The 72089-nt window shown below is 40.5% G+C and overlaps 2 protein-coding genes across 3 annotated transcripts in view; both read left to right on the forward strand.

Moving 5' to 3' along the window:
* The first annotated feature begins 24473 nt into the window (after nt 1–24473).
* On the forward strand, nt 24474–57518 carry LOC307130998 (NACHT, LRR and PYD domains-containing protein 3-like). 2 transcript variants are annotated; one of them, XM_079824363.1, is made up of 10 exons: nt 24474–24514; nt 31370–31466; nt 31622–31735; nt 33641–33754; nt 33999–34094; nt 34293–36116; nt 41691–41861; nt 46451–46621; nt 56617–56790; nt 57122–57518. In XM_079824363.1, the coding sequence occupies exons 2-10, from the start codon at nt 31417–31419 to the stop codon at nt 57126–57128; spliced, it is 2721 nt and encodes a 906-aa protein (XP_079680489.1). In that variant the 5' UTR covers nt 24474–24514; nt 31370–31416; the 3' UTR covers nt 57129–57518. The 2 variants fall into 2 exon arrangements, with proteins under 2 accessions (XP_079680489.1, XP_079680490.1); XM_079824364.1 differs by lacking the exon at nt 24474–24514 and adding an exon at nt 29953–30183.
* A 3394-nt stretch (nt 57519–60912) lies between these two features.
* kpna4 (karyopherin alpha 4 (importin alpha 3)) overlaps nt 60913–72089 on the forward strand; it is a 19059-nt gene continuing 7882 nt past the window's right edge. Inside the window, exons 1-12 of the mRNA XM_079823737.1 lie at nt 60913–61118; nt 62731–62775; nt 62865–62954; nt 63095–63124; nt 67262–67314; nt 67427–67522; nt 67602–67687; nt 69057–69143; nt 69225–69394; nt 70543–70587; nt 71549–71680; nt 71765–71893. Coding sequence (XP_079679863.1) covers nt 61050–61118; nt 62731–62775; nt 62865–62954; nt 63095–63124; nt 67262–67314; nt 67427–67522; nt 67602–67687; nt 69057–69143; nt 69225–69394; nt 70543–70587; nt 71549–71680; nt 71765–71893 — 1032 coding nt within the window. The 5' untranslated portion in view covers nt 60913–61049. The remainder of the gene's footprint in view (nt 61119–62730; nt 62776–62864; nt 62955–63094; nt 63125–67261; nt 67315–67426; nt 67523–67601; nt 67688–69056; nt 69144–69224; nt 69395–70542; nt 70588–71548; nt 71681–71764; nt 71894–72089) is intronic.

A 72089-nucleotide genomic window follows, 5' to 3' on the forward strand; every position in this document is an offset into this window, starting at 1 on the left:
TTCTGAACCCCACAACCTTGAAGCAAGAGTGGGAGAACATGTGCGGGACAATCTGACTGCTGATGTCTGCTCCAAACATCCGTCTGCCTGCTCTCCATCAGCATGACTACTTAAAACGTTTTACAATTCATGTTGTCAGCATCCCATTTCTTGCCATATTTGATTTAATATTTTTTACAATTACATGCTACTTGTATTGTAGCTGTATGACTTTTGTGGTGTAGTGGGCTAAAGCACTGAACTGATAAGCAGAAGGTTTCTGCTTGGATCTCCGCAGCCGTCTCCAGCAGTTTGTCCTTGAGCAAGGCTCAACCACAGAAGCTCTGCAGCAAATGCACAGACATCAAGAATCAGAAAAGTGCTGAAATAACTCTGTTTGAAATTAAAATAAAATACAACTTAAGATTTAAATGTATGTTTTATTCATTTCTGTAGTATACTCAAAGCCTTTGATAACAGGCTTCCTTCATCAGCCTCTCTCCAGTCTCCACCAGATACACACACACACACACACACACACACACACACACACACACACGCGCTCTTCTACCCCTGTAACATCAGACAACTTTCATGTTACCTGTATCTTAAACAACACCTTGATAAAAGCATAAAAGTTGATGTGCTCAATAGCCTTAAATGTTGGGGTAGTTGCTGATGTGTTAATGTTCCTCAATTCATCAACAGTACTAATGGACAAATAAAAAAAGATAACTTATGTTTAGTTACTTTATGTAGATCTATTAACATTACTGACGTTCATGTAAAGCAGTGTTGACCACAGTGAACTCTACATTATAGCACACACACATCACTCTGATCAGATGTCTATTTCATGCTGTGATGTCATCTGCAATACTTATCGAAAATGTTCCTGTCAGATGTTAAATAAACATTTAGTAAGCATCTTTATCTTTAAGTATATCGTTTATGTAAATCCACTTTGGAGACGTGTGTGTGTGTGTGTGTGTGTGTGTGTGTGTTACTGGAGCTCATACATAATAAAACGTGTTTTTACAGCCCAATCACAACTACACTATACTGTCTGTCGTCTTTACACTTTTAACAATTCAACAGTTTAACGTTACTCTACAGTAGTCCAACAAATGTGATTTTAACACAAGGAACGGTGATTTTGGTTTGTAATACTCACATTTGATTGGCTTTTCTCCGCCTGACGTATCCTTTCCTGTGGCCTCATGGGAAGGCAGGGATAGAAAAGTATCCGACGATGGGTACTTCACAATCTGGGCGGAATCAGTAAGCCATCCGGGAACTTCTCGCCTACTCTTTTATGATTACTGAGGTTTCGAACATACTTCTCCTTTCACGTACTGTTTTCGCCTACTATATAGTAGGTAAGTAGGCATATTCGAACGCAACATCAGTATACGCACGTCCGAATCTCGCGAGAAATACTCCAAAACCCTGGTAGTTCTCGCCAACTCTTTTATGAATACAAAGGATTCGAGCATACTCTTCGCTCGCCTACTGCTTTTTACATACTATATAGTAGGGAAGTATGCGGTTTCGAACGCAGCCATCTTTTTCGTCTTCAGGGACTGTTTGTTTGAAGCGGTATCTGCAGATCTGGTAAAGTATTACTAAACTAAGGAAAAGGATGAAACGCACAGAGAAGAGGCAGAGCTTTAGGAAGTGTGTCAACCCGTGTCAGAGGTTTCTGACACCGGGAGACACACATTCTCTGTGCGTTTATTGCCTGGGCGAAGAGCATGCACAGGCAGTTCTCGAGGGAGCTGCCTGTGCAAACTGTGAGCAATTCCCAGTTAGAACGCTCCGTTCTCGTCTGGCCCTCTTCTCGAGGGAAGAGGGCGCAACATCTGGGGCTGCTGGTGTGAGTTCCGTTCGCGCTGAGGCGGAGCGGCGGCGCACTTCATGGGGTTCCCAGATGGAGCTCGCTGATCGTCTGGAGAGAGGTGTGGTACTCTCGGACGATCAAACGGCTGACGAGAGCGACCTGCAGGTCGATGTGGAGAACGATGGTTCTCCGCCGAGACCTGCAGCGGGTGCTCTTCGGGACGGGCAGGAGATGGCTGAGGAGGATGATGAGAGCGACCAGGACCTGCCTGGACCCTCTCAGCCACCCTGTCCCGCGTATGCCGAGTTGCTGGATGCTATGGAGCGCGCCACGGACAGGCTGAGGCTGCCCTGGCGGCGCGCTGGGGGAGAGGTCGCTCGTGGACGGCTCGACGATCAATTTCTCCCCGGTCATACACCAGCACCTCAGATGAGCCTTCCATTCCTACCGGACCTCCATACTGAGGTCCAGGCGGCATGGAAGAACCCGTTCTCTGCCCGCATTCACCGACATCAGCGGGCAAGCTTCGCTGATGTCGAGGGAGTGGGTAAGCACGGGTATGTGTCGATGCCTCCCATAGACGAGACGTTTGCGAACTATCTCGTCTCTGGGCAGGTGTCGACACTGAGAGCTCCATCTCTGCCATCCAAGCCGCTGAAAACTACCTCGCGGTTGAATGGCAGGGCATACGTGGCAGCAGGTCAGGCTGGTGCGACCCTGCACACGATGGCGGTGTTGCAGGCGTACCAGGCGGACCTGCTGGAGGATCTCGACCAGGGGGCCGGGCTGTCCCCTGAGGCGGTTGCTGAGCTGCGCCGCACCACAGATCTGTCTCTCCGGGCCACCAAGCAGACTGCTGCTGCAATTGGCCGCTCTATGGCGGCTATGGTGGTTACGGAGAGGCATCTGTGGTTGGGCCTGGCTGATATCGGGGAGAAAGAAAAGGGTTTTCTCCTCGATTCACCAGTTTCGCCTACTGAGCTTTTCGGCACCTCCGTGGAGGCGGTGGTTGGAAAGTTCAGGGAGGCGAAGGCGCGCTCAGCGGCATTTAAAACATGCATACCGCTGAGATCCGCGCCCCCACCCAGGCAGGCGGGACCTGGTCCTTCACGGTCTGAGGACCGTAGGCAGGACCAGAGGGCTAGCGTCTCCTCTCGTGCCCCCCCTCCTTGGAGGAGCAGGGCACAGAGGAGACGGGATTCCCGCGGGGGGAAAAAGGATTTAAGGGAGGTGATCCAGGACAAACGTTCCCAACGAAGGCGTTGGTAATGGGTCACTTCCCTTGAGGGCGGTTACATCATAGCCCTCTCCTTTTTCCTTTCTAATGTCTTTTTATGACTTTTTACCCAGGCGCTTCTTACATCAGGCCTGAGGCGGGCCTATGATGAGTAGTACTATGTTCTGATGGCCCGCCCGGAAAGTGAGAACGCCCCTTTCAGGCATTCATGGGCGGTAGAACATGGTGGTGAGAACTGCACAATGAGTCTCCGCTCAGCATGCCGCAGGTGAGAGTGGTCTTTTTTGTGTGTTATACTAAAAATATGTATTTCTTACAGACCCCAGGTTCCTGTATAGAGTTGGGTATTCATCAGAGAGAACTGTCTTTCCCCTGCTTAGTTAGGCTTCAACACAGCACCATTATCTGGGCTATGTTTGTGAGCATGTGTTGGCTTTCCCTGGTTGGTCAAGATGGCGCCAGATAGGCCACCGCTTATGGTTATCAGAAGATGGGCCTCCTCTCATTTTGAGAGTAGTGTTTAGGCCGCCGCTCTTTTCTTTGAAATGTTTGCGGATTACTAGGCGGTAGCACACTTTTCTGTTAGAATGTAGTGTTTGTCTACCGCCTAGGGTTATTATGTGTCTTCGGTCCCCTAAGCCACTGCAGGTTGGATTAGTTTGTCTCTGTTACGACTGAGCGCTACGGCGTCAGTTGGTATGTGGGTAAAGGAGGCGCGTTGCTGAGGCACCGTCACCTTTTTTGTTGTACTTAGATCGGAGGCCTCCTCTCATTGAGAGTCGTTGGTTTTAATAGCAGTCAGTTTGTTTGTCTGGCAGTTATTTCTCGTTTTTGCGAAACTCGTACAGCTTGTAGGCTTCTACAAGCCTCCCTGGAACGGGTCCCCATTGTAATGGGTAGCTATCATGTGTTAGGCCTCAGCAGGCCTCCATGAAAACGAGCCGTTGGGTCTAATATTACTACAACCCACATTTTTCAAATATGGCTGTCCCAGTTAGCAGGAAGGATTGCACCGTTCTCAAGAGTAAACAGTGACAGTGGTAGGCCTTATCAGGCCTCTAGTAAGGCAGGTGACAATGCTTAAGCATCAAGGTACTACTAGCCTAGCTGGCTATCAGGTTAAATAGGGGTAAATACGCTCTCCTGAAGGTCGGCTGTCAATTGTAGGCCTCAGTAGGCCTCTTGAACAAGGCGCATTATCAGTTGGAAGGCCTCAAACAGGCCTCACTGGAGGTATGTACCGATGTGCGCATCAGGACAGCTAGACTGGAGGCTATCAGGTTGTAGGCCTCATCAGGCCTCCCTGAAAGGCCTGCTGTTAACTCTAAGACCTTACTAGGCTTTCCTGAGGGTGAGTTCCCAGATTGTGGTCACTCTCAGAGGCAGGTTGTAGGCCTCATCAGGCCTCCCTGAAAGCCTGCTGTTAATTCTAGGCCTTAATAGGAACTCGAACAAGGTAGTAGGCCCCATCAGGCCTCCCTAAGGTGTTCCTGGGGTCCAGTCATCTGAAACAGTTAGCACGCATTGCAAACAGGTAGCAGGCCTCTCCAGGCCTCCCTGAAGGCTGCTTATCAGGTAGTAGGCCTTAATAGGCCTCCCTTGAGGGCGAGTTCCTTAATCAGGATGCTCGAAAAGCCTGCGTAGCTTGACTGTCGAGTCCCAGATGGTGGTCACTCGAACGAGGTAGTAGGCCCCATCAGGCCTCCCTGAGGTGTTCCTGGGACCCAGTCATTTAGCACGTATTGCAATCAGGTAGTAGGCCTCTCCAGGCCTCCCTAAAGGCTGGTTATCAGGTAGTAGGCCTTAATAGGCCTCCCTTGAGGACGGGTTCCTTAAACAGGATGCCCGACTAGCCTGCGTAGCTTGACTGTCAAGTAGTAGGCCTCCATTAGGCCTCCTTGAGAAAACAAGGGTAACCTCAGCAGGCGGTATTGCTGTCAGGTAGTAGGCCTCACTAAGGCCTCCCTGAGGACGGAGTCCCGAGCCTGGATGCTTGGGTTTCCAGCATGGCTTGCGGTTAGGTAGTAGGCCTCTATAGGCCTCCCTGGAATACCCGCTATCAAGTAGTAGGCCCACAGGGCCTCCTTGAAGTTGAAGTTCCTGAGCTAGGCACTTTGATTACCAGGTCTCTGTGAGAACTTGTGGTAGTTGGGCCTACAGCTGGAGGTTACTCGCCAGGCAGGCTCAGCTGCTCCCCTCAATGAGGGTCGTCTATGAGTGCTCAGCCACCTGAGCCTGGTCAGACGGTTGTAGGCCTCTCATGAGGCCTCCCTGTTAGATCAGTCATTAAGGCCCTTTCGGCCTCCCTACTGCTTTGAAACACAAGCACCTGGTAGATCCTTGATTGAGCAGGCAGACTCCCCTCGATAGCAAGGGTTGAAAAGCACTTCGCTGAGTATTGCTCTCTTGGATAACCCGTCTCTGAGTTCCGGGCTAAGTAAGACTGCCTGTGTTTCAGTCCCTTAGCTTGGACGCCCTTTGGGCACCATCCAGAGGCTCTGTTTTTGAACAGACAGGGTTGGCCAAACCGAAGTGTCCATAACACTTAGGGCACCAGGTCAGGCTTCCCTGGTGGCACTCGGGAGAACTTTTTCCCGAGTAGTGACTGGCTGGGGTTCCTTCGGGTCCCCTAGCCACATTCCCTTGAAGGGACCCCTTCTTTGGAAGTAGTGGTCCCGGGCCTTCGAGCTGTCTAGATGGAACTCCACGCAGTGCGTTAAGGGTTCCGTTTAGTTGTATAGCTTGGGCTATGACCGTAGGGAGTGCTGTCACTGTCAGCCCAGGACCTGAGGGGGAATCGCTCAGGTTTTTCTATGAATTACTTGAGTTGACAGTTGTCACTGCCAATGGGCAGACACTCCCCTTAGCATGGCGGCGTTGGTATACCGTTCCCCATAGCGTCAGCTAGACGCAGCGAGAGTTCCCTTTCGAAAGGGAACGTCTAAGGTTACGTATGTAACCTCTGTTCCCTGAGAACAGGGAACGAGCGCTGCGTCGCGTTGCCATGCTTCAGGGCCTATCTGCCATACAGTCCCTTCAGACGAGAAGATGTGTATGTGTTGGCACGGCGCCCTTTTATACTTCCGGGTCGCACGTTGATGACGTCATGGGCTGACGTCGGTCAAAGACTTTGCCGTGATTCGATAGTAGCTTCAGACACCAGTCACGCCGAGGGCGTTCCCCATAGCGTCAGCTAGACGCAGCGCTCGTTCCCTGTTCTCAGGGAACAGAGGTTACATACGTAACCTTAGACGGTATATGTTTATTCGCTGAGCTTTCTTTGCGATAATGTTAGTGCTAGTTGCATAGCCAACCACTACCTGATGGTCTATTCAATAAGTTACGTTTTTCACCACTGAAAATAAAAATAATGTAATTTTGACTTTTGTAAATGTGACTTATATAATGCATTTAATGTCAAATAAAAAAAAAAAACATATATAAAGTTCTGCAGGCTTTATGTTCACAGCTGCTGAGCACGAATTCTAGCGCAACGCTTCAGTTAACAGTCACGAAGTGCAGATGAGATGTGTAGCTAAACTAAACAGCTGTGTTACGATAGAAGTTAAACGAGCGACAGAAACCATCAGTTTGCAAAGACCGTATCAACCAAAGCTCATCTTTGAGAAGGGGAATATGCAGGTCAGGAAGGGAGGAGAAGGTGATGGAGACGAGAAGCAGGTATTGTGCTATTTAACACAGATCTACATTACCGGTCAAAAATTTGAGAACCGTTTTTAAAATGTTTTTGTAAGAGGTCTCTTCTGCTCACCAAGGCTGCATTTATTTGATCCAAAATACAGCAAAAACAGTATCATTGTGAAATATTTTTACAATGTAAAATAACTTTTTTTTTTAAATATATTTTAAAATTATTTTATTCCTGCGATCAAAGCTGAATTTATCATCATTACTCCAGTCTTCAGTGTCACATGATCCTTCAGAAATCATTCCAATATGATGATCAACAAACATTTATGATTATTATCAGTGTTGAAAATAGTTTTCTCAGGATAATTTAATGATTAAAAAGTTCAAAAGAACAGCATTTTTCTGTATAAATGTCTATACTGTCACTTGATCAATTTAATGCATCCTTGCTGAATAAATGTATTAATTTCTGTAAGTTCTTTCCCAAAAAGAATAAATGAATTCTTACCGACCCAAAACTTTTACAAAAGCTTTCTATTTAAAAAAAAATGCTGTTTTTTGAACTTTCTATTCATCAAATATTCCTAAAAAAGTTTTGCACAACTGCTTTCAACACTGATAATAATCATAAATGTTTGTTGATCATCAGGTCCTCATATTAGAATTATTAGTGAAGAATCATGTGACACTGAAGACTGGAGTAAAGATGATAAATTCAGCTTTGATCACAGGAATATATTACACTTTACTATATATTCACATAGAATATACAATATATTTCACAATATTACAGCTTTTTTGTATTTTAATAATGTAAATGCAGCCTTGGTGAGCAGAAGAGATTTTAAAAACATGTTTAAAATCGTACCGTTCTCAAACTTTTGACCGGCAGTGTACATATAATTAAATAGCTGACAATGATTTTGGATCGCTATAGGTTGGCCTGTATGTTTGGTACAATAGGGGGCTCAACCTCATATTCTTTCATAGGGCCCAAAATTGCTAGCGGCGCCCCTGATGGTGAGACTGTGTTCACTGAGTCTGTACATGCTCAGGACTTTTCTAAGTTTAGGGTCGGTCACTGTACTCAGGTATTCTGCCAATTCACATTCTCAGTTTAGGGCCAAATGGTATTCCAGTTTACTTTGTTGGGCTAATGCGTCTGTCCAATGTTTTGGGTATTTTTCTTATTTGGTTTGGTCTGGCTAAGTTTTTATTTTCCGTCAGACATGTTTTGGGTTGTGTAGTCAGCTCTAAGACCAATCGGCTGAGGGCGTTTCTTTCTGGCCTCAGCTCTTGGTAGTTCAGGGCTTTGTGATGGAGGGTCTGTTTATCACAATTTTTAGGTGGGAATGGAATTTAATGGACTGTTTTTAATTTATTGTGATACAGTCGATTATATGAAGCAATACCATCTCTTCAGAAAATTTCATATGGATTCGTCTTCCGATCTCTTTATGAACTTTTTGAAGTGGTAGTTGCACGGACTGTCAATGGAGGGACAGAAAGCTCTCAGATTTCATTTAAATATATTCATTTGTGTTTTTTGAAGATGAACTAAAGTTTTATGGGTTTAGAATGACACAAGGTTGAGTAACTGATGACATTTTTTTTTCTTCATTTTTGGGTGAACTAACAGTTTGAACAATTAATTTGTGTGATTTTGCTGTTGATAAATTCTCAAACTAAATATGCTTTTTACTTACAAGTGATACTTTCCAGCCCTAGTAGGTGTCACGGAACGCTCTACAACGCCTCCTCCTGGTTTCACCAGATCCCTCTCTCCTGCGTATTAGAACTGCAATTCCCCTCCTTCCTCCTCTGCTCATTATCATTGCATCATTATCACCTGTGGACCCTTAGCTCACCTTTATCTGGACTGCTCTGCTCATTGTTCATTTGTGAAGTCTTGATTTACCTATACTCTGCCTCTAGCTTATGCTTGTTTGATTTACGCTTCATGGATTACCTTTCATGTGTGCTGTTGTTTGATCTTTATGACTGCCTATCTCTGCTGGCTTACCTGTGTTAATAAATTACTGCAAATGGATCCGAATGCTTCCGCCTCTTCGTCACAGAAGACTTCACCAAAACAGGATCCAGCAGATTTCCTTCGACTGGCCTCCGAGGTATCCTCTCAAGCCGAGGTGCTGATCACCCATCAGCAACAGCTGGTAAAATTAACAGCTCTCACCGAGGAGCTCGTGAGATCTGTCCGAGCTCTTACCCCGCCGTGCGCGGCTGAAAATCAAGCTCCGAATCCAACCGCACCTGCTGCCGTTCCACCCGCCGTGAGTAACAATTCAAACCACCCAAAATTATCCCTTCCCGAGAAATTTGATGGCTCACCTTCTGCCTGTAAGGGATTTTTGTTGCAGTGCAGCTTGTATTTTGACCAGCAGACACAGTCCTATTCCACTGATGCGAGCCGTGTTTCCTTCATATGTTCCCTACTCACCGGCCGGGCTCTGGAATGGGCGACTGCACTCTGGTATGGAGGTCAGCTCTCTTTTCCCTCTTATGATGAGTTTTTAACCCAATTTAGAGAGGTGTTTGAACATTCAGCGGGAGGAAAGGATCCAGGAGAACTACTGCTCACGTTACGCCAGGGAAATTCTACCGCAGCGGACTACACACTCTCGTTTCGGACCCTGGCAGCTCAAACTGGATGGGAAGAGGAACCTCTAAAGCTCCTGTATTGCAAGGGATTGAACCCGGATCTCCAGGGAGAGCTGGCATGCCGCGACGACGGTAAATCCTTGAATCAGATCATGGAGCTCGCTATCCGCCTCGACAACTTGATTCGCTCCCGACGCACACCTCTCAGGTCCAGCTTCTTCGAGTGTGCTCTCCCCAACGCGGAGTTGGAGCCCATGCAGATTGGTTACACACGCCTCTCTACGGCGGAGCGGGAGAGGAGACGCCGAAACCATCTCTGCATGTATTGCGGAGAGGCGGGACATCTGAGGGCCACATGTCCGGTTAATCCAGCGCTCAAGAATTCTACGGCGGTGAGTTCTAATCCCTCTTCTAAATTATTTTATGTGGAGAGTTCTTTGAAGTTTAACGGACAAACTCTAAACGTGAAAGCCTTGATTGATTCTGGTGCTGCTGGAAACTTCATGGATCTTGCATTCGCCAAAACTCATTGTGTTTCTCTCCTCGCATGTGAGCCTGGTGTAACCGTGGAAGCGCTAGATGGTCGCCCCCTGGGGTCAGGAGAGGTGCAATACACCACGCAACCCCTCATGCTCAACGTCGGGACACAGCATTCTGAGACCATCCAGTTATTCACTATTCACTCGCCCATGCATCCCATAATCTTGGGGCTTCCGTGGCTGGAGAAACATAACCCCCAAATTTCCTGGTCTGACGGGAGGATATCCCGGTGGTCCGCATTCTGTCAGATTAACTGCATGGTCGTTGTCCAAGGTACTGAACACCACAGCGCTTCCCTCAAGGGAGTGGATTTTCAGAGAATGGGACATTATCACTGAAATCACCGCATCCCTTAGTAATCATCCCGCTCCGCCAGAATGTCTCGTTGACCGTCTCTTTGTTCCGCCCGGGTTCCGCCACCGTGTGCTTCAGTGGGTTCACTGCACCCCCAGCGCTGGTCATCCGGGTATCGCGGCTACCATACAGTTAGTTTCCAATCGCTTTTGGTGGGCTTCACTCCAGTCTGATGTCATAAAGTTTATTCATCAATGCTCTGTTTGTAATACTGTGAAATCCTCTCATCTCAAACCAGCTGGATTGTTACAACCTCTGCCAGTACCACAGCGTCCCTGGTCGCACATCGCAGTGGATTTTGTTACTGATCTACCTCCTTCCCAGGGGTTTACTACTATTCTCTCCGTGGTGGATCGCTTCTCTAAGTCCTGTCGTTTTATACCTTTGACTGGTCTGCCCACAGCCTTACAGACAGCCGAGGCTCTTCTCAACCAGGTGTTCCGTCTCTTTGGTCTGCCTGAGGACATTGTCTCTGACCGCGGTCCTCAGTTTACCTCCCGTGTCTGGAGAGAGTTGTGCTGCAAACTCAATATCAATGTCAGTTTAACTTCTGGTTACCATCCTCAGGCCAACGGGCAGGTTGAACGTCTAAACCAGGATTTGATTCGATTTCTGAGAACTTACTGCCACCAGAATCAGCAGGACTGGAGTCGCTTCCTGGCCTGGGCGGAGTATGCCCAGAATTCTTTGTTAAAGCCTGCCACTGGTCTAACCCCTTTTCAATGTGTTCTAGGATTCCAGCCTCCCCTCTTCCCGTGGGCTGGGGAGCCATCCGACCTCCCAGCAGTAGATGCGTGGCTCCGGCGCAGCGAGGCCACCTGGGATGCTGCTCACGTTCACTTGCAGCGTGCCATACGCCGTTTTCAGCATCAGGCAGATCGGAGGAGGCGTGAGGGTCCACGGTATCGACCCGGTCAGTGGGTGTGGCTCTCTGCACGAGATCTCCGGCTCAAGCTCCCGTGCAAGAAACTTTCTCCTCGTTTCGTCGGACCATTCAAGATCCTTCGTCAGATAACTCCTGTTTCTTTTCGTTTGGAACTCCCTGCTCATTACAAGATCTCACCCACATTTCATGTGTCCCTTTTCAGACCCGCTGTCGCCCCCCAGGAGAGAGAGGAGCTGGGAGGAGGTCGCTCCTGTGCAGACTCCTCCCATTGAGGTGAACGGTCCGGAGGCTTTCCGGGTGCGAGAGATCCTGAACTCCAGGCGTCACGGCGGGGTGTTGCAATACCTTATCGACTGGGAGGGGTACGGTCCCGAGGAACGCTCCTGGGTCAGGTCTCAGGATATCCTGGATCCCACATTAACTGTTGCTTTTCACCGAGACCACCCAGACCGACCAGCTCCAAGACCCCGTGGTAGACCCCGCCGTCGGCCAGGTCCTCGCTTCCGGAGCCACTCGCAGGGGAGGGGCTCTGTCACGGAACGCTCTACAACGCCTCCTCCTGGTTTCACCAGATCCCTCTCTCCTGCGTATTAGAACTGCAATTCCCCTCCTTCCTCCTCTGCTCATTATCATTGCATCATTATCACCTGTGGACCCTTAGCTCACCTTTATCTGGACTGCTCTGCTCATTGTTCATTTGTGAAGTCTTGATTTACCTATACTCTGCCTCTAGCTTATGCTTGTTTGATTTACGCTTCTTGGATTACCTTTCATGTGTGCTGTTGTTTGATCTTTATGACTGCCTATCTCTGCTGGCTTACCTGTGTTAATAAATTACTGCAAATGGATCCGAACGCTTCCGCCTCTTCATCACAGTAGGAATGGGATTGCAAGCTCTTTTTTGAAGGATATTGAGATTGTGCTGTCCAACAGGAGTTCTACCAAAAGGACCCTAAAAGCTCTCCAGATGATTGCCGAATTATTAACACACGTCACTTCGAGTATTAGCTCTGATGAATGAATGTACAATTGCTCTTGGAGGAGAGAGTGATCCGTCACAGTGTCACATAGTTATGTCCAGTTATGCGTAATCACTTCTGGTAACTGTTGATCTGAAAATTAAGCTTTGTCCCCATTATCATTGAATCACAGGACCGGATACCAGTCATTTGCCAAGAAATCTCTTATTTATTATTTTGTATGACAGACATAGTAGAGACATTGAAAAGTTATTGTCTCATGCAAGCTGTTTGTGTTTCTCCATTCCTCCATTCCTTCTCCATCCTCCCCCTGTCCCTCTCCCTCTATCTCGTCTTGGTCTTCATCTCCGTCTCTGTCGTCTGTCCATCTCTGTCTGTCCCGTCTGTCGTCCCGTCCGGGGCAGTACACTCAAATTGGATGTTATATACTACTAACAGAGGAACTCACTAGGAAGATATTTCCTTAGAACACTGCATGAAAAGTGGGATTTTCGACCCCGTAAACACCTGTAGACTCCCAGAAATCTCCCTAATTTCCGGCAGTTTTCGACTTCGACTTTCGTTTTAGAGGCAGCGAACGTCGCGTTCGTCTGTGCCACAAATTGTCATAAACGAACCATGACGTAGGTGGAGAACCCCCCCCCCCCCCCCCCCCCGCTGAGAGCCCGCTCGGAGGTGCAAAATATTAAATTAGCATATGAATAGCAGCAAAACCAGAGAGTCAACGGCCTGACTTGAATTTACTCACTCAGTACACTGCATGAAAAGTGGGATTTTCGTCAGTAATTACGAGAAAACTTAGAAGAAATGGAGAAGAAGAGGTCTCTTACAGAGAGAAACTTACTACCAGCGCCAAGCTGAGGAATTTAGAGAAGCTGATATCAAAAACGTTGACCCATACGAGCTGCCACGGCAGAACTCCGAACTCTTTACCACCTTGCACTGAAATGTTTCTATAAATATATTTCCTGTGCATTCTGAATAATAAATATATCTCCCCACTATCCTGCAGCAGTCCAGTGCTCGTCCTCATTAGCAGTGTTTTTCTCTTACTGATCATATTTTATACCTGTTGAGTTTATATTTTTAAATTAATTTGACAAAAAATTTAAATGATCGTTTGTGTGCGCTGGTGCTTTTATTACAGCCTTCTTAAGTAGAATGAATGCTCGGTACGTGCCTTAAATGGATGTAACGTTAACAATGTTAAATATTGAATTAATCTTAAACAATGATGCACACAGTGACAGTCAACTAGGCCTACCTTGAATATTAATTAAGCATTTTGGGCATAAACATGTTTATAACATACAGTAAAATGACTGACAATGAAAAATGACAGAATAGTGATCAACATTTTTAATACAAATAAATAAAGGTTCGTATTGATCAAGTGTCTCACACTTCAGCATCGCGATCATTAGTTTAGACGATGACTGACACCCTGTGGTGATATAATGGCGTACGTTTACCAGCCGCTGCTTTCTCAGATCGGCTTGGGTGGATTAAAACTTCATGTTCAGTTGAGTTTGGAAAACTATGTACATAGTAATCATCAGAATATCTCTTCTCCAGTCTCTGTCCGAATGCATTACCTGGCGGGCAGACCCCCAAAATGGCGGAAGGGGGGCGGGGCGCTGTGTCGTGACGACATCTCCTCATTCTTAATTAATCCACTCTGTTAGCCCGGACAAGTTGAATCTACTTAAAAAATTGGAGCAAACTGGTTGCCTTAAAAATTTAGTAATGTGAACTAAAACGAGTACATTTAACTTAAAATGTTTTAGTTTAAAATATTCAGAACCTAGATAAAACTCCCCCTGCTGCTACTCTGATTTGCATTTGTGTAGCTCACAGCATGTTCATTTACATGATAAAGCCTCCCCTAGAATTAAGGGGAGGGGGGGTCATGGGGGGACAACTGCCAAGCAAGGCCCACGTCAATTTCCGACAATTTCCGGCAGTTTTCGGTGTTGCCTGCAAATTGCCTTGCACAGTCGTAAACCTGAAGTTTCACGGCAATCTACAGTGCCACATACTGACGAAAATCCCACTTTTCATGCAGTGGAAGGTAGAGAAATATGCGTCCTATGTTTAAAATAGAGCGTATACTGGAACCAATTTAAGCTCAGCTGATTAGTTCGGTTCATTGAAGTCAGGTGTTGGACTTCAATCTCCGCTTTTCTATAGGCAGCCTTTATGGAACAAGGTTATGTAAAATCACACACACAGTTCACATAAACACAGTCAGTTATGTCTGTGAACGTCAACAGCAGGGAAAGAAATCGCATGTGTATATCAGATCTGTGTATTAAAGTGACAGCAGCGTAATATACAGTACCTATACAGTACGACCTAACCACATGCAATCGTTAATAACCCATTCATAAACCTTAGTTGAGGAATACACTCCAAAAACTGCAGTGCATTAAGTACAGGAATAAAAGCAGCCATCCTCTTTTAACTAATCCCAAACAAGACCGGTCAAGACCACGACTGTGAGAATATCACAAAATTACCAGTGCATTGTCTGATTTATTTATTAACACCATTGATGTGAGTGGATGTTAAACTTCCTGCTTCAGATGCAATCTATAACTTATTTCTAATTTGATTTATCTATTGTGCGGGTTCAGAAATTATTGAGGGATTATGTCAAAAATGATACCAAAATTAATACAAATGCTTACAAAAAAGATCTGGATTTGTATATTATAATTAAGCAATATCACAATAGAGCTGTTTTCACAAATTTGAGCATTACTGCAAACATGATATTGCTTTTATACAAACATGCAATAATAATGAATAAAAAAACATTAACATTATGTATTTGTAATTTACGAATTCAGATGCATCTTCTACCATAATCTGCATTGCAAAGATGAAATGTGTTGTAATGATTTCATTTGTGTGGTAAAAGCTCCATATAGTGTCTTATTCTAATTATATTTATTGATTAAAAATCAGGCTGTTGATCTTTATGAATTTAAGGAGTGCTGGTCTGGTCTGGGATTAGGTGGTCTTGACTACAACACTACAATTTAGGTGTAAAACCATAACTGAGCCATCCATGGACCATTTACATTTACATTTATGCATTTAGCAGATGCTTTTATCCAAAGCGACTTACAACTGAGGAGTACAGGAAGCGATCTTTCATGAGGAGGCAGCAAAACACAGAAAGTACCTGAAGTACTAAGTTTTGGACATCGCACAGAGCATCACACACTAGGGCAGGGAAGAAGTAGAGGAAAATAGAAGGAAAATAAGGAAAAGGAAATGTTTTTTGTTTTTTTTGTTTTTTCAAGATGAGGTTAAGTGCTCGCGGAAGAGGGGAGTTTTTCGGCTGTCGTTGGAATGCTGTCAGTGATTCTGCAATTCGGATGGAGGTGGGAAGATCGTTCCACCAGCAGGGAGCGGTGAATGTGAATGTTCTGGAGAGGGATTTTCTGCCTCTCTGTGAAGGTACCACAAGCCGTTGCTCCTTAGCTGAGCGAAGGCTTCTGGTGGGGGTGTAGACTTGTAGGAGCGAGTCAAAGTATGCAAGAGTGGAGCTTGTGGTGGATCTGTATGCAAGCGTCAGCGCCTTGAACTTGATGCGAGCAGCGAGTGGTAGCCAGTGCAGAGAGATGAAGAGTGGTGTGACGTGGGCCCTTTTGGGTTTGTTGAAGATAAGACGTGCTGCTGCATTCTTGATCATTTGGAGCGTTTTGATCGCACATGATGGAAGTCCAGCCAGAAGCGCATTGCAGTAGTCAAGCCTAGAAATGACCAGGGTCTGGACGAGAAAGTTGTGTTGCATGCTCTGTTAGAAAAGGTCTGATCTTCCTGATGTTGTGGAGCGCAAACCTGCATGAGCAAGCGGTCTTTGAAATGTGGTCTTTGAAGGACAACTGGTCGTCGAAGATTACGCCAAGGTTTCTGACCGACCCTGAAGGGGTGATCCGAGAAGAACCTAGCTGGAGGGTGATGTCATGTTGTATCGTCGGATTGGCCGGGAAGACGAGCAGTTCAGTCTTTGAGCTGGTTGAGCTGCAGGTGATGTTTTTTCATCCATGCAGAGATGTCTGCCAGACAGCTGGAGATTCGTGCAGCTACTGAGGGGTCGTCTGGTTGGAATGAAAGGTAGAGCTGAGTGTCATCCGCATAGCAGTGATATGAGAAGCCATGTGCCTGTATGATGGGACCCAATGATGTAGTGTAAATGGAGAAGAGGAGAGGTCCAAGCACTGAACCCTGAGGAACCCCTGTGGTCAGCTGATGTGCTTTGGATACCTCCCCTCTCCAGGCAACCTTGAAAGACCTACCTGTGATGTAGGACTCAAACCAGTGGAGTGGAATCCCTGTTATGCCCAGTGATGAAAGTGTGGACAGAAGAATCTGATGATTGACCGTGTCAAAGGCAGCAGATAGATCGAGGAGGACAAGGACTGATGATTTGGAGTCAGCTTTAGCCATCCGCAGGGCTTCAGTGACCGACAGTAATGCAGTCTCTGTGGAGTGGCCGCTTTTGAAACCTGATTGGTTGATGTCCAACTGATTATTCTGTGAGAGGAAGGATGAAACCTGATTGAAAACCACTTGTTCAAGTGTTTTCGCTATGAATGGTAGCAGAGAGACAAGTCTGTAGTTATCTATGAGTGAAGAGTTTAACCCCTAGGAGTCTGAGCTGTTTTGGGGCCCTTTAGAAGTTTTGACATGCTCTGACATTTGTGAATTTTTCAGCTGCTTATAAACACATTAATGCCAAAAGTGTAATTACACTGTATTCAGCACAAACTGGGCTACCATAATATGTGAGCAACATGTATGTACATGCTTGTATTTTTGAGCGAATAATGTTTATGCATAATTTTTGAAAAAAATAAAAATAAAAATTTAATTAAGGCTTCAAAACACAATAGATATGTGTTCACAAGCCCTTTGATTATTGGGTGTTTTTGTTTCGAGTTTTTGCTTTAAACTGATATGAGAATCATTGAGCCTAGTCATTCACATAAAACAATATATTAATTTACATTTTGTAAAACACTTTCTTTACTCAGGCCTTATGCGAGTAGGCGTGAACGAGCCATGAATAATAATGTGATCACTCCTGAGAAACAAAGACCTGCATAATAATGAGCTGCATAATAAATTAGCTTTAGGTAGGCCTACTAGATTTTAGGTTTACTAGATAAGTACAGTAACAGTAAAAAAAAAATAATAATCGTTCCTGGGGGAAAAATCTAAATGTTTTTTACTTAAAGTTTTTACTTAAAGCAAGCTAAATTATCTGCCAAAAAATGAAAAAAGATTTCAATCATAAATGTTTTTGAAAGAAGAGCTAAAAAAACAGTAATATTGTGACACTGAAGATTGGCTCACTCATTTCAATGGCACATATTTTCTGAATCATTTGTAAACGATCAAATACACACAATACTCAAATATAATTTCGAGCTTCAGTCAGAAACACGTGAAATGCATGAGCCAGCGCTAAGGCTATTGTCTGCTATATTGGTATCAAATATACGAATATATTTATTTTACTAGTCTGTTATATTATATCAAATATATTAAAAACATTGATTAAAATTAAGATACAATTTATACAAAACGAAATTCAGTTTAAAGAAAGCAATTAACTTTATAATCAACAAACAAAAAAACAACAACATAGGGTAGAATATTTAAACATCAATATGAAGCAAAATTTGTTTTAAAAACATTGATTAAAATTAAGACACAAATTATACAAAACGAAAACAGGCCATATAAATCTTGTCTAAACAGTCTTGCCAGTCTTTTTGCGTTTCATATTCACAGATGATAACTGAATAAACTTACCACAATGAGCTCTGAATCAGCTTTCCGTGAGGAGAATTATTCCATGATTACTACTTAAAGCGATGTATCTGAACCATAACTTCACTAGTTGTGTTTGCAAGAGTTGATGTGTGTGTGGACGTCGACGTATGGATTGCCTGTATTTGAATCTGAATGAGCGCGCGGCCATGGGTGTGGCCGCATTAGGGGATAATGAGGCAGTAATGAGTTCACTGATATCTCCCTCTTTTCACACAGATTACATAAACACAGAATATTTGTTTTCGTTTTCATTACATGATTTAAAACCTGACATTTCAACGTTTCTTTAGACATATGTCTCATGTTTGTGAGACAAGTATTCACTAAGCTACAGGTCATTTTCTGAAGAGAATCAGATTAGACATCATTGAGAGACAGGCTGAAGATCGCAAATCATGTTTGTTTCCCTTATTTTGCAAAAAGCACAACAATTTGTTTTTATTGTGACTGTACACAAAAAAATAGAAACTTAACAGGATATAATGATGTATAACACTTGCATGAATTATAAAAAAACAACATTTCCTCTCTGCTGCCCTGAGTTTGGTCCGGTGTTCACGAAGGACATCAGATAGCCAAGGGTTAGAGGGAGTAGCACGTGCTGGCCTAGAAGACAGAGAGCAGACACTATCTAGACAAGAAGTTAAAGTGGAGCATAAAGTGTCTGTAGCGGTGTTAACATCCATAGTGGAGAATTGTGTGGATTCGGGAAGAGAAGATGACACAGCAGAGGAGATGAGAAGGAGAAAGTGAGCGCAGGTTTCCCCTGAAAGTAACTGGTAGAGGGGCTGGTGGTGCCTGAGTAGTAAATTGTAGATTAAATGTGATGAAGTAGTGATCTGAGATGTGAAGTGGTTTGACCACAATGTTCTCTGTAGTGCAGTTGCGTGTGTAGATGAGGTCAAGTTGGTTGCCAGATGTGTGGTGTTGAGGTGGGTGAGATCAAATGAGGCTAGGAGTGAGTGGAAGTCTGCAGCATACAGTTTGTTGATGTGAATGTTAAAGTCACAGAGGACTATAAGTGGACTGCCATCTTCTGGGAATGAGGACAGCAGCGCATCCAACTCGTCAACAAAGGTGCCTTATTGGCCAGGAGGCCGGTAAACGACTATAATATGGGTTGTAATGGGAGATGTCACTGTAATCGCATGGTATTCAAATGAGTTGTTGTTGCATAGAGAGGTGTGTGTTGAGTATTTCCAATTGTTAGAAATGAGAAGACCTGTGCCTCCACCCCTCCCAGTGTGGTGAGGGGTGTGAGAGAAAAATGAGTTGTTAGAGAGAGCAGCAGGGGTTGCTGAGTCTTCTGAACGGATCCAAGTCTCAGTTAAGGCCAAGGTATTAAGAGCGGATTGAGTGGCAAAGGCTGGAATGAAGTCAGCTTTGTTGACAGCTGACTGACAATTCCATAAACCCACAGAAAAAGAGGAAGGAGCATTAACAGAGGAGCGAATGGGACGCAGATTAGCAGTGTTGCGCTGCCTTTGGTGTGTAGTAGAGGAACGTGGTCGAGAGACAACAGGAATGTACTGAAAGCACAAGGTAAGTCAGTAGGGTGACTCTGATGAGTTCCTATAATTTTACAACTGGTATTGACTATTTTTACCACCGCATTCTTAGCTTTGACACTAAGACCGCCATACCAGCATAATGGAGAGAAAGTTACAACTGACTCAATGTAAGTCTTATAAAACAAGGTCATCAACGACCTGTCAATATTAAACTTTGACAATTTCCGTAAACAAAACAGGCGTTGCTGTCCCTTTTTACAAATCATCTCCACATTGGAATTGAAATTCAACCTATTATCAATCACACACCCCAAATAGTTAATGTTAATATTCAACATTCTGCTCTTTAATAATTGTACTCAAATGATCATTTTGATTACGTCTAAAATCGATACGCATATCCTTTGTTTTAGACACATTTATTTGCAGACATGCCCTGTCACACCACTGCACAAAATCATCCACCACTGGGACATGGCCATTCTCATCAGCACCGAGGAGGCTAACAACAGCTGAATCGTCTGCATATTTTAAAATAAATCTATTTTCATGCCTACTTCGGCAGTCATCAGTATATAAAATATATAAGAGGGGAGAAAGGACGCACCCCTGAGGGGACCCTGTGGAGGAAGACAATACCCCTGACAGACACCCATTTACCCTAACTCTCTGTGTTCCATCAGTTAAAAAATCCAGAATCCATCCCACAATACTAGAGTCTTACGCGCAAGTGGACGCCGATACAAGTCCATTTCGTGGAAACGTTCCGGAAGCGGCTGTGTGGGTAAATTATCCCCCAAACCTTACTGAATTTTCATCCACACTGCACACATCGTTCACAAATTGAGCTTCTAACAGCAATCAAGGCTTCGTCGGGACAACAGCAATTACACAACATGTTAAGATGAAGAGGAGCTCGATCTGTGGTTCTCTAGCCTGACGTCGTCATACTCAATTCTAGTCAGAATATGAGTCTGGTACCGCTCCATTGGGCTTTGATTATGGGGCGTGTTTCAACCCAACCAGGAAAGACCTCAATTGGATAGACCCACAACCAATCAGAGCAACGGAGCGACGCATAACGTCAGTTGTCAAATGTCAAGAGAACTCAACTGCACTGTGTTGCCAAGTCCGCGGGTTGAAGCGACCCCAATTATGTGATATACAGACCCAGAAATGCATATACAGACCCAAAATAACACATATTTTACCACCCAAATGCAATTTTTCCCGGAGAATCCCCCCCGGAAAGCTATTGGGCTTGTTTTTGGCTAGTTTTGAGTAGCAATTGGGCAGTTTTGTTGTAAAAACTTGGCAACCCTGTCTGCCCGCACGCTGGAATAAGTAACGTTAGAAGAAAAAGACGAGTGTAAACGATCAATGTAAAAAAAGAATTTAAGGATAGATAGAGTACTTACCAACACCATCATCATTTCTGAGAATAGTGAAGGTGAATGCGTATACGAACAAGTTCTCCGTTTAGGATTAGAACAAATTCAACCCAAGAGCCTTTGATGACGTGGATGATTACGTTACTGTTTATCATCTGTCCATCATCGTCTAAAGCCCGCCCTGATGATTTCATTGGTCCGGACAGTTTCTGTTCAGGCATAATTACTCCTCTACGGATCAAGTCCAGACCGAACTGCCCGAGTAAAAATGTTGTGGGCGGGGCTAAATTCGGCTGGCATCCAGGCTAGTGGTTCTCATCAGTCTGTGTACAAATGACACGACTTTACACTTTCCAAATGCCTGTAATGCATACGCCAAAGTCCAATACTATGGATCTGATTTCATGAATAGAGTTCATTTACTGTCATCTTTTACTCATGTGGTGTTGCTCTCACCAAAAACCACATTTATGAAAGCATTCGTCAGGTTTCATCTTTTCAATATCAGAATGATCTGCGATGATCGTATGGGATTTGTGTTGATATAAACTCACCGTGAGCTGTTTACACACATTCCCTTATCCAGTCATAATATTGTGAGCATTATTCAATTATTTACCTTGCAGAATTATTTTAATAACTTTGTAATATTTCTATAAAACTCATCATCTGATCTCCTCCTACAGTGAATAGAGACTCATAATAGCACAGAAAAACAATAAAACAGAGCTAAACGTGACTAAAAGAGTGTGATGTGAGATAACAGAAGAGATCACTTTAAAACATCAGGATTTATTCATTATTTAATGTGTCGCAATCATTTCTGTCCTTTCCTCTCCATGAGTTTTGACCATTTCAGTATTTAACCCTTGTATGGTGTTCGGGTCTGTTGGACCCATTTTAATTTTTTTATCAAAAGAAAAATGATACTATTCATTATTTTTTCAAACTGAGACTCTTTGGCCTTGGCTCATTTTCTGTGAGGAATAAATATCATAACACATTTTCAATGACCACACACTGTACACACAGTACATATTTATATTACACACAGGATGTTCGAGTCCACTGGACCCAGGGCTAATAAAAGTGTGGAAATCGTAGGTCCTGTGTCCCTTTACTCTGTCCTCCTCCTGTCAGGGCGGCTGTTAGTGTGTGTATGTTCATGTATATGGTTTATGAGGACATCTGTGTCTTCATACTAAATGGTGTTTTTTGAAATTCAAAAAATGCCAAATGTTTTCTGTGATGGGTAGGTTTAGGGGTTGGGTTAGTGTAGGGGATAGATTATATAGTTTGTACATTAGAAAAACCATTATGCCTATGGAGAGTAACCATACACCACATATCCGAGTGAGTGAGTGTGGGTGTGTGTGTGCGTGCATGAGTGTGTGTGCGTGTGAGAGAGAGAGAGATTGTGTGTAAGTGTAAGAGAGTGCAAGAGTGAGTTTTGTTTCTACCCCTGCCGTTCCCACACGAGATTGCAATTCTTAAATGTGATCTAACAACGTGTGGCAGCACGAGAACGGGTGAAACTGAGGAGGTTATAGTCTAGGTGGAACCTACCCCACAAAAACACCGACTACGCCACCCTGGGACTTTCACCCAGAGAAAGATTTTATTTATTTCCTAATTGCAAGACTGATACACTTAAGGACACCCAGGTACGCATACAATTAAGCCAGAGACGGTTCAACTTTGAAAATGGGCAACAACTTTATTGTAATAAAAATAAAAAACAGACCTATGGGGGGGGGGGGGGGGGGGGTATTTTTACTTGTTTAGAAATCCCATGAACTCATTGTGTTCTCATAGATGTCATATCATGGCATGTCATTTATTAAATTAATTTAACTGTTAAATACAGTGAACGACTGGAGGTGAACCAGTAGACAGACAGTGTGAGAAGACAGACAGACAGACAGACAGACAGACAGACAGACAGACAGACAGACAGACAGACAGACAGATATATGCTATGTAGTTGTTAAGGTAAGTGTTGCTAAGCTGTTGCTATGCAGTTGCTAAGGTATTCTGGGGGGTTGCTAGGGCACTCAGGGTGGTTGCTACGGTGTTGCTATGCAGTTGCTAGGAGTGGTTGCTATGCAGTTGCTAGGGTATCAGGTTAGTTGTTACGGTGTTGCTATGCGGATGGTATGGTATTCTATATGTGTGTGTTTGTGTGTGTGTGTGTGTGTGTGTGTGTGTGTGTGTGTGTGTGTGTGTGTGTGTGTGTGTGTGTGTGTGTGTGTGTGTGTGTGTGTGTGTGTGTGTGTGTGTGTGTGTGTGTGTGTGAGAGATAGAGAGAGAGAGAGAGAGAGAGAGAGAGAGAGAGAGAGAGAGAGAAACAGAGAAACAATACTCGATCACAGGGAATTCATTCACAGAAAGAAGAATCAATATAATATTTATATGAAATGAACAAAATAATCTTGATAAAAAGAAATATACAAACTGCCGGAACCAGTAATGGTTCCAAAACGGCAATACACAAGAAAAGAGAAAAAAACCAACAAATATAATTGACATACAATAAGACCTTGGCCAAGGGAAACAATTATAATAAGAAGAAAATCAAACAACTAAAAATACCTCTTGAACTAAATTAGTTTATCTAAGGCGATAAACTAAAGTCGATAAGGAAAACAAAAACAAAAAGGCAACTCTTAGCTTAATTGAAAGCACATAACAAAAAAAAAAAAGAAATTAAACACTTAATCAGCCAAATTAGAACTATAAGGCATCAACCCCCTTCAGTTAAAGGGGCTATATGCAACTTTTTCCCCAAAATAAACGTAACAATAGCCTTTTTATTTGACCATTTATGACTCCAACATCTCCTGATGAGCATACTGACACCTTGTCCGCTCACAGTGGGTGCACCGATAAGTCTGTATCCTATTTTTCATATTTTCTGGCGGGTCGTGTTTTTCCCGCGCTGTCTGCTGTCTGAACCAGCCTGGTTCCTGTTATTTATAGAAGAAAAGAGTTAACCCCATATAAAACAAATAAATCCCATACCATGTAGCCTACATACCGATCAAGCAGCATTCTGTATCATTACAAGTTAACTCACACTGCTACAAAAGGTAAAGATAAAATATTAACCATATATGCTGTTTATATTGCTTGTAATTGGGATGAAGTAAACATCTGTTGAGTATTTTAACTTAACATTTTTGATTGTGTTGAATTAAAAACCCCAAAATGCAGCGGGTCCACCAGACCCACGAACACTGGCTGAATAACAGAAATATTAACACCACACAAGGGTTAAAAGTGTAATAAAGTTATCAGTGCAGGAAAAAATAATTAAAACTGAAGAATATATTCAAGAATAGGCATAAAAAATAAAGAAACTGTACAAAAGAGCAAAACTATTTGAACGAAAGAAAAAAATAAGAACAAACAAACAAGAACAAAATTACGAATAAAAACAAAAACAAAGCGACACCAAGTACTTGAGCAAAAAAAAAAAAAAAAAATTATATATATATTACCACTTTATTCACAAAATATTAATTATAATAAAATAATAATAAAAATTTTAACACGCGCATGCGCTGTGGTGCTCTCGTGAACGCGCGTGTCTGTTTACTTCTCTCTCTCTCTCTCTCTCTGTCTCTCTCTCTCTCTCTGTTGCGGGGAGCGTGTGTGAGAGAACGCTGCAGTGGTGAGAGTGATCTTTTCTCTTTTCTTTCTGTTTTCCCCACACTGTTTTATCATAGCTGTAGAGTGTTTTAAACTATTGGTGTATTGTTGTGTGAAGTATAAAGTAAGGGGACGCCGTTGGCAGGTGTTGCCATGGCGGCATCACCGGTGCTGCCCGGTCAAAGTTTTGACAAACTTTCACGTAGGCATGGCATTAAAGTATTGCCGTCCTTTAATTGTTCCGTGGAAGATTGTGCTTTGGCTGTTGGGAAGGCTGTCGGTTATAATAGTATTGTGTCGGCTTCCCGAATGAATAGCGCTGTGGTTGTTTTTTTGGACGCCATAGAGAAAGTGAATAGTGTTGTTCAGAGTGGAGTTGTGATCCAAGATACGCTTGTTTCTGTTGTACCGTTAATTCAACCAGCAAAAAGAATAATCCTCTCTAATGTTCCACCCTTCATTAAGGACGAGTTGCTAATAACAGAATTGTCCAGGCATGGCAAAATCATGTCGCAAATTAAAAAAATACCGTTAGGTTGTAAGTCTCCGCTGCTCAAGCATGTTGTTTGTTTTAGACGGCAAGTGTACATGATTTTAAACAATGGCGAGGATGATTTGAATGTGACATTCAAATTTCGAAATGATGGTTTTGATTATGTCATTTTTGCATCTTCCGATACAATGAGGTGTTTTGAGTGCGGTAGAGAAGGTCACACTAAGCGCGCGTGCCCTGGGAGGGCTGAGGCGGCTGAGGCGACAGGTGCGGCTGAGGCGTCCGATACTGGTCTATTGACAAATGAAGATGCCGGTAGTAGCAATGTGGAGCAGACTAGTGTTGGTAATGTAAATGGGAGTGTGAGAAAAGAGGTTGGAGATGGTGAAAACAGTAAGAGTGTTGATGCTAGAAGGCTTGAGGGTGAGGAAGGTATGGATGTAGAAAGTACAGAAAATGGGAATGAAAATGGAGATAATGTTACAACTGATAGTGTCATAGCCGCAGCTGAATCTATTTTAGCTGAGGAGAATAAGAATAATGACTTTGGAAAGGATGAGGCTGTGTTTAAAGCTCCTTCTAGTAAGAGGAAACGTATTAGGAAATCCCCAAGGAAAAATAAAGCGGTGATGGATCAACAAGCTGATAAGAGTGATGAGACTGAATGTAGTGCAGTGGATGATTCTGATAGTGAAGTTGTCGATGGTAACAATGAGAAAGTTCAACAAAGTTATACTTTTGTGAAAGTGAGAAACTTCTTACAAAAGACAAAAAATCTGAAAAATGTCCAGATTGTAGACTACTTTCCTGATCGGAAAGCATTCATTGATTCAGTTGGGATGTTGATGAGGGGAGAAGGTGAAGAACAATTCACAGTACAGGAGATATACAGACTGAAGAAATTTGTTTCTAAAGTAAAACTGGAATTAAAGAATGAAGATGGATTTGAAACTACATAGGTTTCCTTTTCTTGAGTTACTGTGTGTTTTTATATGTTGCTCAAAACTATGTAATCAAATGAGTGCAATAAAAGTGGGCACTCTTAACTTGAATGGTGCTAGAGATATTCAAAAAAGAGCACTATTATTTGAGTTAATTAGTCAGAAAGGTGTGGATGTAATGTTCATACAGGAAACACACAGTGATTGTTTAAAGGAAATTGACTGGAGGAAAGAATGGCATGGGGAAGTGTATTTCACACATTTAAACTCTGTTAAAGCTGGAGTTGCCATCCTTTTTGCAAAAAGGTTTTTGCCAGTTTCATGTGAAATAAAGCAAGTGATACCTGGTAGATTATTAGTCCTACAAGCAAAATTTGAAAAGTTTAATTTTGTTTTTCTTAATCTATATGCTCCGACAAATGGTACTGAAAGAATTGTCTTTCTTAATACTGTCAGTGTCTTTCTACAAAATTGTAATTCAAATGATTATCTCTTTGTGGGGGGGGATTTTAACTGTACGGAGAATGATGTTCTTGATAGGAATCATTTGGAACCTCACACTGCCTCAAGTCGTGTTATACGTGAATTGATTGAAACCCACGATTTATGTGATGTGTGGAGAGAATTGAATAATAACAATAGGCAGTATACATGGACACACTCAAGAGAAAATGCTATTTCTATGGCCAGGCTTGATAGGTTTTATTGTTATCGGCATCACTGTAATATTGTTAAAAAGTGTTTGATTACCCCAGTTGGGTTTTCGGATCACTCTTTGGTTTTATGTGAAGTGTTTATTGCAAGTGTTAAAATAAAGAGTGCTTATTGGCATTTTAATGCATCTTTGTTGGGTGATATGAATTTTAGAAATGTTTTTTGTAATTTTTGGGGAATTTTCCAGAACAAGAAAAGTTGTTTTAAAGATTTAAGACAATGGTGGGATTGTGGGAAAGTGGAAATAAAAGCTTTATGTCAACAGTACGCTTTCAATGTCTCTCGGGACATTATACACACAATGAGTAAACTTGAAACTGAGATTATTGAATTGGAAAATTTAGTTGGAGTTACTGGGGAACAAAAATGTATTGATGCTCTAAAGTGTAAAAAGTCATTTCTCACAGACATGCTGGGTATAAAGACACAAGGGGCTCTGGTTAGATCACGCTATCAGATGCTTACACAAATGGATGCCCCATCAAGGTTTTTCTTTGGCCTAGAACGTAAAAATGGGCAGAGTCGATTTATTCACTGTATTAGAACAGAGAATGGGCAGGAATTGAAAGAGCCTGCACAAATCAGGAAAAGGGCTGTACAATTCTATGCTGAGTTATATAGCAGTGAATATAAAGAGAATGAGGAGTTGTCTGACAAGTTTTATGAAGGTTTGCCAAATATTGCCCAGGACTCTGTAGCAAAACTTGATAAGCCTCTTACGGAGCAGGAGCTTTTAAATGCTTTAAAAGATATGAAGACTGGTAAAGCACCCGGTATTGATGGCCTCTCCGTGGAGTTTTATAAGGCTTTTTGGGGAGTGATGGGTAAAGACTTCTTGGATGTTTTAAATGAAAGTTTGACCGTGGGTTCCCTGCCTTTGAGTTGTAGGAGGGCGGTGGTGACCTTGCTACCTAAGAAAGGGGACTTACAGGAGATAAAGAATTGGCGACCTGTAAGTTTACTATGTACAGATTTAAAAATTCTCTCTAAGGCCTTGGCCAATAGATTAAAAGATGTGATAGGACAAGTGGTCCATTCTGACCAGACCTATTGCATACCTGGAAGGTCGATTATGGACAATATTACTTTAATCAGGGATATTCTGGATATCTCTGGTTATCACGATCTTGATATAGGCTTTATTTCAATTGATCAGGAAAAAGCCTTTGATCGAATAGAGCATCAATATCTTTGGAATACGCTTGGTGCTTTTGGCTTTGGGTCCATTTTTTGTGGAATGATTGAAGTATTGTACAAAGACATTGAGAGCGTACTGAAGATCAATGGTGGTTTGAGTGCCCCTTTTAAAGCTGGGAGAGGTATAAGACAGGGATGCGCTCTCTCTGGAATGTTGTATTCCCTGGCAATCGAACCCATGTTAAACCGGCTGCGTTCTCGTATTGAAGGTTTTAAGTTGAGAAATCAAAGTGTTCAACACCAAATATCCGCGTATGCGGATGATGTCATGATTTTAATTAATGGAAAAAATGATGTGATCAATTTGGAGTCTACTGTTAATGATTTTGGTGTGATTTCTGCTGCACGGGTGAACTGGGAGAAAAGTGTTGCACTGATTAAAGGGGACTGGAAGAATGGTTCTCCGGATTTACCTGGTGGTTTGCAGTGGAAGAAGGGGGGTTTTAAGTATCTGGGTGTTCATCTTGGAGATGTAACTGTGCAGCAAAAGAACTGGGATGGGATTATAGAAAAAATGGAGGGCAGACTGAAGAAGTGGAGATGGATTCACTCTCAGTTATCGTTCAGAGGGAGAGTACTGATCCTGAACAACCTGATGGCCTCATCTCTGTGGCATAAGCTCTCATGTGTGGAACCTCCCAAAGGACTGTTATCACGTTTACAAGCATTATTAGTGGACTTCTTCTGGGACAGGCTGCACTGGGTCCCTCAAAGTGTGCTTTTTCTGCCATTGGAGGAGGGAGGACAAGGTCTGGTGTCTCTATCAAGCAGATATGCAACGTTACGATTACAGTTCATTCAGAAGTTCCTTACAGGCTCTGTGGATGTGGTATGGAGAGAAGTTGCGAAAAGCATTCTTCAAAGAGTGGATGGACTTGGACTAGATACTGCTTTGTTCTTCACGGATACCAAAAAGCTACGCTTGAGTGGATTATCTTCATTTTATCATGGTTTGTTCAAAGTTTGGCAGTCTTTCAATATTAAAAGAACAGGAAATGCCAACCCCCTGTTTTGGTTGTTGGAGGAGCCTCTAGTTAAGGGGGCACGGTTGGACATAACAGACCAAGTGCCTAATCTCTCTCAGAGACTGTGTGACACCCAGACTGTAAAACTAGGTCACATAATTAAAGTGGCTAAATGTGATCTGAAAGACACTATGGCTGTGGCATCTTTACTTGGACAAAAGTCTATGCGACAAACCTCAACAATCCTGGAGTTATGGAGACAGAAACTGACAGTAGAGGATTTGTCACTTCTTGAAAGATATGAGAATGGACATTTGCTTCCTGATACGAGAGACCCTTTTCCCAAGCATCTGATCACACCAGATTTAAAGGAAATGTCTGGTGTTTTGTTAAACTTGAATGGGCTTCAGGACTTACTATTAGATGAATTAAGTGGGAAACTGATGTATAAATGTTTTGTTAAAATATTGTACAAGTCAACACTGTGTGAGAAAATAGATAATGTCTGGAGAGAGAAATTTGATGTTGGAAATGAAGTTAAACCATATTGGAGGGTCCTATACAAACCACCATTGATGAAAAAGTCAGGAGATCTGCAATGGCGGATCCTGAAGGGGGCTATTGCTGTTAACTCTTTTGTCTCAATCATTAACCCCGATGTCAATGAAGGTTGTGCTTTTTGTGGGTTAAGAGAAACAATTTATCATTGTTTTGTGGATTGTAATAGGCTTGAACCACTTTTTGTATTATTAGGAAAATTGTTCTTGGGTTTTAAAGAAAGTTTCACACTCTTGGCTTTCATTTATGGAGCAGGATATAATCGTAATCAAATGTTCAAATGGCAGTTGATTAATTTTATGATCGGCCAAGCAAAAATGGCAATATATATTTCAAGGAAAAATAAGATAAAGAATATTCATGGTCAAGATAGTGTATTGTTGTTCAAGGCATTCGTTAGATCTAGGATCTCAGTTGAATTTAAGTATTACAAAGAGATGCAGGATTTGGCAACCTTTATATTAAGGTGGTGTTTTAATGAGGGTTTTTGTACTGTGTGTGAGGAGGATTTAGTTTTTGGTCTTTTGCTGTGTTGATTGTCTTTGTGATAATGATTGGACTATGTGTTCTTTGTTAATGATTGAATAAAAGTGTGGGTTAAAAATCAATCTCTCTCTCTCTCGTCGCAAATGTAAAGTGAAAGTAAGTTAGAGTTTGCCTGTCGCCATTTTAAGCAGAGAAAATACGAATACGATACGGAAAAACAGAGCTTTAAAGTGTTATTAGAAACGTTTATGGAAGTTTAAGCAGGAATTTCCGTGTGTCTTTATGATGTTAAAGCTGGAGGATTTGAGAAGCTGTATCTTGTGAAAGTTTGATCGAGGTGAGTGTTCATGTGTGTGACTTCCTCATGTTAATATGAATCTCTGCAGGACATTTTGAGCGATTGTTTGTTTGATTTGAACTCTTTAACGAAGGGTTTATTTTGTGTTTGGTGTCTGTGATTCTTCAGAGGTTTAACAGCATATCTGTAAACATGAGTGACTGAGCTTGAGTTAACACACATGATCCTTTCCTCACACACTCCAGATGTGTTCAGCCCCGACTAAACGCTGCAAAACGTTTTTTAAACGGTAACGGTGCTGCTTTGAACACCCTGTTCTGTTGAAGCAAGAGTTGTAACTATGGAAGGCCATTCTTTGTGTTCTTTTTGAGGAATTTTCGGAGCCTGATGAAATCGATATGAATACGTGTTTAATACTGCAAAATACATGCAATCACTGCCTTTGCTGTCTAGAATAAAAGACAACATCCCAATCCCATTTATTTAACTTTTTTATCTCCAGGTAATCAATTCTAATTTAAATCATCTTACTTTTTTAATAGCTTGTATTTTCTTTCTCACTTTATGTCAAGCACTTAATTACCATATATATATATATATATATATATATATATATATATATATATATATAATATATATATATTATATAAATAGTGTTAAATAGTGGAGATGGTGGTCCAGTGGGTTAAACCACTGAACTGATATGCAGAAGGTTGCTGGTTCAATCCCAGCAGTCACCACCAGTGTGTCCTTGAGCAAGGCACTTTATTCCACGTTGCTCCAGGGGGATTGTCCCTGTAATAAGTGTACACTGTAAGTCGCTTTGGATAAAAGCGTCTGCCAAATGCATAAATGTAAATATATTATATATATATATATATTATATATATAATCATATCTTCAATTGTTGTGTATACTGAGCGGACACATTTGTAAACATATCTTCACTTGGACCCATTGTGTGAGCTGTCTCTTTAATACCGCGTGGTTTATAAACATGTTGCTGCTGATTGGACTGACATATTTGACACACCCACCGAACGAGAGAAAACGCATCTCAAACCCGTTACACACCGTTTCCAGGAAACATGACGTTCAACCGGAAACCGTAGCAAAACGCTGCGCACCGGTTTGAGCTTTGAACGTGCCCCAGGTGTGTGCAGATAAATTATGAAGGATGTTTAATGTAATAATTTAATTTAGTGTCTGATGTTTGTTCATTCAGAGTCAGTGGAGGAGCTCAAACTCATCAGATTCTCCTGCAGCTTCATCATGGCTGATCCACAAGGATCCACAGATGGAGATTTCTCTCCAGGATGCAGGTACTTTCAACACACACTGTTAAATATTGGGTTACATCACGGAGAAAGATCAGTCAAAGTGTTTTTGATGAAAGATGAATGTGTTTATATTAATATGGTTCCTCTCATAAAGAAAGATCACAGTAATCTAAAGGGTTAAACTGAATCTGTTCCAGTTCAGTCCAGCAGAAGAGCTCAGACCCAGAGTCCAGCTGTGTGTCTATGAAGAGTGACCGCTCTATGGGTCATCCAATACAGTTTAAGAGTGGAGACACATGGCCTGATCTCAGGTATATCATTTCTAAGATTATGTGTTTATATTAATATGGTTCCTCTCATAAAGAAAGATCACAGTAATCTAAAGGGTTAAACTGAGTCCAGCAGAAGAGCTCAAACCCAGAGTCCAGCTGTGTGTCTATGAAGAGTGGCCGATCTAATGAGCCAATGAAGTTTAAGAGTGAATACAAACGGCCTGATCTCATCTCTATAAAAGTTATGCTCAGGCATATAAATCTTTAGATGCCTATAACCAGTGTTGGGATTAACGCGTTAAAAAAGTAATGCATTACAGTAACATATTACTTTTTGCTGTAACGCAGTAGTGTAAGGCATTACTAATCAATTTTCAGTAATATTTTACTCACGTTACAACACACTTTTAGCCCAAAATTAAATTGTAAAGAAAAAAAAAAGACAAAAACAGCAAGACCGCAAGACAACGAATGAAAAATGCAAGTAAGTTATTATCTGTTCGTGGTCAGTCAATAGCCGCGTGTGGTGTCCAAGTTTGTAAATAAAGACTAAATGACAGCTCGCGCTGGCCAGTAGAAAAGCGGCTAAAGAAGGCTTTTCAAAGAATAGCACAACGGCGAGCACATCGAGTATAAACATCTCCGCAAACGGATGAGGCGCGCGCGGTCAGCAAAACTAAAATAAACAAGGCTTAATGGATGAAGATGGCAGAAGACGACTGTACATGCGCGAGATGGACGTATGCGCATTACTTCGAGTTTGTCAGAGATAAGGACAAGAAGAACGTAATAGTCAAATGCATATGCAGTCAAATGCAATCTTTGTCTAAAACCGAAAGAACTATCGACATCGCGAAATAGCCCTAGCCATTAAAAAAACAAACTTCTCTTGCACTTTGTGCATGGTGGTTTTGTGTTGTGAACCTCTTGAATTTAAAGAGAATAAAATAATGACAACAATAAGAAAAGAACAAATGTGCATCTTGTCATGGCATTAGAGTTTACATTCAGTTCTGTTGTGTCTAATATGAATAGACCCAAGCTATTGCCAGATAATCACTTTACCTCTACCATACTTTTTACAGACGTGGATCGTTTGTGATTCATCCTTTCTTGCACTCTGTCATTTTAGAATGTTAAGTTCTACTTCTGTAGTTATTTTGGTGAAAGTAACTCAAAAGTAATACAGGAGTAATGTAACACATTATATTTCTGAGATAGTTATATTGTAATTTAACAAATTGCTTTTAAATAACAGTAACAAGTAATCTATAATGTATTACAGTTTGGAAGTAACTTGCACAACACTGCCTATAACTATGTGCTGATTGATTGAGTGTATGATGTGCAAACACTTCTCTCATTATAGTAGTGCACAAGTTAAGAGAAAGCTACAGGATTGGTACATGCAGTCGCTGTCGATAAATAAACCTCACTAACCTCACTCTATCTTAAATTAGCCATGAAGATGTGTTTCTATTTCAGCAGGCAGTAACTACACAGTGTCTGCCAGAACAGGGATGTTTCACAGCAAGAGAACCGTTACTAGAGTACAGTAATGTGCTTTATCTGGTTCATTGCTCTCTTAAGTCAGTTTAACCTTTGTTCTCCATTATGCCATTGAAACGAGTCATGTGATCGCGGTTGATGTTCACCCGAGTTTAATCATTCTATTATGCTATAGTTGTTTACAATTTGTTTGTTTTGAATCCCTAATATTACAGTTTTTCTCAGTCGTTTTTTTATCATGCTGAACATTTGCAAACCAGTAAATTAATTTCTTAAAATAATTATCAAAGTTTGAGACAGAGTGAAACAGCACTGAGTTACAGACGTTAGAGCAAAAGTGTTACAACACTCGCTGATCTCTCCTAAGACAGAAGTTTCCAGTAAAAGTGCACAACATGTATTAGTCTGTATACTTTTTAATTTACTTAAAACCAGTTCAGTCCAGCTGAAGAGCTCAAGCCCAGAGTCCAGCTGTGTGTCTATGAAGAGTGACTGGTCAATGGATGAGCCACCAGTGTTTAAGAGTGAAGACACACAGCCTGATCTCAGGTACTTCATATCTATAAAAGTTATGCTTATAGTATTGTTATTAATATACATCAGTGTAATGAGTTCAGATCCTGTAAGTTTCAGTCTATTAATGATGATCATTGTGCTCTTGTGTAAAGCTCTATGTATTGTGTTGTTAATACATTCACACACTGTAAAAGCTGTTGGTCTGTTACTCAGTTAATGACACAATTACATCAATATCAGTGTGTCTGATTCTTTACCCTCTTCATTCTGGTTTAAGGTCAAATCTTCAATCCAGACCAGTTAAAAACAAAACTGTGTTCACGCCTGTGATTCAACCACAAGACTTTAATGAAAGCATGTCTCCTGGTTTCAGGTAAAATGTAGACTTTTGTTGTTGTTTCATTTTAGGAGCTGCAATGACATCACGCATCACTCAAACACATGATTAATGATTCAAACATTTCAGAAACCGTATGATGTTCTGTGTCCCATAATACAGCAAACAAATCATCCATTGTATGGCTATTTACTTCTCTAACTTGTGTAATAATCTGTTATTATAATCTTACAGCCATGACTCTAAACCTGCTGAAGTCCTCAACAGGTTCAGATCAAATCTGAGGAAGAAGTTTGAGCGTCTGTATGAGGGAACAGCAAAGCAGGGAAACCCAACACTCCTGAATGAGATCTACACAGAGCTCTACATCACAGAGAGTGAGAGAGGAGAGATCAGTAATAAGCATGAGGTGAGACAGATTGAGATACAGTTCAGGAGAGCAGAAACAGAGGACACACCGATCAAATGCAATGACATCTTTAGACCTTTACCTGGACAAGACAAACCCATCAGAACTGTGCTGACAAAGGGAGTCGCTGGCATTGGAAAAACAGTCTCTGTGCAGAAGTTCATCCTGGACTGGGCTGAAGGGAAAGAGAATCAGGACGTCCAGCTCATATTTCCACTTCCTTTCAGAGAGATCAACTTGATGAAGGACAAAACACTCAGTCTTTCAGATCTTCTTCATGTCTTTTTCCCTGAAACCAAAGAAATGGAAATATCCAGTGAAGAATATAAAGTGTTGTTCATCTTTGATGGTCTGGATGAGTGTCGTCTGTCTCTGAACTTTAAGAGCAAAGTGAAACTGTGTAATATATCTGAATCCGCCTCAGTGGACGAGCTGCTGACGAACCTCATTGAGGGGAATCTGCTTCCCTCTGCTCTCATCTGGATCACCTCCAGACCCGCAGCAGCTGATCTCATCCCCTCTGAGTGTGTCCATCGAGTGACAGAGGTACGAGGCTTCAGTGACCCACAGAAGGAGGAATACTTCAGGAAGAGAATCAGTGATCAGAGTCTGGCCAACAGGATCATCACACACCTGAAGTCATCAAGGAGCCTCCACATCATGTGCCACATCCCAGTTTTCTGCTGGATCTCAGCCACTGTTCTAGAGAAGATGATGAGTGAAGCAGAGAGAGGAGAGATTCCCAAGACTCTCACTCAAATGTACACACACTTCCTGATCCTTCAGACCAACATCAAACATGAGAAGGACTATGAGAAGAACGTGACAGATCAAGACATGATCCTCAAACTGGGGAAAGTGGCATATCAGCAGCTTGTGAAAGGCAATGTGATCTTCTATGAGGAAGACCTGAGAGAGTGTGGCATTGATGTGACAGAAGCATCAGTGTATTCAGGATTGTGCACTCAGATCTTCAGAGAGGAGTTGGGCTTGAATCAGGGGAAAGTCTTCTGCTTTGTTCATCTGAGCATTCAGGAACATCTAGCGGCTCTATATGTGCATCTCTCCTGTGCAAACAACAACAGAAATGTGTTTGACTCAATCACTGAACAGAGTTTGCCGTCTAAAGTTAAGGACTTGTTTCAACTCAATTCATCAGAACATGTTTCTTTATCTGAGCTGCATCAGAGAGCTGTGAATGAGGCTCTACAGAGTAAAAAAGGACATCTGGATCTTTTCCTGCGGTTCCTTCTGGGTCTGTCAGTGGAGTCTCATCAGATTCTCCTTCAAGGACTACTGAAACAGACAAGCAGCAGATCTGACAGCAATGGGGAAACAGTTGAGTACATCAAGAAGAAGATCAGGACCATTGACTCTGCAGAGAAATCCATCAATCTGTTCCACTGTCTGAATGAACTGGGTGATCATTCACTAATGGAGGAAATGCAACAGTGTCTGACATCTGGAAGAATAAAGGAAGCCAAACTCTCTTCATCTCAGTGGTCAGCTCTAGTTTTTGTGTTGTTGACGTCAGAGGAGAAGCTGAATGAGCTTGATATTAATAATTTTGTTGGAGAAAACAATGAAGCTGAGAAACTAAAGGTTTTTGAGAAGCTGCTGCTTGTGATTAAAGAATCCAGATCAGTTCAGTAAGTATCTCTGAGAACAATCACTTCACTGTTAAACCATTAAGAAAATAAAAGTTAATAAATCTCCAGAGCTGCAGATGCTGTCCAGAGTTCAGTGGTCAGTATTTTGATGTGACGATGTAAAATTCCTTCAGACATTCAAACAAAGTCCGAGAATTTGCTTATTAATAAATAATTCAGATTTACCAGTTCAATATTCTTACACATAAAGAAGGAATTTAAATATTTACATATTTGTTTTTAAATAAATAACATAAAAGAAATTATGAGCAAACAAACAACTAGAGAAACAGATCATTGATCAAGAAGCTCAGATTTAAAAAGCATTTGATGTATGGTTAACACAGCAGAGTCATACATTTATATTTTACTGTCAGATGGACGATTAAACATTTATTCAACTTTAAGCTAATGTTCAAATAAAACTTCACATTTTAATTTGACTGTGAAATGGACAATTAAGAATCAAATCTCTGAGCATCTGAAATGAGTGCGGGTTCTCTAGTAAAGTGCAGATGTAATGTGTAGCAACGGCTCCACCATAACAATAATAGCAATTTACAGTGAGACATTTATGATTTACAAGTCATTCAAAATATTGGAATGGATTTTCAGTAAATTGATACAAATATTATTCTAGTAATCTATTAAGGCATCTTTACACAGCCGAGTTAATGCGCTCTAAAGCGGCTCTGTGTCTGCTCAAAATTCTGTGTAAAGACACAATGCCGCATTAAAGCAGACTTAAAATATGCCGGGTCTGATCCACCTCGACCCCTAGTATCAAAGGCGATGCTTTTGATTCAGAGTAAATGAACGCGAACTTGTGCTGCCTTAAACTACCCCATTGTCATGACAACCGCCTGTCAGCGTCAGCTCACGCGGCGCGAGAATCAAGAAGCAGGAGACAAACCATCTAGGAATTAAAGTAAAAGAGTCCTGTACTCGCATTTAAATTGAAGCGAATTGGGAATTGAATATCGGAATTATATTCATTTTGGGGAGAGGTGTAAGGTAAGACAACCTGCATGTTTTTATTTGTATTTGTTTAGATTGTGTAGCCCGTTTCGTTTGTGAGCAGAGTCAGCCTCAGCTTGTCAAAAAATGTCCTTTTGTGGTGGTGGTGGTGATGGTAGGCTAAACGTTTAAACTAACATTGTGTTGCTTAGTGTTTTATATCTATGGATTTTATTATAGGCAAGACAAGTTAAGTGTTGATTTGAGAGGCTAAATTGATCAAACGTGGTTAACTCACTGTCGGACGCTTGGTCGTCACTTTAAAAAACATTTTTCTAAATTAACTTAAAGGGATAGTTCACCCAAAAACGAAAATTAGCCCATAATTTACTCAACCTCCCGAAACTACTAGTGTCGCGGAGCTGGAGTGTTACGGATACGTGGTGTTGCCATAGACAATAAATAAATTAATTTGGTAAATAAATATAAACAACATTTATTTATACAACACACAACTATTTACAACACAACAGAGGTTGGCTTTGCTTGAGTTGTTGCTCTGGATTTTGTTGCTTTTAAGAAAAAAAACCAAATTTTTGCCTGTTTAGGTTCGTCACCTTCTCCATTGCATTTTTAAATTTTTACCATTAAAGTTACTACAGGCAAATCCGTGTTTTTTTTTTTTTTTTTTTTTTTTTTTTGGGGGGATATTTCAGGGCTCAATGCTAAGGATTTTTTTCGGGGGTTCAAATTTTTACTTGCCCTGTCAGAATTTTCACTGACCCCACCACAAAAAAAAAACGACAAATAAAATAAAATAGGCCTAATATTGTTTTTGAGCCATATAAGCTTAATAAATAAGGTTATGACTCTAAAAACTAATATCCTAACTCATATATTTTTTTTATATTGTTAAAGACCATCAGTAATAAAATAAGAACAAATAATCAAATTATGAGCAAATGCACTAATAAATACAGCAGAACAAACATATACAAATGAAATAAACAGTTATTTTCATGTAGGTCTAAACTAGATTGTCAGGTACAAAAATAGTAATCAAATGTAAAATATCACTGCATAGTCTGCATAAAATTATATGCCACTGCATATAAATACAGATTAACCCTTATTAAAAGTTATTCAGTCAAGAACAGTGAGTGATTTTTTTTTTTGTCTTTTGTCATCTCAATATTTATATAGCCAATGACAATATTTTCCGGCTTTCCATGTGTGTTCAGTGTTATACGGTAGGGGGCGCTGTAGCGCATTTCCTGCACGAGAACAGAATCTCCTGATCAAAACAGCCGAAGAAGAAGGAACGTGCGCTATCATAAGCAGATGCATTATGTAAAATAACACGATCATCACCATTAAACAGCATATAAATCACAACTGCCTAATGTTATTGAATGAAATGTCAACCCAGGACGAGTTATAGGACTGTCAAGCTTTGGGGTGTTGATGGACTCGATCTACATCTGTGTTTTGTTCATCGTTCGGACGTAACGTTAGTCTTTTACAAAAACGTGATTTTTTTCAGCTTTATGCTCAATGTTGCTTTTTCATGAAACTTGCAACATTCAAGTGTTGATTAAAAAAATTATATATGAAGCTGGAATAAAACAGTGGGTCTGTTCTTTCTTTTGATATATTGCATGTTTAGATATTCTGTGGGCCATTAAAACTTGTGAAAATGACCATAAATGCTGGCGGTGACTGGCAAATTTCATGTTTACGTTCATTTAAAAGACCTAACCGACTATGTTTACGATGATACTAAACAAGACAGTCATTTTGATATAATTTTGTGTGAATATTCGCGCGCTGTGAGACGCGTGGCCGTGCGTGTGTGTGTGTGTGTTGTTGCCCTTCGCGAGTATCAAACTGAGAGAGAGACACTTTCTCGTCTATGAGCGCTTGAATATTTAAATTGCCAAGGCTTAAAAATGCGCAAATGATCAGTTTCCGTGAAGATGCAGCTCTGGGAGTGTCTTTCACGCTGGCACTGAACCATCGGGCAATTCTTATTGTCGACCGTAATGACAAATATTTTTTGTCATTCATTCAGGGGGGGTGGGGGGGGGCGTTTTGGGAGGGCGGGCGCCCCCCCTAAACAATGGTAGGGGAAACACTGGTTTTGAATATCGATGCATCTGCCCTCTTCAGGGAAAACAAGAACGCGCAGTGATCTTAGATCATTTAATCCAGATATTTAAATCATATCCGCAAATTCGTTTGAAGAACCAAATTAGCCAGACATCAGTTATCACGATTAAAAGATCTGGGATCTGTCAAATCATCTCAGATGTATTAAGCGAGGTACGAGGAACAGACCCCTTGTCCGTTCTTGATGTTGTTGTTGTTAAGTTGCCTGTGTATGCCATTCTGTTTCTAGTACTTATTAAAGCTACACTGTGTAACTTGTTTAGTTTATTCTTAGCTAAAAACACTTAGTTCTTTCAAAAATATATGTGCTCATTAATGTATATTTACTTCTTTCAAGTAATAAAGTATTCTCGTAAATTTATAATATGCCATTGAAAATACATACGGGTAAGGGGTTAGAATGCGGGTCGCCATGTTGCCCCTCCATCTAGGGCTGCACGATTAATCGAAAAAAAATCACGATCTCGATTCAAAAATAAATGCGATCTCATTTCTTAATGTTGGCGATTCACTTCCATGTATTTCCCTCAGATCATGCTGCGTTCACGCGTTATTGGTCACACTAGAGCTTGCACACTCACACTCACACAAAAACAAAACACTAACCAATCAATCATAAATCTCCACTTCTCTCCTCTCCCTCATTGGCCACGTTCCGCTGTTACTGACGTGTAACAAGGCGGCAGACCTAAACGGAGTCAGATTTGTAGCGGTAAGAGGAAAAAATGAACCCCAGTGTGAAAAATCCTGGTGGCGACGGTGAGAGTGAGGATGTAATAACAACATTGGTACAGAAAAAAGGAGCACATTCCACCGTGTGGAGCTTTTTCGGGTTTAAACCTGAAGAGTTATTTGCAAACAGTGCTTTTGCATCGCCGCAGCACCGCAAGGTAACACCACTAATCTATACAATCACCTCGAACGTTACCACAAAATACAGTATGAGTTAGCCATGAGAGACAAGGGAGCCACACCACAAAATACCAGCCGCCAGACCACGCAAACTTCCATAACTCAGACGTTGTACGGAGCATCGCCATACCCTCCAAGTTCCCAGCGGCACAAAGATATAACAAAAGCCATTAGAGCTGTCACTTTTTATTTGATATTCGAATATGCATTCAAACATGACGTGAAATATCCTTAATCGAACTATAAATAAACTATCCGGTTTTTAAAGTGCCATGCAGAACGGGTACCCGCGAATATTGCTGAAACGGGTGAAAAACATCCCAACTGTGTCGGATACGGGTCGGGTCGGACAAGGGAGAACACAGGTTTTAAACAGTCATATGCAAACGAATATATATAAAAAAATATATGCATGTACAGTGCCGCCACTCCCATTACGCGCATCACGCGCTGCGCATCGGGCACCAAGTGCTGAGGGGGGCACCACAAGAAAATGCTCTCTCCACCTGTATTTCAAGATGATAAAATAATTTCAAATCCATATTAGTTTATTTGTGCCCGCGCGCCCTCCCAGGAGAATCACAACCGCGCGCAATCTGCCTGCACTCGTCGAGATGGATCCTGCGCAGTTGAAGAAAAAAATAGCCGCAAATGTGGAAGTTCATCACTGAGGAAGCACGCAGATAACTGTGGTAACAAACCAAGCACAAGCAGTTCTATCGAACAAATATAGAAATAAAAAAAATAGAAATAAACAGTAATAAGCATAGATTTACATCTAGTCTGTCTACATTTGTTGTTTCTACATTTTAATTTAATTGTAACTAATTAATTTTATTTAAAATTTATATTCATTTTTTTAAAAGTATAAGATTAAATGAGAATCGTATAAGAGAATCGTGATCTCAATTCCCATGGAGAAAAATCGTGATTCACATTTTAGCAAGAATCGTGCAGCCCTACCTCCATCTTGAAAGTACATACCCGTAAATTCAAGCTTCGCCTTTGGCGTTTTAACACTCGATGGCACCATGTCGAATGTGGACGAGGTCGAACTGGAAGCCATATTAATCTTGGACTAAATCGGCCACCGTAGGAGTTAAAACGAAGTCGGAATTGAGAGGACCAGAAACTAATATTCTCTGGATGGTCATATACCTTTTCACCACTAGATGGGGGAAAATATCACACAGTGTAGCTTTAAATACCCATCTTTGTTTGAAGTCCTGCCTCCTGATTTCCTGCTGCCTAGGCGAATCGTAACACATATGTAGTGAATAGTGTCACTTATTAAAACAAATTTTGTAGAAGACAGACATTTAATATAGTTCAAATAAGAGATTTTATTTTTCCTGATTGAATGATACTTTAGATGTTATATGATCATGTTTTGTGACATTTTAGATCTCAGTCTAATGATCCATCAAACATTAATTTGTGCTTTTAAGTTTGTACTTTCTCTGTAATAATGGATTAATTGCTAAACTGATCTGATCTGAACTGAGAGAGTGAAGAGTGTGTCATTGTTCTCTACAGGTTGAAATATCGTGGTGTCACAGATGAAGGTTGTGCTATTCTGGCTTCAGTTATGAGATCAAACCCCTCACACCTGAGAGTACTGGATCTGTCATGGAGTAAAATAGGAAACTCAGTGACTCTTCTCTCTGATGTACTGGAGGATCCTCACTGTAAACTGGAGATCCTGCGGTAAGATCATATTTGACTCTCACACATGAATCACAATGTAAAGTGTATTTGAAGTGTTCAGCCTCTTTCTGCTGCTGTGAGTTCAGCTGATTGAGCTGTAAATGATTGAACACATGAGCTGCTCCTCAGTCACATGATACTGCAGGACTGAGAGTCACTGAAATACACACTTTCACATCACAAGCAACATTTCAGTCTCTTGACTTTAACCCTTCTGTACCATTTGAGTTGTCAGAAATATCAGTTAACCAGTGTTTGTTCTTGAAATTGAGATTTAAGGCTTCTCATTTAGGGTCATTCATGAACTTATGTGTTTTGACATATACACACAAAATTACTATTACGGTTGTGTTGTTCACGGGTCAATTTGACCCACATATTTTAACTGTGCAGACCTAAAATTATAAAACTTCTTGGAAATATTTTGTATATTTAGTATATTTTTATCTTATGAAGATAGATTGAAAAATTAGGATTTTTAATGTGTGAAAAGTATAGATATTAATAGTTAATTATTTGTACCTGATTGTATAATGTATTTGTTGATAGTGTGATTTTTGGGGAATTGTCTTGAATCCAGTTAGGATTGTAAGCAGAAATCGAACAGTGCATGAGGGTTAAACAGACTCAAGCTCAACAGTCAGAACTGAGAACAATGCAGTTGTGTTCATAGATAAGATCAAAATATTGAATGCATTTGTTGAAGGAGGCAGAACAATAATGCATTTGAAGAATTCAAAATTTTGAAAAGAAAAATGAGAAGGAGATTCAGTAACTCAATGTAATGGGAACAGAGAGAAGCAGGAATATTACAGAGAGGATGAAACAATGTTCAAAATACCAGCAACTGAGAGAAAATCAGATCTCAGGAAGATAGTGTCAAAATCAAAGAGAAACACATTGGGTCTCATTCACTATGCCTGTGTACATCTGAGCAAATCTGGATTCACCAAAAACTCCTACTAAAATGTATTCTACATTGACCAAAGAATGTAGGAACTGAAACAAAAAACACTTTTCTGTGCTTAAGAAGTTTTATTTCATCTTAACACGACTATATATTATATATTATTATGTTTTGTAACCTTACATGTGATTATAAGTAAGTGTTATATATAAGTGTTATAGCTTGAGCTGCGAGGTTTCTCTGAATAACGCAGACGTGTGTGTACAGCTGCTAATGAGAGTCTGTAATCTGGGTGTGTGTAAAAGGTGTTTACTGTGTTTGAACTGGTTTTGAGAATGGCACACCTGGCATTGCTCGAGGATCTGGCCAGAGAGTCTGCATATGTTTGACGAGAGTGACCAAAGGCTGTAAGCAAAGCCCAAATTCACTAACATCAGAACAAGATTAAGAATAAGCTAGATAAAAAAATTGTAGAATAACTTTAAATTGGCTTGAAAAAGCATAGCCAGAAAGTTTGAAATAGTTTGAAAAGTGTGAAATAGTTTGAGTTTTAGTTAGTAGTTTAGAAAGGTTAGATAGGTAGTTTGCTAGGGTGTTGCTATGCGGTTGCTAGGGTACTCGGGTGGTTGCTAAGGTCTTGCTGTGTGGTTGCTAGGGTACTCAGGTGGTTGCTAGGGTGGTTGCTATGCGGTTGCTAAGGTACTTGGGGTGGTTGCTAGGGTCTTGCTATGTGGTTGCTAGGGTACTCGGGGTGGTAACTAAGGTCTTGCTGCGTGGTTACTAGGGTACTCAGGTGGTTGCTAGGGTGGTAACTAAGGTCTTCCTGCGTGGTTGCTAGGGTACTCAGGTGGTTGCTAGGGTGTTGCTATGTGGTTGCTTGGCCACTTGGGTGGTAGCTATGGTGCTCTGGGTGGTTGCTATGAGATGGATAGAAATAGTCAGATGAGATAGATAGATAGATAGATAGATTTGGTTTGAATCTGCCTTTTGCCGAACTCGCTCCCTTTCCCATCACATATTAGATCGGAAAGGCATTTATTTAAAAAAAAAAAAATAAAGCGTCTAACATGTGTTTAACAATAAGTGTTTATCGTTTAGGGGTAGGTAAACAGACATGTACTGAATTAGAGATGATAAAAGTGAGTGGTCCAATATCATTGATCGTAAAAGTGGGTGGGTCTTGTCCCGTCCCCACACAATGGTTCCGACGCCCATGAGTTGTAGCATGGCCACATAATGGGGTTTATATCCATGTATGGTTGTTCTGTAGAAATAAGAACACTTTATTAACCCTGTATGATTTTATTTTTCCCTTATGGATTACTGTGTTTGAGCCCTACACCGGTTATCGCGAGATGTTATGTAACTGATTACGTCAGTCTTTGCGGGGGTGATTGAGAAACGCGGTTACACCTGTAAGGGAGGAAAAGGGGGAGAGCGGAGTGGTGAACTGGTGGTGGTGGATAAACTGTCCTGGCTCTTCCTCATTGGCAACTGTTGTTGCTGTCTCGCTGTGGAGTACATTTTTTTGACTATTTTTGCTTGGATGACTCACCTTTGAGGACTTTGAACAGTTGGACACAACAAAAATATTCTGCTATCGGACAATGCATACCGGTGAGACTGATCTTGTATTTATGCGACTCTGGACTAATTACGCACACACACACACTCCCAAGTGCAATTTTCTATCGAGATTTGCTTGTATTTGGATGTTTGTTATTAATGGGGTTGGAATATTGAAAATGGCCTTGTAAATACACCAGGGTTTATCAACGTATTATTGTTTGTTGTGGGTTATTCATAAGCATCACTTGACGAAACAGGCGCTCTATTTTTATATAGTGTACCACCATATAGTGGATTGTTACAGAGTTTAGAGTTCAAAGATTGACGGTTTTGAAGTCAAAAGTGAGAGTGTGTGAGTAGACAGACAGACAGACAGATATATGCTATGTAGTTGTCAAGGTAATTGTTGCTAAGGTGTTGCTATGCAGTTGCTACGGTATTCTGGGGGGTTGCTAGGGTACTCAGGGTGGTTTCTAGGGTGTTTCTATGCAGTTCCTAGGAGTGGTTGCTATGCAGTTGCTAGGTTCTCAGGGTAGTTGTTACGGTGTTGCTATGCGGATGGTATGGTTTTATATGTGTGAGAGAGAGAGAGAGAGAGAGAGAGAGAGAGAGAGTGTATGAGAGTGAGTGAGTGTGTTTCTATCTATGATGACTAGATAGATAGAAACACACACACACTCACTGTGTGTGTGTGTGTGTGTGTGTGTGTGTGTGTGTGTGTGTGTGTGTGTGTGTGTGTGTGTGTGTTGTGAATTAGGCAGAGATTATTCATGAGAAGTTCTCCTGTGTGTACCAACACTAAATAATCCACTCAATTATTAGTGAATGAGAGCCAGTGTCAGTGTTTTGAAGGGTTTGAAGAGGAACTCAGGGAGATAAAGGAAAGAGGAGGCGTTAACATTCAGATCACATCTTATGATACATTATTGAGGTGGAGTTGGTCCGGGTGTGCCGGCTGGAACACCAAAGTCGGAGAAGGAATCCAGTTCAACAGATTTATTGGTACAAAGTATATGCAGAGGGGGAGCCAGGATATAGTGGTTTGCATTAATCAGTATCTCTGTTCACATACAGGAGATGAACATGAATACTAGTGCAGAATGGTATCGTCTGTTGCTTTATGTCCATAGAAGTGCATTAGCATATGCGTGTGGTCTGTAACAAACAAATAAAGGATATGTTCTAACAAACAATGCTTCTTCTTATCACGATTACACTCATAACAACAACATAAATGCCATTAATAAGCTACTGGCTTCCCTCAAACATAAACACAATGTGTCACTTGTATATAACAAAATAGGGCTTTATCAAACATTATAAACAGCTTGCATTATTACACTACACTGGATGAGCACTCAAGTGCTGCTATATTTCACATTAGCGGCCATTTTGTATCATTATTCCTTTAACATCTCTATTAAGAGAACAGCAATCAACTTAGCTTGATTAACAGTGAAATCTACAATACTCCCTTTCTCTCTGGACACACACAGCTTTAAACACTCAAAGTGATCTAATGATGACCATATAACTGCGGTCTGACAGGGAATCTGTGTGGCGATAGCGGATACGAGACTGATCGCGTGTGCACAGCCTCCACCGAATGCACTGCGTTCAGACAAAATAAAGGAAGGGAGGAAAGTGCTATTGTGCACCATAAACTGTCCACTGTTAATGAGACTTTCACACAAAAAGTCAATTTCAGCTTGAAACAGACTTGATTTTGGAGTTGACTGGGATGTAATAACTGTTTTCAAACAGCTTTTCAAAGGAAAGATAAAACATTCGTTTTTAAATCCTGCATAGAATGAAATAAGTTGACAAAAGTTTGTGGTTTTCTTTTGAAATGTTTAATGTATTAAATTCATGTCTCGCAAACAAATCACTACTTCATACATATTGTTACAGATATAAATAACTGAACAATACACTGTTGTAAACGCTGTCATTAATTAAAATAGATTTAGCATTAGACAAAAATACAGATCCTGATCCATCAAACTTATTGATTTGTGCTTTAAGTTTGTACTTTCTCTGTAATAATGGATTCTCTGATAAACTGATCTGATCTGAACTGAGAGAGTGAAGAGTGTGTCATTTTTCTCTACAGGTTGATTTATTGTGAGATCACAGATGAAGGTTGTGCTGCTCTGGCTTCAGCTCTGATATTAAACCCCTCACACCTGAGAGATCTGGATCTGTCTGGGAATAAAATAGGAAAATCAGTGACTCTTCTCTCTGCTGTACTGAAGGATCCTCACTGTAAACTGGAGATACTGTGGTAAGATCATCTCTCTCATAGTCACACGTGTCTTTGTAATCAGTAAAACATGTCCTTTAATGTACATTTTAGGTCTAAAATCATCTTGTCAAGTAAAATGTTATGTAAAGTCACTAAATCTCAGGACAATTGACTCTGATGACTGAAGATGAAGTTAATTTTATTCATCTTCATCACATCGCATGACATTTACTGAAGGTTCAGTTGCTTCTGTTTAGTTTGATTGAAACTCATTTACTTGGCTCTGTCTGTGTTAAAGTTTTTTTTGGCATCTTATTTATACTTGTTTTGAGCTCATTGTGTTCTCATAGATGTCATATCATGTCATTTATTAAAATTCATTTAACTGTGAAATACAGTGAACGACTGGAGGTGAACCAGTAGACAGACAGTGTGAGTAGACAGACAGTGTGAGTAGACAGACAGACAGATATATGCTATGTAGTTGTTAAGGTAATTGTTGCTAAGCTGTTGCTATTCAGTTGCTAAGGTATTCTGGGGGGTTGCTAGGGTGTTGCTATGCAGTTGCTAGGAGTGGTTGCTATGCAGTTGCTAGGGTCTCAGGGTAGTTGTTACGGTGTTGCTATGCGGATGGTATGGTATTCTGTGTGTGTGTGTGTGTGAGTGTGTGAGAGAGAGAAAGAGAGAGAGTGTGTGTGGGAATGAGTGTGAGTGAGTGAGTGAGTGAGTGAGTATGATGACTAGATAGAAAGAAAGAAAGAAAGAAAGAAAGAAAGAAAGAAAGAAAGAAAGAAAGAAAGAAAGAAAGAAAGAAAGAAAGAAACTAGTGCTGGGCGGTATACCGGTTCATACCGAATACCGGTATTTAGGGGTTCAAGCATGAAATGCTGAAACCCTATTGTAATTGTAAGGATTCGTAAAACGCATCGTGCAGGCCAAACCGTAAGGCCTAGAGACATGAAACCTGGCCAGATGGTAGGCCTCAGTTTGGGGACAACCTATCAGAGTATGACCCCGAATGGCCCATAGGTGGCGCTACAGAAACCAAAAGTTCAAAATTGCTCATAACTCTTAGACTGTTTGTCTCAGGATCAAGTGTCTTATATCGTTGGAATCCTTGGCTCAAGGCAGACAAAATGGCTATCTCCGATTTGCTCGCCCTTCAGGCGCCAATTTCGAGTAAATTGCATTTTTTTGAAAAACCTATTTTTGCAAACTTCTCCTAGGTTTTTGGCCTGATCGGAACCAAACCACTGCAAGACTATTCTCTGGAGTCTGACAATCAATAATCACCTAAAAAATTCAAAATTTAAATTAACGGTCGATAAGGGGAACCAAAATCTTTGATTGCACCAGGGCCATTTTTACTAAAATGGTTATAAATTGTCAACGGAAAGAGATTTTTTTGCTAAACTTGGGATACATCTTCATGAGCTCAATCTGAGATCACTTGAAAAAAATCGCAACAATTGGCCACTAGGTGGCACTATAAAATGGTTTTAACTTGTGAATGGAAAGAGATATTTTCGCAAAACTTGGGACACATGTTCATGAGCTCATTCTGAGGTCACGTGAAAAAAATCATGACAATTGGCCCCTTGGTGGCGCTATAAAATGGTTATAACTTGTGAACGGAAAGAGATATTTTTGCTAAACTTGGGACACATGTTCATAAGCTCAGTCTGAGTTGACATGAAAAAAATTGTGACAATTGGCAACTTGGTGGCACTATAACAGTGGAAAAAATCATGAAAATATCTATAAGCGCACCCAACCGTTAGTCTACTGAAAATTGGCATGCAGTGTCTTTGTCCAGGGTGCCATGATAGTCTATGAGAATATTGGTGTATCTAAAAAAAACTCAGTATACGTCATTGGCACAATGCCTTGAAGGAGCCTTAGAAGTTTCAAGCCCGTGTTTTTTTCACAGGACTGACCTCCTAAGAATCTTTGCCGAGTTCAACAATACCAAACATACCAGGTTTTGCCTTATGGTTTTAAGTGTCATTTAGAGCTTTAAAAAATTGTGGTTATCTTCAAAGCCGTTAGTCTGATCGAGACAACAACAAAAAAACTAAGGAAATTTGAAAACATAGATAAATGGCTAAACAATAATGCCAAAATGTTAAAATTATGATCGGAACTGACAAAAAAATAAATTAAATCCAATCAATTTCACCCATGGATCATTTTGATGCTCTCACATGTTTGAAACGAACAATGATGGATTGTGATGAAATTTGTTTTGAATTGGGACTGGCGAATCCCCGTCCATACTGTCAATGACCGTTTGCAAAGACCCGCCCACTTTAGTTACTGTTGCTATGTCTGACAAGCGACGCCACTCTCACACCACACCAAGTTCTCACGCAGTGAAAAAATACATTGCGGATCAGAGAAAAGACTGCACGCTGACAGACGAGTACTTTTGATATGAAACAAAGTCTCACCTTTCAAATGTAGTCATTTTTTAGAGACATTTAAACAATAAATGCCATTTTGTGACTCTTTAATGTGTCTGAGAGATCGTTGTAGACTCAAGGCTCAGTTAAAGGTGCTTGTGAACCGATCATCTCTTCCTTCTAGTTAATTTATATAATTAAAATAAACATGAAGGAACATAAAAGGAATGTTGTTTTAAAGTTCTAAGACGTCAGTACACTTTGTTTTTCAAATTTAAATCCTCCTATGTTAATCTACTAACTCTCCTGACTGCTTTGTTGGACAAAATGGCGGATTATGATTAGTCAGATCACCTGTCAATCAAACTCCCTGCGAAGGGTCAATTGAGAATGCCCCTGCGCACAATCCTGATCTAATCGACAACTTTGCAGTTGCACATAGTAAAGCCCGGAAAACCCCGCTATAATTTAAGAGAGCATCTTTTTCATGTATTTGGACCTAGGTCTAACAATGTGTTATGGTGCGCTGTCACCAGTGGGGTTTTTTTTGTTGGTTTTTTTTGGTGAGCGTAGGCTCCTCCTGATTTTGTTAGTCATCTCATCTCTTATATGCTGTGTATGATCATATCCTGTCCTATTCATGGTAGACTACTCGCGGACATTGCTTCATCAAGGGGCCCGCCTTGATAATCCTACTTAAGGGCCCGGTGTTGGCTCGTTACGCCACTGAATATAATTGTCTAAACTCCTAATCAAAATTACATATTTACAACAAATTTGACACATATATATGGGCACACTTTGAGTACTACTAATAAAAGTGGTGGAGATCAGGCAAGACTATAAGAAGACTCAGGCAAAACGTGCTATAACTGTAAAAACGCTTTAAAACCATATATTTCCTATGGTAAACTGCCTGTATTGGCTGTAAATTGACTTTTTCATCTATTACGGCAGTTGTTAAATGCTTGCTAAATAAAACTTAATGTCTTTTGATGCTTGTGTGCTTCAAGGCCTTAAAGGCCTTAACTGCTTGAACCCCGATAAATGCTGCTTGCAGCTTTAATTATTTTTGTTATGATGTGAATTTTGATGATACCGCAATACCGGTATGTGTCGCTTAAACAACGTTCGGAACGCGGCGCAGCGCGTCATTGTTAGAGAGGGGACGCATTTCACTGTTGCACACTAGTGAGAGCAGTCAGAGCACAGCTGAGATCGCATTACAGCCTATGGCTGAATCTGAAATTGCCCCCTATACCCTCATTCACTATTCCCTACGTTATCACTTTATTTGAAGGAGTGAATGAAAACGAGTGTGTGAAGTCGGACCACCGTTGTGTGTACATCGGCTGTACACTCGTTATTGCGGTGCGATGTGGGATAGAATGAGTGCACTCAATAACGCCACTATGGTTTCGGACACCACTACAAAGCGCTGTCCCCTCCAAATAATGCCCTATTTGAGGTTATAGGGGGCGATTTCAGATTCAGCCCTTGATTACAGAGGAGAATTCAAACTACACGCGGCGCGCGCGATAGAGAGTGGTTTCTGCGCAGAGCGCCGTGATGAGATTAACAGCGTTCTCCACATGGATCATATTATAGCACATAGACCGGAGCGAGCGTGTTTAAGTTTTTAATGGACATATTTCATAGACATAGTGCTCTAAACATGATCCAGAAGCGTGTATCCGCACATATTTCATCATGTCTTCTTCAAATGAAATGTGCACTGATTTGGCTACAGTGATACAACCATAAGCTACATCTGATCACGACAGCGATGACACGATGGAATATTCTGCTATACAAAAGACAATGGATGATGTAAATTAATAAATAAACTGACAATTCAAAAAAGTAAGTGCTTTATTCTTTCTGTGTTAAACTGATGAGTGTCATTTGTTCAGAGAGTATTGAACATATCCGCATTTCTCCATCATTTTGGCAGTTTGTTGTTATATAGGGTTAGATCTTTAAAATGCTCAAGGTGCCCTCAACTCTGGTTTTCTCTCTCACTCCCAGGTCATATTTTAATATTCATGTGCCTGTAATGAGTGTGTTGCAAGTTGTTTTATCGGTTGTCTCTCCATAGCATCATTTTGTGGGGCTTTGCAAACCTTTATTAACTCTAGTGTGGAGTTTTTCTACAATATTCACTCGTCATGACAGTAAAATAGGGCATTCTAGTCAATCTATTGCAGTATTTCCTCTCTTAATCAGTAGAAAATGTGGTTAACACCCTGTCATGCATAGGGGGAAAAAATACCGTAATATACCGTGAAACCGATATAATTTAGAAAAATACCGTGATATACATTTTTGGTCTTATCGCCCAGCACTAATAGACACACACACACACACACACACACACACACACACGTTGGTGCAACAGCATTATGAGGACTCTACATAGGCGTAATGGTTTTTATACTGTATAAACTGTATATTCTATCCCCCTACACTGCCCCTGCCCCTAAACCTAACCCTCACAGGAGACATTCTGCATTTTTACATTTTTAATAAAACATTGTTTAATATGTTTTTAAAGCGATTTGATTTACGGGGACATTTGAAATGTCCTCATAAACCACCTTGATGTTGTAATACCAGTGTAATACCCATGTCATTATACAAATTTGTGTCCTCATAAATCACATAAACAAGCACACACACACACACACACACACACACACACACTCTCACTCACTCACTCACTCACTCACACACACACACATACCCTCTCACTCACACATTCACACACTCTCACTCACTCACACACACTCATACACTCTCACACACATACCCTCTCACTCACACATTCACACACTCTCGCTCTCTCTCACACTCACTCACTCACTCACTCACTCACTCACTCACTCACTCACTCACTCACTCACACACACTCATACACTCTCACACACATACCCTCTCACTCATACATTCACACACACACTCTCTCTCTCTCTCTCTCTCTCTCTCTCTCACACACACTCACACTCACTCATACATTCACACACACTCTCTCTCTCTCTCACACACACACTCACACTCTCTCTCTCTCTCTCACACACTCATACACTCTCACACACATACCCTCTCACTCACACATTCACACACTAGGGCTGTCAAAATTGCTCAAAAATGACGTTCGAATATTCCCTCTAAAAAAAGCACGAATATTCGAACTATTCGAACATCTGGTTGCGCATTTTATCAATGACGTAATCTCAATTTTATCAATGGCGTTTTATCAATGACGACGCAATAATATTTATTGACGTAATGCGCGTGCATTACGTCAATAACAGGACAAATGAATACAAAGACACATAACTACTTATATAGGTAGTCTATTTAAGTTTAGATATATTTGACAACGTATTACCTACACAAAAACAAGTAAATCAACTAATGGCTAAAGACCGCAGACCTCACTCTCTCTCTCGCTGTCTCTCTCTCTCTCTCTCTCTCTCTCTCTCTCTCTCTCTCGCCCTCACGCTCTCTGCTCATAACGGCTTAAATGAACAAACACATTTTGAGGCTGATCAAGAGTTTTGTGCAAGCAATTTAAGGTCGCGACCATAGACTGTAAGGTCGCGACTCTTGTTCCAAATATAGCAGGCTTCATTCAGTGATTGAAACAAATATTAATTTAAGTTTTAAAGCATATTATTGAACGCTCCGAGCGAGCTGTGCTGTGGTAAACATGGAACTTTTCCTTGACATGAAACGGTAAATAATCAAACCAGTGGAAGCAGTGCATTTATCCTTCATTCATGCAATATCTCTTCAGTCAGTACCTCGGTTCCATTGCTTGACTGAACTCACTGAAGCCGCCTCATCCACGACACTGATCGCTCTCATGTCCTTACAAATGAACAACATTAATTTCTCCGTTATGGCCTCTTGTCGTGTTGCAGACAGAGAGCTTGTGGCGGGCGATGCAAAGTAAGGCTGGTCCAGTTTGCACATACAAATTAGTTGCTTATATTTACAAAACGAGCCTACAAAAGCATAAAAAAGCCCGTTTAATAAAGAAAAGTTCAGGAAACTAAGTGAAAACTCACTAAAGTGTTTAGTGAAATTAGGAAACATTTAGATATCATAAATTGAGTTGTATAACGTTACATTTCTACATACATTTTGTTCTCATGTCACAAGTAATATCAAGGTTTATTTTGATCTGTTTTACATGATTCTTTTGTAGTGTGGTTTTCGGTGAAGTGTACTAAAATAAATATCGTCACCTGTGTACATTAGCCCACTTCTCGACGCTTTTCCTGATAGTTTATAGAATAATTACTCCGAGTCGCCATCTGTCGTTTCAAAGAAAAGCACAACGGCGAGCGCGTCAAATATAAACGCCTCGTCCGTTTGGGGAGGAGCGCGCGCAGTCAGTGGAGGCTCGCACTCTGGATACGGGCCAAAGCACACGCGCTAGCGCGCCCACTCGCAAAGCAGACAGCCACGCCTCTACTACCGCGGGCGTTTTTCCCCCCACATTTTTTTATTTATTCGAATATTAATTTTCACCTTCGAAATTCGTTTTTTAAAAACTATTCGAATATATATTCTAATTTAGAATATTCGTTGACAGCCCTATCACACACACACACACACACACACACACACTCTCTCTCTCTCACTCACTCACTCACTCACTCACTCACTCACTCACTCACTCACTCACTCACTCACTCACTCACTCAGAGTGATAGATTGATAGAAAGATTAGAAATATTAGATAGAATGGAAATTTAAGGCCTAGTCCACACGTACAGTGTTTTTCCTCCTCCGTTTTAAAAAACAATCGCGTCCACACAAGCACAGTTTAAAAAAAATCTCTGTCCACATGAAAACGCAAAACTGCGCTATGATTGGCTGCCTGATTTCCACATGGGTCTCATCCAGGGCACCGATGCACTGAGGGATGCCATGGGCTCAGTGAAACCCTTCTACAAGTTGCTTTACTTTGGACTCAGTGACAGGTAACTGTATATACACAGGGGCAGGGCCCAAGTGGACTGTAATAGCTTCACACACTTGCCTTACTATGTTGTATTATTGCATTCTGGCGCCTCTGTTCTGCAATACAATGAGCAGGGCTTAAAGTATCCCGGCACCGTGCCGGATTTCCGGCGTGCTGCGTTTGGCTGCGGAGAATAATTCTATAAATAAAAAACAGTGTTGATATCACGTTCGAGTTCATGAGTTCGCCTACCAATAGTTTGAGAGTAACATGCAGAGTCAGCTGGCATTGGTGTTGATGTCGCCGACGAGCACACACTTCCAGCCAATCAGCGATCACCAGGCAGACGCGCTCATTCATGACTGAAGGGTTTTTAGCGCGATATCTTGTAGCTGTATCAAGTGATCGCAATGCTAAAGTGGCATAAATATACAGTTGTATCTGCATAAAGAAGTTGTATCTGTATTAGAGCAAAGTGTGGGAGAGTGATCCAGCGTGGATTAAACCTCTTTATAAACATAACCAACTCTGAGAGCCCAGTAGAATGGCTTTAATTGAATGACGAATAAGTGACTATGACTCCTGTCCATCATCGTGTGCACTGACCAGGACATCTGCAAGTTTTAAACCGTAGACTGCGCTGTACTCCTCCTCCACAGCTGCTGAAAGAGCTTTGAGTCGACCATTATTCAGTTTTGACTGATCAATGCATGACGCATTTTGGCAGTGGTGTGTGAATTAACGGGTGTGAAACAGTGGCTTAGCCATAATTTTATTTTTGAAGGGTCCAATCTAAAAAATAGGGGACCGCTATATATTATATAGGCTATATATATATAATTCAATAATTTAGCCTACTTCATTTTGTTATCACGGGAAATGATGCGCTCGAAATGTGAATAATTGTCTGTCCATTATTTTGCGTGACCATAAAGAAAAATGCCACGTCAATATTGAAAATGTTTGCATCTTAAACCATGAGGGCAGGCCAGTGGATATCATATCACAATGTGCAAACTTTGCGCGAGAGTTATGCTGGTGAGGGTCTTCAACGGCAGTCAATTATTCAAAGTGAAACTAACCGTTTATCTGACGCTGCATCACGGGCGCATATTCTATTAGAGATGACGAGATATTAATCAAATTTATTTTTTTATATTTCACTAGTGGCCTATTGTGGGGGGTGAAAATCTATTTTCGTGAATCGAGAAGTGATGTGTGCTTGACAAGCTTACACCTCTGTTTGCCGCTGTGCGCTCAATCCATTATTTTATTTTAAGCAATCAGTAATCTGGGGGGCCGGACATGTAAATGAAGGGGCCTCGTGGCTATGGCCCTGGTGTGAAATGCAGGATTTTTTGTTGCTTTAACCCCTGAATGAGATAACTGCGCATGTATCTGTACACATGTGATAAGCGCTGTTAGCAGAGTTATTGAACGCTATACGTCCATTGCATTGTCACAGTGTTTTGGGTTGTGTTTCATGTTCATGTTTTTGAGTTTGTCATGTTCAATGTCATGTTTCTCAGTTTATCTTGTTCACTGTTATGTTTCTGAGTGTGTCATGTTCACTAAATCTCAGCACAAATGACTGAAGATGAAGTTAATTTTATTCATCTTCATCACATCGCATGACATTTACTGAAGGTTCAGTTGCTTCTGTTTAGTTTGATTGAAACTCATTTACTTGGCTCTGTCTGTGTTAAAGTCTGTTTTCATCTTATTTTTACTTGTTTTGAAATCCCATGAGCTCATTGTGTTCTCATAGATGTGAGGTCATGTCATTTCTGAAATAAATTTAACTGTGAAATACAGTAAACGACTGGAGGTGAACCAATAACCTGATCTAATATCAGTTGAAGAATGATGTGCACAATAATTTATCTGACTTCAGTATAATTAATCTGACTCCATTACAGTTGTTGTTAATATGAAACGTCTTATTGTTTGGAGGTAAAAGTCTTACTTAAATCTGATAGGGAAAAAAAAAAGATTTAACCTGAACGTCTAGATAACATTAATGTGTAAATAGTGAGGATCAACACACTGGTCTGCAGGATCATCAGTTTCAGCCTATTTCCTCCAAGATCAGTTTAATTTCTTCTGATATCCTGTGCAAAGCTTTTTTTAAGGAAATTAATGAAAGTGGAATACAAGCACCAAAGATCATAAAACTGGAGGTGAATGGGTGATGATCCAGAGGAAATGAAGCTCATTAACATGATCTCAATGCATGTGTAGGCTGTAGTTCTTACATGAAGACTTTGAATATCTCTATTGAGTTTTTTACATTTCTATTCAGTTTATAAGCTGCCAGATGAGACCAAACATTACAGATTTATGTGTTTGATCACAAGAGTTAATCAATTATATGTAACGGGGAACACGTGGGTCTCCTGTAGGATGTCCTGCAAATGTCCTCCTGTAGGAGTGTATTAGAGGAGCAAGAGACTGTTTCTCCAGTCTGTGTGTTCAGTCCTGAAGCACATGACAGTTTCAAACAGCTCCATTGAGCATCAACATGCATAAATCTCCTTCTATCAGCAGCAGTGTGTGACAATGCCTCATTATATCTCCTCTCCTGATCTGAGACCAGAGGGAGCAACAAACTACAGACACTTGAACTACAATTCAGACTGTGTAATTGTTCTCTACAGGTTGAATGAATGTGAGATCACAGATGAAGGTTGTGCTGCTCTGGCTTCAGCTCTGAGATCAAACCCCTCACACCTGAGAGAACTGAATCTGCAACTGAATAAAATACACGAATCAGGAGTGAAGTGTCTCTCTGATCTGAGGGATGATCCACATTATAAACTGAAGAAACTAGGGTAACAATGTTTTTTTTACAATTTCCATCATTATACTTTCATTTAAATTTCAAATGGCTGTTTTACTCACTAGAAATAAAAATATATTTGTAATGGAGTGTAATGATAATTTCTGATGGTTCTGTATCAGCTGTCCGTTGTGTGAAAGTGACCTTTCTTGACCTTTTGATTTTGTGAAGTGGCTTTGAGCATCAGATAGAAGCTATGGCATCATATTTGAGAATTAATTGATAAAGCTTATCTAGTTAGTGATACATTTTCTTATGAAAAGATGTGACAGACGTAATGTCTAATACTGCATTTGTGACTGTGTGTGTGTGTTTTATTTTAGGTATTAGAGGTCAGTCTGATCTTCTGCTGATCATATGATGGTGAATAAGGTCCACTTCAGAGACTCAAAGTCAACAGAATCAACAGAGACTGAAGATAAAGTGACTTCACTGTTATAAATTAAGACTTAATTTAGATTTCAACGATCCTCTGACAGACATGATGAGGCGGCAGTGAAACCTTTTATTTCACAGCAGCAAATCACAGTTTCTCATTCACAGATTAACCATTTTATTTCTATAAACACACAGTATAAACTCTAAAGGTCTGTGTTTTGTTACAGAGAGAATATAGAGCCTGAATGTGTGTTTGTGTTGGACCAGTAGAGGGAAACAAAGACTAATGAAAGATTTATTTATCATAATAATGGAAAATAAACAGTTCAAGCTCACTTTTGGAAAACAAACAATGGAAGCTTGAGTGTATAATGTTATATATATATATATATATATATATATATATATATATATATATATATATATATATATATATATATATATATATATATATATATATATATATATATATATAATGTTCGGTTTTTTTTTTACCAGTAAGTTTGTTTATTTAAAAAATATTATTAAATGCGTACAATATGAATAACCTATGTTAGAGAATAATTGTGTAGTATAGAACTGTGTTCCTGCTCATCTGAACCATGATCTGAACACACACAAATGCTGCAAGACAGAACCAATCAATCACAGAGAGAGTGTTCGCTCACTGCTGACGCTGTATTCAAACAGGGCTGAGTTTCCCAAAAGTATCATAAGAAACGATAGCCTGACAAGCCAGACCCACATCAAGATGGTCTGGGAACACACCATTGGCAGGGCTCAATCCGAGGGGCGGGACAAACGGTTGTCTTTCAAATTCCCTCTGCACGCAATAGGATAGTGCTACAACCAACCAGAGCAACAGAAGGTGAAGCGGAGCTTTTTGATAGATTAAACTTTCGCCGAATCCGGTCGGCAAAACTCGGAACACATCTAGAAATTTCGATAGGTGTAAACCAAGTTCTGGGTGTCCTGCTCTGCCTTTGAGAAAATGAGAGCTCAGACGAGCCAATCTGGAATCTTCCCTGTATGTCGTCATACGGTTACCAAGCTTTCAAATGTGCCATCACTTTTTATTTCGATGATGATTCAATGACTTAATGATGACAACATAATGTTGATTTAACATAGTTTCAATGACTAATGCTATCTGGGAATGATTTACCATCGGTTATAACATATTTAATGTGAGGAACATTTAATGGCACAATATAGAGTAAATTGTTGATTTTGATATTTGGAATGAATTTTGGGTTTGTATGTTTCATTGACTTTGTATTATTGTTGATTTAATGTAGTTTTGTATGTTTTACTTGTTAGGACCTCAGGAAGAGTAATCCAAATAAACAGATAAACTGAGATCATAGATGAGAAAAGACCATTTACAGACAATTTACTAAGGAAACATTTTTAATTTAAAAAGGTGTCCTCGGAGTGTGTCCATACATATGTGTGTCAAATGTGTTATAAACATCTCATTTCATGTCAAGTTATAGACACTTACAATATATTTATGAGAATATGAAATGAGCCATGGGCGAAATTGATTGGATTTCCCTTCCAATCATAATTTTGACATTTGGACGTTATTGTTTAGCTATCAAGCTCTGTTTTCAGATTTCCTGTGGTGATTTTGTCTCAATTGGACTAGCGGTTTCAAAGATAATCACCAACATTTTTGAAGTGCTAAATGACACCGATGCGAGTGTGTGCATGTTTACTTCCACTCACACAACACAGATGTTTCTGATCCAAGCTTCCAGTGCAGGTATAATCACTTTAAAGGTGAACTATGTAAGATTTTTGCAGTAAAATATCCAAAAACCACTAGGCCAGTGTTATATATGTTGTTCAGTTGAGTACTTAGAACATCCCAAATGTTTCCAACTATTTGTAAATCGTGAGAAAAACAGTTCTTTAACATAAATGTTTCTTCTGAACATGAACTGTTCCTCTGAATTTGAACTAAATATAGCCTATAGAAATCAAATCATGTAAAATGAAATAATGAATGATTTAAATTTTATTTTAAATAATAGACTAACTAACAGCAATGAATCAGTGAGTCGATTCAGCGGTTTGGATCGCCAAATTTCATCAGTTTGGCGGTTTGACACACGATCCGAATCATGATTCGACTCACTGATTCATAACACTTCAAACCGCTGAATAGACTCACTGATTCATAACGCTTCGAAGCTTCATGAGGCCGTGTTTTGAAATCGTCATCACTATATAAGTTGTTATTTAGGGTTTTTTGCGCACAAAAACTATTCTCGCCGATTCATTAAGTTATTGTAGAGCCACTGTAGTGAGATCTTCCCTGTATGTCGTCATACGGGGAACGGTTACCTCCCCTTTCTCTGCTTTGCCCGCCCAGAGAATTTGGAGAAAATAGATTCAGTTTATCAGTCGCGACGTCAGCACAGGCTTTACAAACAGACTTTACCATATGGATTCAACAGCACTAACAATAATGCTATAGTCAACACTTTGACGATTCGTTCATCTCGACAGCTGTAATGGTAAAAAAACGTAGTAAAAGTATTCGAGAGGATTCCACGTTACAAAGTTCGTAGAATAACGACTCGTGGGACTCAACAACTCACAATAACTTTATCAGCTATCTTTCTCCAGCTCTAAAGGTCTCTCTAATGACATACAAAATAATAAATAAGAGATCTCTTGACAAATGACTGGTCAAATGACTGAATCATAATGGGGACAAAGCTTAATTTTCAGATCAACACTTACCGGAAGTGATTGCGCATAACTGGACATAATAGGATATTTCCATTCCCTTCCGATCCCTCTCATACTTTTAATCATGCCCCATACCTCTCCCACAGGTGTTGATCTACCAATTTTATTACAAAACATCTTTTTGCATTCCGTATAATTTTCCTAACCTTTGCTTTTGCTTATTTTGAATTAAGTTTAGATAATTATGAGTTCTTCTTAATACTCTTAAAGCTTTATTTCTTTCTTTAACTACTGCACTACACTCATCTGTCCACCAAAGGACCCCCTTCCTCTTCATTTGCCCTTTACTTTTAGGAATTAATTCATAAGCAGCTTCAAGCAATACTTTTTTCCAATTTTCCCCCAATCTCCTCAATATCTTCATTCAAATCTATATAGTCTATTTCACTTTCACAAATAAAACTAAACATTTCCCATTTAGCACGTTCAAAAATCCACTTCCCCATTCATTTGTTGTTTATTTTCCTGTATTAATATTCTACAAAAAACTGGATAATGATCACTTGTTGTTTCATAAGTTACCTCCCACTCACATTTCCCTGCTAAATTATTTGACACCAAATTTAAATCCAATACTGACAAAGTTAAATCCCTTCTCCCATCATTTAAACAACCCAAATCTTTTTCTTCTAATAGTCGTTCAATCACATTTGCAATGTGTTTGTAAACGGTGTTTTTACGCATGTTTGGCCTGAGTTGTGTTGCATTTACACTGTTCTGACCAGCAGGGGTCGCCAGCGTGTGGCGATTCGAACACTGAATCAATGACTCAATTGATTCGAAGCTTTACAAGCTTCGTTTCTCCCATCACTAAATTCGTTGATAATTATATTATTTCGCAGGCGATTCCAGAAGCTCAAAACACACAGACAGTGATAATCGATTAATTTGCGATCATATAATAATGCTATAATATAACGTGTCCTGCACGCCTCCGTCATTCTCCCCACGCCGCGTGAGGCGGTGCCGCTCCACCGGCAATCCCAGCATACACCGCGCCTCATTAGCATAAAACATTCCGGTGTCTACAAGAGCCGAGCGAACACTTTCACCTCCAGAGAACTGCAGAACCGTCTAAATTAAAGAGTGTATCAACACACAGCGGCAAACATGAGCGACAGCGAGAAACTGGACAAGCAGCGGCTGAAGAACTTCAAGAATAAAGGCCGCGATCTGGAGGTAAAGGCGCGCGTGACGTCGAGCAGATTCACGAACACTTCACGAATAATCGCGCAATAATCCGCTCTCGAGCTCTCATAACACGCGAAATGTGTTCAGATCGGGGCGTTTATACGAGAATAGTGAGGTTAAATCAGTTCAACTTGTGATGTGAAGGTGTTAGCCGTGCGGCTAGCTCGCCGCTAGCCTCGAGCTAACGCGCGTCGCAGTTCTTCATTAAAGTGTGTATTTGTCATCGGTGTTTAAAGCGAGCACCGAGATAGGCTCTGATCAGCCGTGATGTGTGAATCTGGGCCCGGTTTGTGTCGTGATCGTGTCCGAGTCCTGAACTAGCATCATGTGAGTGTTAGCATTAGCTCGGCCTGCTGCACAATAACATCCTCCGGACGCCGATCTCGCGCTGAAGGGACTCAAACGGGCTTATTATACTCGTCTAAACACACCCTGATCAGACTCTGTGGTGTGAATAAGTCTCATACTTCACACAGTTTGAGGTATGTCGTTTATTATAATAATAATAGAGAAAAGTAGTGGTCCCAGGATAGAGCCTTGAGGAACACCTTTTCAAACCATTAAATAGTCTCCATGAAGAACAACACACTGGTGCCTGTGATGAAGATGAACAATAAACCAAAGAAGTTGGCATTTTAGAGTAATAATTAAAGGGTTAGTTATCAGGGTTCCCACTTGAAAACCTGGAAAATTGATGACAAATTTTCCAGTCCTGGAAAACACATAGAAAATGTCCTGGAAAATCATGTTGTTGTTGTCTGGGAAAATTCTTTTTAAAAAAAAGTTATTTCTTTAGTTTATCGCTGGCCCAAACAATTAGCACTAGTTTTGAAACACTGAATTTGATACGTGTGAGTAGTATTTAGTCTTGCTAATGCTATAACTGCTCCAATGTATGCAGTGAATGTTAACTCGTAAGCTGCTACCTAATCACATCATTTTGATAGTCACATTTGTGTGTTATATAGTCAGAATTGCAAGATATAAACTCGCAAGTCTTTTCTTTACAATTGACTTTTTTGCGCAGTTGCGAGTTTATATCTTCTTTTCTCAGAATTACGAGATCTAAACTGCAATTGCAAATTATAAAGTCCAATTCTGAGGAAGAAAGAATTGCGGCAATTTTCGCGTTTATATCACAAATATGTAAACTCGCAATTGCTAGAGTCAGAAAAGCGAGATATAAAGTCACAATTACCTTTTCTTTCTATTGTGTGGTGTAAACAAGCTTCCATAGTCATAATGTATGATTAAGAGCTCATGTTGAAAAATGCTGGATTGTTAAGTAATGGCAATAAACTGGACGGCTTAAGCAATATTTGGCATGATCCTTGTCTTTTATTCCCGCTGTAGTAAAATCAAAAATTATCCTGGTTATGCTGTCTTTAATAACTCTTATGTCAAACCCGTAAGACCTTCGTTCATCTTCAGTCACAAATGACGATGTTTCTGAAATCCTCCATAGACAGTCATGTGATGAACACTTTCTAGGACCAGAAAGGCAGTAAAGACATGGTTAAAGTACTCCTGACGCGTGTGTGTGTGTGTGTGTGGTTCGCTGGTCTTCATCAGTAATGGTCTTCTTCTCTCTCCTGTGTAGACGATGAGGAGACAGCGCACAGAAGTGGTGGTGGAGCTCAGAAAGGTAAGAGCTGGGCAGTGTTTACTGCTTGATTGACAGGTCAGGGGTCAGTCCCAGCACGTGATGCAGTGTGTGTGTGTGTGTGTGTGTAGAACAAGAGAGACGAGCACCTGCTGAAGCGGAGGAACGTGCCACACGAGGACATCTGTGACGACTCTGATGCCGATGGGGACTTCAGAACCGTAAGAACTTCATCTATCTATCTGTCTGTCTGTCTATCTGTCTGTCTATCTATCTATCTATCTGTCTGTCTATCTGTCTATCTATCATGCTTTAATGCTGCATTGAACATCTAATTACAACATGCTTTTCTCTTCAATAGCAAAACACTTCGCTTGAAGCAATAGTGCAGGTAAGCCATAAAGTGTTTAAATGAGAGAGAATATGCAAAATATTTGAGTGAATCTCATGAAACATGCCTGACTCTTGTTTCCTCTGGAATAAAATGAGAAGCTGATTCTTGTGTAATGAATTATCCAAAATCATAACCCGCCAGTGTTCATAACTATCCCCTTACCTCAGCCGATGCTCAACGGTTAGCTGGAATTAGGGCTGGGCGATATATTGCCCAAAACAATTATCACAATCATTTTCCATATCAGTCGATAAATGTCAAATCTTTATTTCTCTAAAGTTTAAAGGCTACATATGAAAGATGTAGAAAGCATTTGTCAAAACATGACAAACACTTCCCAAACAATTTAACAAAACTGAGGTAGATTTATTTATTAATAATAAAATCAATAATAGAGTAGAATATTATTAATGTAAATAGAATATATAAAATAAATATCTATAGTAAAATCTAGAACTGTAATATAACATTTGTCTCTGCTGACTGCAAATGCAAAGTTAAAGATAATGCTAGTCAATAAACACAAACATCTTTCTGGTCAGCATGCCAAACCTTTAAATAAATTACATTGACTATATAAATAAATAAAAGAGAAATCTTTTTTTTTTTTACTCTACACTGTATATATCAATAATATAGTTATATATACTTAAATTAATTGTGTAAGTAGTAAAACAATAAACACGCAAACGGGCAACAAATGTTAAGTTTAGAAACATTGAGTCCCCCCTCTCGTGCCTTACAGTGGATTGGTCCACACACACACACACACACACACACACACAACTGCTTGTTGCAATAATCAATATATCGATATATCGCACAATATTTGTACATGACCTGAATAATTTTGTGATGCAAAATATCGGCCATTATTTTTACATGATAATGAATGTCACCAACATTTTACTGGATTGTTCTGTCATCTTGTATGTTTTCCGTGACGGAGGTGAAAGTGGTTCACACACAGAGCGGTTATCCACAGGTTATCCACAGGTGAAGAAAGACACCATTTGAGGTGTTTATAGTGACTGACAGTTTGGAAGAATAAGCCCAAATGGACTCGATTTCAAAGCCGCAATCCCCTGATCCGCTTCACATCTATAAATGTCAACGCAGAATGACGAGTGTTAAAGCCGTTTCACAGGGGAACATTTTTATTTACTGTTTATTCACATTTTTATTTAGGATAATATATTTTTTATACTTAATTTCCATGATCTAAAGAATTAAAAGGTTGTCATTTGAAAGTGTGTAGGTCTACTTGCATTATGCTGTTAAATTAGGAATATATATTCAGTGGCATAAAATAATAGTGTCTTAAAATGACAATATCGTTTATCGCAATTATTTCTGGGATGAAATATCGCGAAACAAAGTAGTTATGGTGACCGGCCTAATCATCCGTGACGACTGGAGATTCACCCGTAGTCAAAAGCAGAAAATTAGACTGGACAGAAACTGACATCTACAGGTAACACTGATACACACTCGATACACACAGTGCTGATGTTATTAACATTAACAAATAGAGGACAAACTATAATAATAATAATTTGATGTAATATGAGCTAAGCAATCGTTAGATTTAATCACCGTTGGTTGTGATTTATTGTAATGTTTTTTTTTTCTCAGTCGTTCAGAACAAAAGTGGCAGACATGTTACTTACAGATTACATTTTCCAGTGAAACGTCATATTTTGGTCGTACTTCCAGGATGTAGAGTGTGTGATTCTGAAGTACAGTATGCACACTGGTGACTGAATGACAGCCACACACACTCCTCAAAACATCAGATTCATCCGCGCCGACACACAACACACGCAAAGATGATAATTCAACAAATAACTGCAATCACAGGCTTCAGACAGAGAGGGCAAAACTCACAGACTGCAGCTTTAAACTTTTCAAAATCCTAAAACTACAGTTTCATTGACCCTTAAGTCTCCTTAAAGGGTTAGTTCACCCAAAAATGAAAATCATTTACTACTTACTAAACCTGTGTGTTTCTTTGTTCTGCAGGGTAGGGTTGCACCAGTCGTTCGTAAGTTCTTTCTTAAATTGGAACGTAAAGTCCACATTAGAGGCTTAGTAAATAACTAGATAGTTTGTAACTAACTCTATACTTTTTTCGGTTGCACCATTTGTTCTTAAGGCAGAACGTAACTAGTAGTTCGTAAGCTCTCCGTAAAGTAATGCGTAGTCGCATATGACGTTTACCCTCAATGATCCAATAGCAGCCTTCAAATACGTGAGCAAAAGTTGTTGAAATTACGTGAATTTCAGTTTATCCTTCATTATCATAACTTCTTTTACATCACTTAACCAACGGTAAAAATGTTTCCATTAAATATACTTCATCATGAATAACATAAGTGCTTTTATATATAAATAACATTCAGAAGCTTTCAGTATATGAAACGACATTAATAAGGATCAATAAATAAATACTGAAACAAAACAAAATAAGAAATTACATTTATTGATTTTGACTGATTTTATTTGACATGACGTTAACAACACGGACTGATGGGACAGATTCACAGTTTTTGATGGTTTCGTGTTGAGCTGCAAATAAAGTAATCTATTCACATAATGTTTTCTCTCTTAAAATGTAAGCGAGTGTAAATGTCAGCATTATCATATGTGTAAAGAATTGAAGTCTGTCATGTAAAACAAGAGCTTATTATGCAGTTCAGTCAGTCTGCTTTATTATTCCAACCATTACTCCTGATCGGAGACTTCCGTAAATATTTAGTTTATATGTAGAGTTCTGCTTCAACTAAGTTTAATGGTGCAACGCAAAAATATTTAGTAGTGCATAAGTTGTAACTCAGTGCCCATTTACGTCAACACTAGGCTAAGTTGTAACTCAGTGCCCATTTACGTCAACACTAGGCTGAGTTGTAACTCAGTGCCCATTTACGTCAACACTAGGCTGAGTTGTAACTCAGTGCCCATTTACGTCAACACTAGGCTGAGTTGTAACTCAGTGCCCATTTACGTCAACACTAGGCTGAGTTGTAGCTCAGTGCCCATTTACGTCAACACTAGGCTGAGTTGTAACTCAGTGCCCATTTACGTCAACACTAGGCTAAAGTTGTAACTCAGTGCCCATTTACGTCAACACTAGGCTAAGTTGTAACTCAGTGCCCATTTACGTCAACACTAGGCTGAGTTGTAACTCAGTGCCCATTTACGTCAACACTAGGCTGAGTTGTAACTCAGTGCCCATTTACGTCAACACTAGGCTGAGTTGTAACTCAGTGCCCATTTACGTCAACACTAGGCTAAGTTGTAACTCAGTGCCCATTTACGTCAACACTAGGCTAAGTTGTAACTCAGTGCCCATTTACGTCAACACTAGGCTGAGTTGTAACTCAGTGCCCATTTACGTCAACACTAGGCTAAAGTTGTAGCTCAGTGCCCATTTACGTCAACACTAGGCTGAGTTGTAACTCAGTGCCCATTTACGTCAACACTAGGCTAAGTTGTAACTCAGTGCCCATTTACGTCAACACTAGGCTAAGTTGTAACTCAGTGCCCATTTACGTCAACACTAGGCTAAGTTGTAACTCAGTGCCCATTTACGTCAACACTAGGCTAAGTTGTAACTCAGTGCCCATTTACGTCAACACTAGGCTAAGTTGTAACTCAGTGCCCATTTACGTCAACACTAGGCTAAGTTGTAACTCAGTGCCCATTTACATCAACACTAGGCTAAGTTGTAACTTGCACACAACTGGTGCAACCGGCCCCTGAACACTAAAGAAGATCGATTGAAGGTGACCAGACAGTTGATCTCATTGACTTCCATAGTCATTTCCAACGGCTACTGTCAACTAAAACAAGGGTGTCACTTATCTCAGAGTTTCCCGGTGGGAAATGCAAGTTTCCAAGTTGGATATTTGACAAACGCCCTCTCAAGATGCGTTTACGATCCGTCTGATAGCATGTGAGATGCTTACTGCTCTCTCTGCCTGCCGCCCACTGCTGTAGGCACTTACACTGAATCTGTATTCATCGACTAAATGCTCAAGGAGTTTCATGAGATTCATCTTTGCTGTGGTTTAATGGCTTGCACGGTACATGATGTGTTTGTCTTCATATAACGAGACGTATGATTGTTTGTAGAATGCGACCAGTGATAACCAGGGCATTCAGCTCAGCGCCGTTCAGGCCGCCAGGTGAGTAATATTCATGTTTTCTCGAGTGTTTGCTGTAGAATGTGACTTTCTTTGAGATGGGCCGTCTAGTAAACTCGGATAACTTGTGTGAGATGATGCTGTTGTCCTGCAGGAAGCTGCTCTCGAGTGACCGCAACCCTCCCATCGACGACCTGATCAAGTCTGGGATTCTGCCCATCCTGGTGCACTGTCTGGACAGAGATGACAAGTAAGACCTGTCACAGTCCTATTTTGCTCATGTTCATCGATCTGGTGCTGATTTTGTTCCCCCTCTCTCTGTTCAACAGCCCGTCTCTGCAGTTTGAGGCGGCCTGGGCTCTGACCAACATCGCATCGGGCACGTCTGAGCAGACGCAGGCTGTGGTGCAGTCCAGTACGTTCTCCTGATGTTTGATCAACAGTTAGCGACTTCATTCTAGGGATGTCACCATACCAAAATTCCAGTAGTCGGTACCAATACCATAAAAATTAAGGTTCTCGGTACCACAGCTAAATTTATTTTATTTTACTATTTAGACATCCCTAGTTTATACACTAATGTAAGCTCCCTTGCTGACTGCAGTTGTGTGCGTCTGATAGCAGAAACTGAGAGAGGATCATTATTAGTGCTGTTGACTAGTCATTAAAAACAATCAGCTAGTTATCCGTATGTAGCTCTACACTCCTTTTACAGAAGCAACTTCTGATTAAATATGTAGACTCAATCTGCGTGTTTCAGAGCGTAGCACGGCACTACGTCCTCTTACACGCGTGCTCTCTATAATACGGCTGTCAGCGTGGTTTAGCCTTCTCCGTTCACTGTAGATGCTGCTCCTCACTCTGTTAAGCCCCGTTTACTGCTGGTATTAAGTGAGTTATAAAGTGAGTTGTCTTAAAACAAGATTATTTTTCTTACCCCATTGGCAGATCATTTTGCTTGTTTTAAGCAAAAACTCAAATTTTATTTTCCAGAAAACAAGAAAAAATATCTTATGTCATTTAACTTGTTTAGTAAATGCATCTTGATTTAAGAATGTTTATATATATTTAGACTAGAAACAAGACAAAAATACTAAGATCTTTTTTTGCAGTGCACACGTCGCCTCACTGCATGGTAAAAAGTAAAACAATATTATTTCTATATCTAGAGTGGCTTTATGGTATTTAGTCTATAAACATATAATACAAATGCAAAAAAAGTGTCTTGTTTTGGGGGAAAATAACTCAAAATTAAGGGAGTTTTTGCTTAAAATAAGCAAAATAATCTGCCAATGGGGTAAGCAAAATAATCTTGTTTTCTGTTTGAATTAATATTATTTTGCTTACCCCATTGGCAGATTATTTTGCTTATTTTAAGCAAAAACTCCCTTAATTGAGTTATTTTCCCCCAAAACAAGACCAGAAGCATTTACTCGCCAAATAAAAATGATTGTTTTGAGAATTTAGATGTTTGGACCAGAAACAAGACAAAAATACTAAGTAAGAAAAGCATTTTTTGCAGTGTACTGCCACCTTGTGTTGACATTGTGAAACTGCACGATTTGTAAATTGCGTGGCGGGACGCATATAATACATTTTAATAGACTCTGCGGGCCAGGAGTCGCGGGTCGGACTTTGGACACCCCTGTTCTATACAAGTCATAGTATGATAATTGCAGTGTTTAAATATTGACCTTCGTTGTCAGCCAGAAGTTTGAGATTGACACAATCCTGATGTGGCCAGAGTTCACCTGTGTCTTATTTTTATCTGTGTGTGTGTGTAGATGCGGTTCCTCTGTTCCTGCGGCTGCTGCATTCTCCTCATCAGAACGTGTGTGAGCAGGCGGTTTGGGCTTTGGGGAACATCATCGGTAAGTGTTATCATGAGGATGCTCATGTCTGGCTAGTTGTGTTGAGTGATCAGAGGATGATTGATCGCGGTCCTGTTTCAGGTGATGGTCCTCAGTGCAGAGATTACGTCATCAGTCTGGGTGTGGTTAAGCCGCTCCTGTCCTTCATCAGCCCCTCCATACCCATCACCTTCCTCCGCAACGTCACTTGGGTCATGGTCAACCTGTGCCGCCACAAGGACCCACCTCCGCCCATGGAGACCATCCAGGAGGTACGAGTGTGACGATTATCTGGCATCTCGCGTGTCTGTTCACTGCTATGTAGGACTGGGCCGGTTTAAACTATATATCTCGAATTGCGATTAATTTAATGTTAAGCTCTGGACATTTTTAGTTTTTAACTGTGGTTATCATGATCTAAATCTATGATACTATTGCAGATCAGTGGTTAATTTTAATAAAACTCAACCATTTTTATATGGTATAACTTAAATATTATGACTATTACAATTTTTATGGATGTCCGTGTTTTTGTTTATGAACATAAATGTACATCTGCGTCCTAACTCAAGCTACTACTGTCAACTCACTGTCAAATGTGCATTTCTAAGACAAATCATGTAATCTTATTAATACTGCACTGCAAGCTGCTGAAGATACAACCCGTTTCATGACTAGAAGCAATATCGCCTGTTAGCACATGCAGAGACTAAGACATTAATTTCTTCTATTAGGATATTTATTCTGTTAAGAAAAAATGACTGGAAAGGAATTAAAAAACGTGAAGTTTGTCATATTCTGACAATAAAGAGGAGTTTAAAACCACAGGTAAAACACTGCAAAAAATGCTTTTCTTACTTAGTATTTTTGTCTTGTTTCTGGTCCAAACATCTAAAAATTCTCAAAACAATCATTTTTATTTGGCTAGTAAATGCTTCTCGTCTTGTTTTGGGGAACAATAACGCACCCAATTGGCAGATTATTTTGCTTATTTTAATTTTGAGTTATTGTTCCCCAAAACAAGAAACACTTTTGCTTGTCTAGTAAATGCTTCTTAATATAAGATTATTGATATTTGGACTGAAAACAAGACAAAAATACAAAAATAAGAAAAGCATTTTTTGCAGTGCAGTCTGGTTTCTACAGCTTTCACTTAGGAGCTACAATCTGCCTTAAAATTTGAAAGAGAATTTGACATTTATTGTGGCACTTATCGACTGAGATGAGAATGATCACGATCATGTTTGGCCCTACTGCTATGATAGTCCCTGACCCTACAGCTGCCACAGGTCACTGGCATCATGTATTGTAAAAGTGTCATCTGTTCCTATTGGCCAGTTTGCATGTCCTGTGAGCTGGTGTCCAGTGATTGGCTTCTGCTCCGCTAACACATGTCGATCTTGTGTCTGTCTTCCCTCAGATTCTTCCTGCGCTGTGTGTGCTCATTCACCACACCGACGTCAACGTAAGTGCGGCACTGGTAGGGTTGCAAAGGGGTGGTACATTCCCGGGAACTTTCCCTAATCTGGGCAATTTGGAAATATTCCAATTTGGAAAAGTTAACAGGAATTCATTGGGAATGTGTATAAACTCAAATAATGAATATAAACATTTAGTTTGGTCGTGATTGGACATGTTGGGTTGCATATTGATATATTTCCCAATTAATTACTTCTAATTTAGTAAAATATATTTGTATTCCAGGAATTATGCATGTTGTTTGTTTCAGTGTCACATGATCCTTCAGAAATCATTCTAATATGATGATTTGCTGCTCAAGAAACATTTGATTATCAGGTTTGGTTGATTTGGTTTCGCTGCTTCAGATTTTTTTTGGAACCGGTGAGGCTTTTTTTTTTTTTCAGGATTCATTGAATAAAGTGTTATAAAGAACAGCATTTATTCAAAATATAGATCTTTTCTAACAAAGTTATGATAAAATTACAGTAAAGATTTAAATTTAACACATCCTTGTTGAATAAGTGTTAAATGATTTCAAAGATAGATTTCTTGTTACTACATACACACATACATGCATCTCAATCATCATATTAGAATGATTTGAGAAGGGTCATGTGACACTGAAGACTGGCGTAATGATGAAAATCAAGCTTTGATCAAAGGAATAATACATTTTTAAAGTATATTAAAATAGAAAATGATTATTTAAAACTGTAATATTTTACAATATTGGTGTTTTTCTGTATTTTGATCAGATGTGCATGTGATGGAGGGTAGAAACTCTGGCTGTATTAACTAAGATTATGCTGCAAGATTTTTCAACTTTTAAGTTCCCTGTTATAGGCTAACCTGCAATGTTACCCGTTAATTTCCATGGAAAGTTTCCAGCTTTGAAAATCCCCGTAATTGTGCCACCCCATGGCACTGGTCATGTGACCGTGGGTTTAACTCTGTGCTCTGTGCAGATCCTGGTGGACACGGTTTGGGCGCTGTCTTACCTCACTGACGCAGGCAACGAGCAGATCCAGATGGTCATTGATTCTGGGATTGTTCCATACCTCGTCCCCTTACTGAGCCACCAGGAGGTCAAAGTTCAGGTATGGAAGAGCCGTGTGTATTGATGTGCTAAGCTCTTCCTGCGCTCATCATGATGCCTGTGTAATGGTGTTGTTTGGCTGCAGACGGCAGCTCTGCGAGCGGTGGGGAACATTGTGACCGGGACGGATGAACAGACTCAGGTGGTGCTCAACTGTGATGCTTTGGGTCACTTCCCAGCGCTTCTCACACACCCCAAAGAGAAGATCAACAAGGTAATGAGAAACCCCGGCGGGATACACTGGAGGAATTAAAGGTGTTGGATATGATGACATCTGAGGTGTGGCGCTGGCACTGGCATGAGTGATGTAGTGTTCAGATCAGCATGTGTTTAATGTTTTAGCTCAGAGTAATGCGCGTGTGTGTGTGTGTGTGTGTGTGGCTGATGGGTGAGGGTGTCATATAGATCAG

Source organism: Gobio gobio (assembly GCF_949357685.1).
Source record: "Gobio gobio genome assembly, chromosome: 8".
NCBI lineage: Eukaryota > Metazoa > Chordata > Actinopteri > Cypriniformes > Gobionidae > Gobio > Gobio gobio.

Bases quoted from the DNA above. Each gene is read 5' to 3' on its own strand.
- LOC307130998 (XM_079824363.1), top strand. From the start codon at position 31,417: ATGGCTGATCCACAAGGATCCACAGATGGAGATTTCTCTCCAGGATGC. The intron at 34,095-34,292 runs GTAAAATGTAGA...ATAATCTTACAG, and splicing joins AGCATGTCTCCTGGTTTCAG to CCATGACTCTAAACCTGCTG. The intron at 41,862-46,450 runs GTAAGATCATAT...TTTTCTCTACAG, and splicing joins TGTAAACTGGAGATCCTGCG to GTTGATTTATTGTGAGATCA.